Below are 63,068 nucleotides of genomic sequence, written 5' to 3'. Positions count from 1 at the left end.
AATATCTAATATCTAATATTGAGAGTAGCTAAGCTGTTCAAAATGATCCAGATGCTCAAGACATCTGACCTCTTGTCAGAATGTCTTCTATTTTAGAAAATCATCAGCCAATACATTTGTATGTATTGTGTATCATATAAACATCCAATAATGGGTTAAGGACAGAAAAAAAACAAATGTACTTTTTTTTTTTTTTACTGAAGCACATTTCAGAACCTGTACTTTCTTACTTTTACTTGAGTCAAGGAGTTGAGTTGTTTTTTGTTTTTTTTCTGTACTTTTACTTTTGGACCCAATGTGAATACCTTTGCAACCTCTGCGGGGCTCAGAGAGACATCACCCGGGGAGAAGATTTGAAAAGGGGGCGTAAAACAGAGAGGAAACAGGCCAAGATTGACGTGGAAGAGCCGAGTTGTTTGGTTGTCCGCAGACTTCCAGAGAGCTTTAGGCAGCGTCAGGAAGAGCTACGGCTGCTGGAGGCTGATATGTGCGTGAAGGAAGTGGAGGGAGCGCTGGGGCAGGAGTCAGCCTACAGACAGGAAAAGGCCTGTGGAGGTGATGGCGGGGGTTGGAGGTGGAGGGTTCCCCGGCTCCCGTCTAAAGGCTGTTTCTCACACACGCACACACGCACACACAGACACGCATGCTCGCAGGGCTTCCAAATGCTGCTCGTTCCCATCGAGCGGCCAGCAGAGAAGGAACACGAGAGCCGGTGCCAAAGCATGCACACTGAGGAAGCTAGGTTCAAACATTACCTCCATGTTCAGCCGCGCTGCACTGCACACAGCTCTGCACACAGCTCTGCCCAGTTTCAACTGCTGTGGGCAGAGCACTTTTCTTTTTTCTTTTTTTTTTTTTTTTGCTTTGGGGTAGATTTTCATTTCGCGGAAGCTTTAAATCCTCGTGTACTTCCAGGTTTGGTTGTGAGGATTTTCTCCGTCCATCCGGCGCGGTACTTTCCCCGAACTCGGGGTCGCCGGGCGCACCGGAGTCTATTCCAGCTATCGTGCGGCCATATAGAGACATAATCACGCATAATCACACTTGGTCTGCAGACAATTTGGAGTTGCCCATTTGCCAAGTTTGCGTGTTAGTGGACTGTGGGAGGAAGTCGGAGTACCAGAGCAGAACCCACACAGACACAGGGAGGACACATAAACCGCACGGAGAGAGACTCCGTTGCCTGGAATTCAAACTGTTGAGCCTCCTGCTGTGGAGTAAGATGAGCCTTGATTGTGACGGTGTTGCTGCACCTACACGCTACCTGTGAGGGCTATTAGTATTCTGAATTTGATATTCTTTAGTTTTTATGATCACAACGCATCATGAAACAAATTCCTAAGATAAAACTGTGCCGATTGTGTTGTATTTCAACTTTACTGCAGAGATTCATTGGCGAGTAATGGTGGGAATGGCACCACAGCCATTGAGACAGTGCACCTGAATGGCCTGACATGTAGAACCATACAGAGGTGGATAGTAACAAGTTACATTTACTTGAGTAGCTTTTTGGATAAATTGCACTTCTAAGAGTCATTTTTAATCGCGGTACTTTTACTTTTACTCGAGCTCATATATGAAATGGAACTCCTACTCTGCTGTATTGGGCTGCACTGACTTTATTTTTCTTTTTACTCATTTGTTGTTCTACTCATTTTTTTTTTTACCCTATGCAACTGTTTGATTTGGTCAGAGAGGGAGTCCTGCCAAGACTGCGCTTCTCCAATCAAATGAAGCTGTCGCTACACAGTCGCATCACATGGCCAAAGTCAATCTCCTCTGTAGGCAGTTGAAACAGCAGTTAAAATAATAGCAGGAGGCCGAGCTGCAATGAAAATAGCAGAATCATTGATTGGCAAAAATGACCCAAAAGAGAAGGAACTCTCCTCACCGCATTAACATTGCATGTTTGTTTAACAGACGATATTTGAAAGCCTTTAATAACTTGCCATGTATGTAGGTATGTGTTGATTGGAAGTTCTCTAAGTTACCTGAACGTTATTTTAAGTTATTCTAATTTTTTTTTATAGACTAAATTGATTGTTTTTTTAGTGTTAGTCATTTTTATTTTGTTTATTCTATTAATTTTATTGACTGGCAGTCAAATATTTCCACAGATTGTTGTTCTGTATTTTTATCTGTTTGATTTCCTGCATGATTTCGAATAAATCAGACGTTGCGCGCATACTGACTGCCTTTTTATGCTTCACACTTTTATTTTTTTTTTTAGGAAACAGTTTTATTGGCGCTGTCTTTAACCTTTTTTGGATGTCAAAGGTACTTTTTGATTACAGGCCATGTAATGCACATCAGCGTAAAGAACAGGCGGCATGCTCTTTGTGATGGGCTGCAGCCCAGTGCCTCCAAGCATAAACCACTCATAATTTAAACTTTCACTCGGCGGCTCATGAGGACAGACCCACCGCGCGATTCATCCCAAGAGCAAAACACGCAGCGTCAGTGCGAAGCTGTGTCGGGTTAAACGCCTAAATAATTTCCCAGACGGGACACCTGCTGCGTGAGCGGTGAGCACAGACCCCCCCCCCGACGCTGCAGAGGAAAGCTGTTAAATGTGGAAGAAGCAAGTTTCATACGGCGTCACGTGAGACACTTCAGGAACGCAGGTTTCTCACTGAAGCACTCCAGGCACCTGCAGCGCTCCAACTTCTCACATTAGAATTCTCCCGCCGTTCACGGAGGGATTAGGAAAATTTACATTTGGATCTTGTGGAAGACTTGTTGACTTCTGGGTGAATCTTCTCCAGGGTTGGAGTTGGCACAGGCGAGGTGGGGGTGTGAAAAGCTGAACTGTGGGCCCGCGTGCCTGGTTCTCCCACTGCGTGTTCTTCATTGACTAAATGAAGAGTGCGTTCGTGCAGCTCTGACATCCAAAACCAACAGCGCGGCCGCAGAGACTACTGATTACCATGCACTGTGGATCAATTATTTCCCTTCAGCTCAGTTAAAATGGGGTTAGTTTGCTCTTTGTACATCGGGCTTGGGCTGTTATTTCTTACTTACTGCGGCCTCACATTCACCTCCAGCACCGTGAAAGAACACATAAACAGTGAGTCGGGACGTCCATTCCTTCCCAGCCCTTACAGTATTGCACCTGCGAGTGGTGGCGCGAGCTCAAGTCAAACAAACGCAGTCTGACGCTCCTCCAGAAGCAGTGAGGTAACGCCCTGGCCCCGCACAGTCGGGAATCTCTCAGATTGAACCAGATGAAACTGAAGCAACTTCTGTTTTGAAACTGGGTCATCAGCACAGCGGAGAGAAGGATAGCGAGGAGAGGACAAGACGAAAGGGAGACGCTTTTTGCAGGCAGAAGCACATTTTACCCAGCGCCTCGGCTAATTAAATCACAGAGAGGAGAGAGGAGCGCAATTTATTTTATTTTATTATTTTTTTTTAACGATAGAGGCCTGTGCTTTTAAAGGCCACTCTGAGAATAATGCTTCATTCGAGCAAAATTGCAGATGTCTCATTAGGAAACCCCCCTCCCCTCCCCTCAGCCCCCCTCGATTTTCAGCAGATGTGCTGAGAGCCTCACTTACATCACCGCAGTTCCAGACAGAGGTCACATATGGACTCACAACAGCTCTCACCTCGTAGAATTTACCCTTTCGTACTCGCACGTCATTAAATTGCGCAACAGGCAAAACTATAAGTAAATAAATAAATAAATCACAACTATTCCGGCCCATCTCAACTCCAAAGCTGGTCTCATCTTGAAACCATATGCAGCCTTGTTTGTCACAGAGCTGTTGTTCCTCAGGTCCCGCTGGCCATTGTTATGTGCAGGGAGACACGTGCTGCTACTTCCCTTCACTTTAAAGCCTTTCTCATCTTCCCCAGAGAAGGTGCCGCGACCTGCTGACCTCATCTGTTTTTCGAAGAGGGCCAAGCAGTAAACATCCCATCATGTATATATATATATATTAAAAAAAAAAAAACAATTTGGGAAAACCCCTGCTCTTGTCCAGAAATCTTATCTGTTCAACACCAAGATGTATTTGCTGTACTGTAAAGTTTTATTTTCAAACTTTTTATTGTCTTTTATTCATTTATTTTTGAATTGTGTAAAGAACAAATAAAAGGACATTGTTGCGTTATTCAAAAACACTGAATAACAGTGCTTTTTTTTTGGCCAGACTACCAATCTTAAGGCAAATGTAAGAAAAGACAGATGGAATTTGAACATTTGGTACTGATTTGCCTGATTACGATTATTGGTGCAGTTAGTTGGTTAGCATGCTGTTGGTTTTCGTTGAAAGGTTTTCCAACCATCACTTGACCAAAATAATTCCAAAAGTGAGTGAATTCATTCCAACTGCTCTTGGTGAGACAGCTGGGATCGGCTCCAGCACCTCGAACCTGACTGCAGGATACTCAGTGTTGGAAAGAAATGGCTGGATGGAGGACATAGATGCCAAATGAAGCACATGAAGGGGGAATAAACTAATAAGCAAACCAGTGTACTTAAAACAGCTTGATCATGATGTGATGACTAATCTGAGGACGTGCACGATGCTGTACGTTGCTTTTTTTTTTTTTTTTTTCTTTTTGTTAAATAACGGAGAGAAACAATTTTGCTGAGGGGCTCTGCAAGCCGGAGATGTTCACTTCCCTCCGGTTCAGCTCCAACTCAATTAACGCCTCTTCCCTCAGTTAATTAACATATACAGCATTGGCTATGCTTTACAGTCGTGAAACATTTATATACACGTTTAATAACCACAGGCATAGTATTCACATCCACACAGTGGTACACCATGAAGGTGTCATGATCATGAGGATGGAAGAGTGATTTAAAAAAAAAAAAAATATATATATATATATATATATATACATATATATATATATATATATATATATATATATATATATATGTATATATATATGTATGTATATGTATATATGTATATATATGTATATATATATATATATATATATATATATATATGTATATATATATATATATATATATATATATATATATCATTACAGTATATTTGTAGTATTGTATTGTGTTGTACTACAATATTGTAATACAGTATGCATTGTACTACAGTAGTATTGTAATACTGTAGTTGTCAGCCGTACTACAACACTGAAATATTGATGGTAATTATTAAATCAGATATGTATTTCTAATCTAATAAAAAAAATCACTTGTAATTGTAATTGACTCCGACATGCCCCTCACCACAACACTTGTTACCGTGTCCACTGGATATTTTTATTTTTTCAAGGAGCCCTTTAGTTTCACACTTAACGCTGGCATGAAAAATGTTGAGGGCCACTTGATAAGTGGTTGCCCAAGGACACCTCAGGCCACCGCAGTATTAGTATTCCTAAGTCAGAGCGCGTTCAAGATAAGAGCTGAACCCTGTCTCTTCCTTTTCCCTCCCTCTTTCAGGCAGTGAGTGGATGAGGCATCACTTCCAGGTGCCCCCCCCCCCCCGGGTACTCGATTTGTCATCACCTCCGATGCAGCGACCGTTGGGCTGGGGATCCTGCGCCAAAGTGTGTTGGAGTCCGAGACGGTACGGCACATGTCAGCGGCGAGGCCTCAGACATACATACATGTAACATTAGAGCGAGTGAGCTACCGAACCGCACTGGTTTTACGGGTCAATTTCCAGTTCATTCACACGGCTGGAGGCGACGGCACTCTGGCGTTTTAAGATTTGGAGCTGCTCATGTTTCAGCGTCGTCTCAGGCACATTAATGTGTCCTCAGACGTCCTCAACGCCTTTACCTGTGTAATTTATGTATTTGTGTGGAAAAACGTGAGGTTAATGCCTAAATAAAAAGACAGATGTTCTTTCTGCGTTTCACTGACCTGCTGTAGATGTTGGTCTCATCTTTCCATGATTTCTGTGGAAGGAGACGGCTAGTACGTATGTGTGTACATGCACTACCAGTCAAAAGTTTGGACACACTTCCTCGCATTTTTTTTTTTTTTTTAATCTTTACAACTTATACTGCAGATACTTTAAACATCAAAGATATATGTAGCAAAAAAAAAAATGTTAAATACGTAACTCTAAATATGAAAAGAAAAGACAAGATGTGAGAAAAGACATTGAATTCATAGGGTGTGTCCAAACTTTTGGCTGGTAGTGTATATATGTACTGTATGTGTATTTACATATGTGTGAATGTACATGTGAGTGAGCTGAGCTAAAGATTCACAACCATATTAGCTGGTTGTTTATCATGTTCAACTCTACTACTACTCCACTGCTCTCTCCCAGTGTAACCAGTGTCCTCACACTCAGCAGTATTTACAGCATTAATAGACTTTTCTCAAAGGTACAACGTTCACCAAATAAAGGCTTGGCAATGCGCCTGAGTGGACCGGGGCCCTTGGAGTGCACGGTGGGAACTCGGCAATCCCTCTACTCGGCTGATGCTGACTTATTGTTTCAAGGTCTGCACTCATCCTTGTCCCCGCCATCTGCCTCAAGACATAGCTGAACCAGGCAGGGAGGAAAAAGCACAGGAGAGGGCTGGAGTGGGGGTGGGGGTGGGGGGGCACGGAGCACTGCTGAGTGGCCAGGAAGTGGCCCTATTGTTTTCAGGGTCACCTCGCTTTTCCTTTCAGAGCAACCAAAGGTCTGTTTTCTCCCTTCGGGCTGAGGCTCCGCAATAAACAAGAGTCTGAGCGGCCGCGGACAGTATCTTGTCTGATTTCCTCCTGGAGAGGGAAGAGAAGGAGGGGATCCCAGTTTAAATCAACAAAGCCGAGGTGTGGCTCACGGCAGACTTCCAGAATACGCTCGCGCTGAGATAAAACCATGCTGAATCAACACCAAGCACTAAACACGAGTGCCAAAAGAACAACAAAAACAAGCTCAACCAGTTTATGATTTTTTTTTTTCCCCCTCCAAAATTGACTGTCAGGTGCTGCTCAAAAGTCAAGTTTTATCCCCTTCCTGTTTTTTTTTTAGTTTTTTTTTTTTTACTGCTTTGTGACAACACTGATCCCAGCCAGGTCTGCTGCTCCATTGGATGAGAGGAGTGGCATCAGGCAGGAGTGAGTGAGCACACCTTGGTTACAGAGTTACCCATTAACTCGCTGTCGCCCCGTTCAACCTTTGCCCAATACAATTGCCGTTTTGCGAGCGGCGAAGAGGCTATTTTGCTTGGGATGCCGCGAGGTGCGAGAGCCAACTGACGGCTGCCGAAGACCCTGAAGCTGGAGGGAACGCGTCGAGGTATGAGAAATCCACAAATGGGTCTTTGTTGTGCCTTTGTGAAAGGAGCTGCCTCGACTGGTTGTGCGAAAACCTCATAAAAAAAAAGATCAGCGCACAAATTTAAAAACAATCCTCAGACTCAAAGTTGTTGAATTCTTCCAGTCGTTGGCTTAATGTAGGGCAGACTGAAGAGGGGACTCTGGAACAGCCTCAGACTAAACAGTGCGTGTTCCAGTTGCTGCTGGACCTGCGTATTTAAATGCAGGTGAACTTTACCCACAGGATTCCGTACACCTGCGACACGCCGGCCGCTGGTTGTGTTCACTACAAACATTCGCCCCTTAAGGAGCAAACGGTCACATCGACAAAAACAGACTTGCAGTAAAAAAAAGCAATAAAAAAAAAAAAAAGGTGGTGCACTTCGTGCCAAAAAAAGGCTCACTTATGGTTTATGGTCATGATGCCTATTCTGAGATAGTTGCTTAATGTGTCTTCCATTGGCTGCTGCTCTCTGTCTTAGCATTTCTCTTGTCCGTGCCAGCACTCCAGGCTAAAAAGGAACACGCAAGGGCAGCTTCACGTTGGTCGAGCCATTATTGTAAGACTGGTTTCGTTGTTTTCTTTTTGGCAAAAATGTTTTTGACTTTTTGACGCGCTCCCAAACAATGCCGCTGTCAGCTGTTTTTTAACTCACGCCACCACTGGACTTTTTGCCAATGTCCCTCCTCGAACAATGGTGCGACCTGACCGCTTCCAAATTAAGACGAAAATACAACGCTTGGCAGCGGGATGAGAGGGAGGCTGAGGGTCAACTGTGGGCCGGGTCTCCAATGCTGCGTGATGTCTGAGTGTCTGTGCCTGAAACAGCCAGAAAGTGATGTCTGGAGGGCTAAAATTAGTTCAGGTAGCTGCTGGCAGCTGCTGAAAAGTTGTTCATTACTCATTTTGATCAAGCCTTCCTTTCGTTACACATTGTTTGTGTTGGGTTGGGAGTGGAACTGACTTTACAGTGACCCCCCCCCCCCACCACCACCACCACACACACACACACACACACACACACACACACACACACACACACACACACACACACACACACACACACTTCCAAATGTTTTCTGAACCAGATGGAAATGTAAAATAAATCCATGGGTTTGGGGAAAACATTCCATCCAGCATGTCAAATAACTTTTGAGGAGTCACATAGTCAATGTTGAATGTCAATCTTGCTAGTTTTTGCCAAACACATATTTTCAAAGGAAAAACATTGTAATCAGGAGTGCAAAATCAAATTTTGAATGTGAATATGGCTGCTATTGCAGCAAAATTGAAAGTAGTTTCATATCTGAAATATCAATGCACAGAAAGAAGGTGCACATTTCTTCCCTGTACAAAGTATAACATGTTGCGCTTTAGCAGCGTTCTCATGGAAATGCTGAGTTGTTGTTTTTTCTCACTGCTGAGCTAATTGGCCATCTCAATCAGTTCAATCGAATATCAAGCAAATACACTGCAGAGTTTTAAACTGGCTGTTCAAAGGAATGCCACTGCTCTCCACAGGCAGAACCTAAGTTTGATGTTTAATTCAGTTTGAGGACGGAAAATCACTTTACACCCTTTGGCTCTAATTAGCGCCTGTAAACTAACACTCAGCCCTCAGGTTGTGGCCCTGAAATACAAGGAAAGTTAAAAAAAAAAATATCTGCTCTCTCTCTCTCGCTCAAACAGATATTCCAACATGTGAGCATGTAAATAGAGCTTCTCTCACATGCGCACTAAGTGCGCACTAAGGCACTAACAAACTCACAGTGCATGGAGTTTTCCACATAGGACTACGGCTCCCTGGCTTCTCTCTTATAGGCGCCAAGTGCTGTGCTGTCTGTCGTGTGTATATTTTGTTGTGTCTTGCCTGGGTGAGGACAGAACAGGAAGAGATAAAGGCGGCGCTGTCACTGTGTTTACAGCCAACACTGTGGAGGAGAATAGCTGCAGAAGGCAAAAAGGAAGAGGTCTAATGGCCGGTCTGAGCAACTGCGGCGCTTTTGTTGTGAAAAGTTGCATTGCAGCAAAGAAAGAAGACTTGATCTAAAGATTTCTTTTTTTTTTTTATTATATAAATAAGACGTTACACAATAAGACAACACTGGCCCAATTTTAAATGAAATGAAGTCAAACCTTTATGCTAACCTGTTAATCCGGACTCAGAGATCTGTTGCAATAAGTCAAAATCTACATCCAGTTTTGCATTTCTGTAAGAATCCCACTATCTGTTAACACTGGCCACTACACACATTAAATGGACTGCACTTATATAGCGCTTTCCCAGCACCTTTACGGTACCCCAAAGCACTTTGCAAAGGCCTCTCATTCACCCATTCACACACACATTCATACACCAATCATTAATCAAAACTAACAAACAGACATCGTACTTTACATACCTTAAATAACAAATATCATTGGGTTTATCAGGTTAAATCGTATGCTAACAGTTTTTCTGTTTGCTTACGTGATCAAAATGCAAAATCTAAAAAAAAAAAAAGGGAAACAATCCTAAAGGATGCACTTTCAGCAGCGTGCAATTTTACCACGTGCAAGCATTAAAGGATAGCTGTTTGCATGCTAAAAGTAAACATTGGGCACAATGTGCACAATGAACCCAACTGACTGCACCTCTCTGCAGCTATAGTGAACACAAAGTACCATTCTGCAGATCCACATATGCAAACATTTGGCAAATTTGCAAACACTTTGCTGTAAGCAACACAAAGAAGCTCCTTTATGCGGGTTTCTATGGAGACGCGGTTCCCCTTTGCATTCCCAAAACTGGTTTTCCCGATGCGCCCTCACACAAAAAGTGAAAAATCTACATGGTGGTTTCAGTGTGAGGGATTACTTGACGAGATCCAAACTAAACTCCTGTACAGTATTTATAAGGTCGCTGTAACCTCAGAGGCCGAAATCTTGACAACGCCTCTGTTCGAACTCAGGTGAGGTGGGGAAATATTCTTATTCAGCCGTGTGTGTGTGTGTGTATGTGTGTGTGTGTGTGTGTGTGTGTGTGTGTGTGTGTGTGTGTGTGTGTGTGTGTGAGTGTAGTGTGTGTTTCTAACGTCATTGTTTTCTTGGAATTGGGAATTTTCTAATATATTTACTCCTGTTTATATGTGTAACGTTTTCCAATAGCATAATGGGATCATAAATATTTAAAAGACAGGCCTCATTGACAAGAGAGTGCTGTGGTGGAGGTCCGTAACGAATACATGCTGGGATCCTTTTTTCGCGTCCACATCTCATTAGTCATTTTACAAGTGTTTTGTGCCAGCCAGTCCCCCAGAGGAAGTTTCCTACAGTACGCGGGACTTCCTGTTTGCGACGCTATTTTCCTGTTGTCGATGATCTCCTCCGGAGCTCCTGGCAGTCCCCTCTCAATCATAGCTTCAGGGCTGAAATGATCCAGGCCGAGTCTCAGTTTTTGTAGTAGATTTACACTCGTCACAGTACACAGTACTGTATGTTCTCACTGAAATATTCAAGTCATTTGACTGTTCATGTTCTCTCTCTCCCTGTGGCCCAGTAATAAAATATGTACTTATCGGCAGAAAATAAAAAATAAAAAAAAATTCAAAACTCCAGTGTCGCATGGGACAGAAAGCTATTGTAGTTGACTGGTATTCAGAGCAGAATAAAAATAATCATATAATTAATTCTTTCTTTCTCTTAGATAATCATTTCTGCAAGGAGGCCCTGGATGTATTTTAACTGGGATGATAATGCTCCACCTTCCACTTGGTCCTGACCAGAGAAGTCCTTCTGCACTCAACTACGCCACCTAGTGGAGTCCTAAAGGTCTGCCTCCCCTGATGGTCAACAACAAAAAAAAACAAAAAACAAACCTTCCACACAACTTCATCAGGAGAGAAGCCTGCTGTGCAGCATGTCCCAAATGTTCTTTCCTGCTGAAGGCAAGGCAATAATAAAGACCCTTCGGTATTAGTTCAACACTGATGAATGAGGGAATTACAATATTCATTCCAGGAGATCAACTTCCAGGTGGATCGTTTGGAAAAACAAAACAAAAAAGGTACTTTCAATTAGCCAGGGTTCTTCGACCGATGTGTGTGATTATACAACCCTCGAGTTCATGACTTCAAGCTGAAGCCGGTGGTGCCCCGAGGCAAGAACTGAGCCTCTTCTGACGAAACCAAAAAAAAAAAAAAAAAAAATCTCACGGGAAAAGTCACAAAAGTTTGCACAAACAAGAAGGGAGCCAGATGGATGGATTATCAAGCACACCAGCGTCCACGGACTCGGCAAACACAACTCTGATCGGTAAAGTATTACAAGGAGAACACAGCAATGTTATGTCACACTGTTCATTGAGCCATTGTGGAACAACAAGCACAGGAATTCAATCCAGACCACACCAACAAATCAATGTTCTAAGATTGGGATAAAACAAGGAGGCCTCACATTCAGGAGCATAACTCATAATATTATTATAATATTTTGGGGAAATATATTTTTTTCTCTCTTGCAGGCACTGAGGCACCGGAAACAAAGGTCTCTAAAAACTGGGAGTTCCTGGTGGCCGTTCTCGCCGTCGCCATCGGCCTCTCCATCCTCATCACCCTTCTGGCCAAATGCCGCGTGATCCGACAGTACCTGGCCAGCTACAGACACACCCGGCTGAGGGAGACGGACGCCGTCAGTCAGTGTGAGCCATCAGGTGGGTTTAGGTGCCAGGAATAAAACCCTGCACAACATTTTCACACAGTAATATGTGAAAACATGAATTCATCACTTCGAATGAGACATTTTATTGATAACTAGGACAACATTTTTTTTTATTTTTTTTTTAATGTGCAGAGAAAATTGTCTAATGCCAGGGGCCAGTAGCTAAATTGTGATTGATTAAAAAAAAAAAAAAAAAAAAATGTGTTGTGTTTTGGCAAACTTGGATTTGCTTCAGCAACTGCTATTACCAGTGAGTGGAACCATTTTCCTATTTTTGGTGACACCTGTTGACACTAGTGGAGTTTCAAGTGTTAAGGGGTAAAAGGTGAACTCGGATACAAATCATTGTTGTTTACATTGTTTACATTAACTGGTCAGAAGGACAAATGGGTAAAATTCAGCTCAGGGTAGAGTTCAGAAGATTCAACTTTGCTAAGTGCTAAACCTGGTAGCGGCCTGACGCCTGTGCAGGAAGTGATGTCACAGCACCCTGCTCCATGTCGACTGCCCAAGCCATCATGTTGAACCACTGGTTCTCTCAGACTCTGGACTCTCTGTAGCTCATAGCACAAGATTGACAATAAAGTAAACTGGTAGAATGACATCCTAAATTGTAAGTCACAGCATACAAAACAATACCGAAAGAATACCAAGAGGGACATTGTCTAGCTTGCGGTGTTATGTGGAGCTCACTGAAGACATGCAGGGAGTGAGTTTGTCACGGTGTACACCCAGTGTAAAACTACGACATCTAGTGGTGACATGATATTGGACCTACCCACTTTAATGAGGCTATGCAAAATAGTTTCTGCCAATTGTACGACATAAACGATTTCAGCGTAGCATTCAGTTGTTACTTTAGCACTTAACTTAGTCTCATTTCCATTATTAGGAAATTATAAAGAGATTATTCTCAGAACATCTCTGTAGCAACATACAATAATGAATCTTAGATGATCAAATGGGGATTTTCTTCCTTTTTAACCTGTTTTTTAAAGAGGTAAAAATGGCATTGCCTTTATTTTACACATGTAAAATAGGAAGTCAATTGTCTTTTGCCCTTTGACTTTTGTTTACATTTTCATGTAAACCCTTTTTAATATTTGCTTCCCAGGCCTTGAGGTTCAATTTTCCACGCAGGACGGTGCTGGGAGCAACCGACAGTACCCTCCTGTGAACGAGGAGGATGATGACGGCTTCATCGAGGACAACTACATCCCGACCGGTGATCAAGTGAGGGCTGTGAGAGCGGCGGAAAACGTGGAGGACACAGACGACACGGAGGACGAGATGGATGAAATAGTGTTCAGTGTTGCTTGAAAGGACTGCCCCCCCTCTGAAACGCTTCACTGGAGGACCCTCGGCCAGCAGCGACACTCCCACTTTTTCTTCGTTCGTTTTTTTTTTTGTGATTCCAATGAAAGGAGTGATCATCACCAATCTGGCTTCGTTGACACCAGTGACTGTATATAAAGAGGCAAAAAAAAAAAGGAGGCAAACGTGGAAGAACTGAAAACCTGCATTCTACCTTCGGGCCAGCAGGGAGCGCCAAAAATGGTTGCATAAAGACAAAGAAATGACCACCAGTATATGCCATAATTTGTACCTTTATAAACTGGACATACATTTCTTTGTTGGATGCTAGTAAAATAAACAAACAAACAAACAAACAAAAAGTACCAATCAATAGGCCCCAATGTGCATTTCGTCAGATTTTGCGTAATCTTAAATCAAGTTGTGGGGGGCGGCTACAGTTTAGTAGCCAAGTGTCGTTAGCTTCCCAGCAGGTGGGTGGCTTTTGGGGGTGCTGAGGCCCACACTACATTCACACTCCAGTACCACCTCCACCTTCCACTGAAAATCTCCAGTTCTCAAGTTCTCAAGTTCTCAAGCCGGGTATTCGCAAACCAGTGAGTGACGTCACGATGACTCGGCCTACCTTTACATACAGTCACTGGTTGAAACAAAAGGAAATTGAAAGGTGAATTAGGGCAGCAGCCACGGTCATTGCATATTCATGTCTGTCATGCACGTCTCATGCACGTCCTCTTCATGTCCGCGGTGGTCACGTCTCATGGCTATTATTAGGACTGCTGGGCTGAGCTGACTGATTAATTTAATTTGACAAATGATGCAAGACTGCCACCTGCTCTCAGACTAAAAAGTGAAGCTGCTACTGCATAATGATATGTAGGTTGGGTCACTTAGAGTAACAGCATTAGCCTACTTGGAAATAGTTGCTTTCCATTTACTATTTTTAGAAGGTCATCAGGAGATTGAAGCGGCGCAAGAAGCCACTCCCCTTCCACACGGTGGTTAAATGAAGTGTACAGGAAATGAATTCAACTCCCCCCCCCCCCCCTGAATTCTTCTCAAGAGTTTTCTCTTGGTTGTCGTCTGCCTAATTGATCACGAGCTGAGTTGCCTTCGCGTGACTTTTCAATGCTTGACACCCCTGGTAGCAACAAAAGTAATCAGGCCCGACACCGAGTCTGACAAAAAGGGCTCAAGCCTCCGCGAGCACGGAGGTGATGGGTGCGCTCTGACAGCTCAGTGCAAAGCAGTCAGGCAAGGCTCCCACACCCGGAAACACCGCGAGATCAAGCTAGTAATATAGAGCAAATATAAACCGGAAATATTTTCTTCAAAATAAAGCACATTTTTTTGTTGTTGTAATTTTTAAATAAAATGAAGCTTTATGGAAATTTTAAACACCAATACCTGCTGTTGAATAATTTAAAGTAGTTAAATTGTGTCAAGGCTTCATGTGTGTTTCTGTGCATCTGACAAACAATGTCAGCTGTATTAACGCAGTTAAATAAAAGATGTCTGTTTTTTTAAGCAATGCACAAAAGTGTGGAAATGCATTCTTGATACATCCATGTTCCCCTTAGACAGGTCTTTGTTTCATAATCATATCACATGCCACAAGCAACCTTGTTTTAATGTTCTGTTCAAATGTTTCATAGGTTTCAGCACATAGCTCAAATCCAGAAATTGAGTGAGTGTTTTTTTTTTAAATACATAATTATGCAACAGTGTCTGTAATGAAACGTTAATATCTGAAAACACACTGATATGGGACCCTTGAAGAGATTTAAAGCACACGCTAGTATACTGCAAATGAATTTCTCATCGCTAATACCGGATCCACAATCTGACAAATTCAAGAATCCCCTCACCGGAAGTAGCATTCACGTGAGAACAGCTAGCTTGACCCCTTCGGCGGGGGAACCGCAGCCACTTGCACTTTTAACGCGACGGCTTGAGGAGAGTGAAGGAGTGGAGAGGAAGGAGGATGATGGGAGCCAGTATTAATTCACTCGAATGACCCATATTCTTCCGTAGACCCAGATAAGAAAAGAAAAAAAAAAAAATCCTCTCCCTGGCTTCGTCGCTTTGATTTTCTCCTCTTCACCGCCAAGCATGTCGGCGTCTGCGATATTTATCCTGGACCTGAAGGGGAAGGTAAGTTTGTTTCGACTTGTTGTTGACGGAAGGGGGAAGTTGACGTCAAGCTTCGCGACGGATTGCACCTGCCTGTAAGCAAACGACCACGTCCCCGCGTAAAAGCCCGCCGACATGGCACGGAACTGAAGAATGTGCGCTTTTGTTTCAACAACTTAATTGACGCTCATTGTCGGCGGTGGCACGATAACCCAGTTTGCTGGGGAGGGGGGGGGGATGATAAGAGAACGACGCTGAATGTGCGCTTGGACCCGCATGTCAGGAAGAGATCGGCTCAACTTGCCAAACTCGTTTCGCCCGCGTTGAAGCGCAACACTGAGGGCTTGTTTTTGTGCAGCCACGGTGCCTTCATACTTTGTCATGTGTCCCACTTCCAAGCACGCGACTTTACTTTTTCGCCATAGCGTAACTTGCGCGGTCGCATTGGTGTATGTATGTGTGTGTATGAATCAATTAGGGTATAATTCTTTAAGATTTCCTCGTCTGGAGAAGTGCAGTCGCAGTGATGCATTTTAAATGTCTCATGATGCAACAGATTGTTTTCACTAATTATTATTATTATTATTATTATTATTAGGGTGCACTTGCATCCTAAAAACCTGCACATCTTCCCCACAAAATTTTCTTTAAACTTCCAAAAATCCCAAAGTGATGCCTTCACTCAGTTTTAATGTCATTAAATATTCACATTGTTTCATAGAGTTAATTCTTGCTTTTTATTCTAGATTATTAATTGAACAAAATTTGAGGACATAGCCCTTGGATTTTCAAAATGAAAGCTTTTCTTTTTGTTCTAAATGCAAGTTAATTGTCATGTACAACTTTCTATTAATTTACAAACTAAATGAGGTCAAATTATTAGTTTGTGTTTGTATGCATGTCGTAGTGCGGGTGGAGTGGCAGATGTTTCCACTTGTGATTCTTTTGTCAGGTTTTTGATTTTTATTCAGTCAGTTCACATTTAAACATCACTGGGTTCATTTATTCAGAGGGAAGGGGAGGAACTGCCGATTAAAGCCTTGTGTTCTCGACAGTGGCCACCAGGGAAAAGGTTGGGTCCCTTGTAGCCTGGATGTCAGAGCGTAGATGAAAAGATTTATTCTTTCACCCTCCGCCTACCCACCCATCCCTGCCCCGAGGCAAGTCAGTCGCTATTCTTCACCTTAAGTCCCACTGCTAACTAGTCCTGACCTGGCAAATGCTCTCTGCGGCGCGCTCTTACAGGGGAGGGGGGGGGGGGGGGGGGTTGGTAAAGATTTTTGGGTAAGAAGGAAACACAAAATGAAACCAAAACCAATCGAGAAGAACCTGGTCTCTCCAGTAGAATCGACACGGTTGAAAAGAAGGAATGGCTTCTGCAGATGCCACTCTCCACCACTGCCCTGCCCTTTCTTCCACTCCCCTTTGACTCGCGGCTCTCGGGCAGCAGACCACACACACCACACAGCCATGTCGACTGAAATGTCAGACTATTGAAGTCAGCGTGGCGTCGCTGACTCCCGGCGTGCTCTGGGACTTTCAATAAAAGAATACATTCAACCGAATGTTTTCCGGTTGTCATGAGCAGCAGCACGTTTCCTGATCACGTTATTGCTCACAAGTTAATTCAGTCAAATCTTTGGGGAGGCGCACAGTCGTCGGCATAGAAAGTGAAAGCGTGGCTGAAGAAGCTGAGATGAATTTGAATAAGTTCAGTCAGTTTCTTGACTTGGGGCCAAATAGCTCTTGAGATTGACACTGACTTTGCATCAGACCACAAAAGTGTGGAAATGCATTCTTAATGGATCCATGTTCCTCTCAGGCAGGCCTTTGTTTCATCATCAGTTCACACACCACAACCCAGTTCTGTTCAAATGTTTCATTGGTTTTGTCCTCAACTAAAACCAATAATAATAATACATTTGAGTGTTGTTGTTTTTTTTTTTACATTACACAATACATAATTATGCAAGGCTACATCTAGTGATGTTTGTAATGAAAAGTAAATGTCTGAAAACACACCAATATGGGACCTTAACAATACCACAGTATTTCATTTAATTCTTTACTGATTTGCCTTTTAATTTGATAGGGACATTTATTGTAGCCAGAAGGATTTCTTTTCCTCCTACTTACTTTGCATCATAATTAGGATTGGGGTTGATAGAGTTATAAAGAATCAAAGCTAATGAAGTTCTCACTTGCCTTTTTAGGCGGTCCAATTGTTATATTTGAAATTATTTTCCTCTCACTCCTGACATCAACAAGGTCTCTCCCCCCCCCCCCCCCCCCCCCCCCCCCCCACACACACACACACAAGTGCTTCTGACTGGATATTTTCTCTTTTTGGGTCTATTGTCTGAGAACCCTGGAGATTCTTGCGAGTGAAAGTCCCAGTAGATCAGCAGTTTGTGAAACACTCTGGCCAGCCTGTCTGGCACCAACCATCAAAGTCACTGAAATGAAATCCTTCATTCAGACACTCCTGCCTAAATGCAGTGAGTTGTTGCCATGTTATTGGCTGATAAGTTATTTGCGTTGACAAGGAACTGGGCAGATGTAACTGATGTGTGGCCAGTGAGCGTACGCATAATCAAATCAATCTCACTCAAGTAGACGGTGAAGTCCACTACACGACTACTTAAACAGTGGTGAATGGTTCCAGAGGGATTTGATAATTGCGATCCAATCAATTGTGAAATTCATCATCGAAGTTGAAAATAATGAGTCCTTTGTGATTAAGAAAAGCGGCTTTGAAAGGTTTTTCCAATCAATACAAGTGGCCATGGGATATGCGCTACCAATCACAAATATCCATTTCTCTGATGGCGCAGCTGGGCTGCGCTGTGCTGCCTTTGTGCATCTCTTTAGACAAGGGCCGCCATTATGTGTACAGTTAGCGCCACAGTCATCTTTCTTGGTGCTGACAGTCCTCTACTGAGCTGCTGTTGACTGAATGTGCACAATGTTAAATGGTTCCAATTGATAGACCAACTCGGCGGCCTCTGTTGTGAGTCTTGCACTTGCTCCAGCGAGATATTACTCTCCATTAGTCAGCTGTTAATTGCCCACATGTGATGGCAGTGTCTGCCAGGACAGAGGAGGCTCCCATTAATCAGACTGGGCAAATATTCAGCAGGAAATAAATTGGATTTAAAATAAACGCTGTACGTTCTTGAGCAGCTGCTGGAAGTACGTGAGGTCGTTGAAGGTTGTGTAGGAAAACAAAGTTGGAAGGCTGTTGGAGGAACTCCTGTTCGTCAGCGAGACATTTCAGAATAAATCTGACAATAAAATCATGAGCTAGTCGCATAGTTCGCATGAGAACCACTTGCAAATTAAACTGATTTGCAATCTGTCGCTCTTCTCTTCTCTTCTTTGTGATTTGTTTGTTGTTGCTTAGCAGTTTCAGCTAGTATTGTCGAACTCGAGATTTCGATGTTGAAACCGCTTTGACCTTTGGTCTTTCTGTCGTCCCGGCCTCCACACCAATGTCAATTTGGGCACTCTCTCTTTGCTCTTGGTTTTAACTTGCCCTTGCTCTTGAGGCAAGGTACACATCTAGTTATCAACCTTTGAGATTCACTTTGAACATAACTATCAGACTTCTGCTTTCAATTCAATTCCAGCTCAATTCCTCCATTCAATTTTCGCAGCTTTAGAGTTGTATTCATTTTTTTTGCTTTGTATTTTATCAGTTGATTTACTTTTTATCAGAACAGGTTGATCTGTTTATGTATGATTGATTTTTTTTTCAGGTAGCTTCATTGCCTGTATTTCAAGTGTGTCTTTGTTTTCTAGAAAAACATCTTGACAAAAAAACAGCAACAACGAAACGTTAGTAGTACTCTGGATAGTGTTGCTCCAGTTGGGGAACAGCCACACCGTTCAGTTGTGAACATTCCTTCCTCATTAAAGCGATCAAAAAACGGAACTCAAAGCAGTTCTCTAATTCTGACTGGCTTTGGTAAAGAGTTTGACAAAAACTTTTACAAAGCATCCCCACGGTTGCTGGTTAAGAACCTATTTTTTGTTTTGTTTTTTGTTTAAGTAAACTGGTAATAATCGTGCTGTGGCTAAAAATGGATTTTATCATAGGTCGCCCTACTGTGTTAGTGAAAGTTTCCCTCTGGAGCTTCAAAGTGAATCTCCTGGATTGCTCTCGGAGACTTTTCAGCACTGTGCCAACGCATCCCTCCACCTTATTTGGTTCTCTTGTGACCCCTGAACTCTGTGCACTGTGGCTTCAGCTCCCCCCTCACAGAAGCCGACCAGTGGCCTGTTCATATCCTCCTTTTCAGATTACTTTCCTGGCATTTCCTCCTTTTTTATTTCTGATTTCCTCCTCCTTTTGTTGTATTTGCCCCTTTGTGACCCCCTGGCGCTACAGACTCCTCCATCAAACAAGGAGAAAGCTTTGAGTGTAGCGTGCGTGTGTGTGCGTGTGGTCTAGATCCCTCAAGCGTTGAAGCTTTGATGTTGGTCTTCACTCGTGTGTCCACACTGTACTTGTGAAATAAAAACCCTGCTGCGTCATAATATGTTGACTGGATACATTTCTGTTAAAATTAAAGGAGAATAAAAATACATCTGTCGAAACTTGGACAAGTTCACCAGCACACTAGGAGGCAGTGAATGCGGTGGTGTTTAAGCTGTATGGCAATACATCTGCAGCTTTATATGCCTGACGAGATTAGATGAAAAATCTCAGCTTTTGTGACCGAAATAGACGACAAATCCATTTAATTTCAGACAAAGTCTGAACGAACAATGTGATTTTTATATGAACAGGCTTTAATTACATTTTTTTTTTTTTAATTATTCTCTCATCTGTTTTCAATATATTCATTTTACAGTGGAGTTCAAATGCGTGTATGTCTGAGGGTTTTTACGAGACTTCTGACTGTTGATGGCTCACAGTTTTCCAAGGCAAGAATCACTGTCAAACGGTGTTTGATCCCCTCACTAGCCATGCTGACGTGCTCCGTTTAGTCACTGCAACAAAACAGGTTCTTGCTTTTTTTTTTTTGTCAAGAGAACATCAAGGTAAATCTGTCAGAATGCACTTCCCTATTTCAGAAGCGAGGATTAGTTTTCTGCCAAAGAGCGAAAGAAGCTCGTCGTTTCCTACGCGCTCCGTTTTTTGATCTACATGCTGGCAAATATCGCAGCATCAAGCCAAGACTTGAAATAAAATTCATTTGGATTCAAGAGAATTTTTGTGCATTGCTTTGATATATTTGGAACGTACACCAAACCCGCTGAGAGAGGTCTAACGTCGTCATTTGCTCGGTAAACTTTGCAAACTATTGCTTCTTCAGGAAGTGATGCTCAATCTGAATGGTTCAACTCCCTGATCCAGTTCAACCATTTAAACATCTAACACAAAAGGTTACAGAAGGATTTAAGCAAATAAGGTTAAGCAGAAGTCCAAAAGAGAACGAAATGGAAGAAATGATTGATAGATTAGTCAACAACAAAACGAATCATTAGCTCGACTTAAGGTCAAAAGCTAACTGATTAAACCATGTGTTGTGTAGTTGGTCGCTGAACTGCTCTGCGTCAGTCATGTGACTCGATGCTGATGGAACTGGCACTGGCACCGCCGGTCGGTGCTGACTGCAGTGTCTGGAGGCCTGGCCGCTCAGCCGTGAAGATGAGCTGACAGTGAGCCCACGATAGCATCTCCTGCACATTTTGCTCATTTCTTTCTGTCCGCAGGTGCTAATCTGCCGTAACTACATGGGGAACATGGACATGAACCAAATCGACCACTTCATGCCCATGCTGCAGAAGAGGGAGGACGACGCTGAAATGGCGCCCATGCTCAGCCATGGCAACTCGCACTTCCTGTGGATCAAACACAGCAACCTCTACCGTATCCGTTTTGTAACGTCGCCGTTGGTCTCGCGGCGGCGGACTGATTTTTCGAGTGCGTTGAACGATGACTTTTCAGACCTTGGCTCCGGTTGGAGCTGCTCAGATTTACTGTGTGGAGTGACCTCATTCCTCTGCCGCGTCATAGATCTCTTTTGGAGATGCTGAAATATAAAAAAAAGGAAGCTCCAGTGTGACACGTACGCCGCCTCCCCTGATGGAAGATCAGCTGGTTAAACGCTGGGCGCACATTATTAGTTCAGTGTGATTTGCCACTTCTGAGAGCGTTTTCCTGTCCAGTTTCACTTCCGGAAATGTGAAGCCAACCTCTCACTTCGCACATGCAAACTTTCAGTTCATTCGGGTACTTCAGACGCGGTTTTCTATTTCTAGTTCACCACAAAATGCTGTCGCTCACTTTCGATGCAGTGTCACCTGTGGCTACGTTGTTGTTCCTCCTAAACAGTTCCTCCATCAGTGGTGGCAATGACCAAGAAGAACGCCAACGCTGCTCTGGTGTACTCCTTCCTCTATAAGATTGTCCAGGTACTGACTATCTTTGCAAGTGCCCAAATTGCTTCTTTTTTTTTTTTAAGGTTTCATATCTGTTTTTGAATCGTTATTAATCAGCTCCGTCTATTTTAAACTACTTTACAAACGTGATCAGTTTTTCTAATTCAATTTGATTTTCGCTCTTGAGAGTAAAACGGACATTTGCTTCTTCCGTGCAGCCAGCAGATGGCATGGATTGTCCGTTCCTATGCGTGAACGCACAAAAGCGTCCACTCTAAAGCCGGTTCTGCTTCCGTGTGGCCAGGTTTTCAAGGAGTACTTCAAGGAACTGGAGGAGGAGAGCATCCGCGACAACTTTGTGACGGTGTACGAGCTGATGGATGAGGTGATGGACTTCGGCTTCCCCCAGACGACTGACAGCAAAATCCTTCAGGAGTAAGAGACTTCACAAGCAGCTCTGATGAACGTGGTGATAAATGCTCGGGTGCGAGGCACAATTGGTTGATTGATTTGCTCGAAGGTCTTATCATAACATTATTATTTTGTCTTTATTCTCCCTCCAGCTCAGTTGAGCAGTCTTGCATAATGAGAAATCCCAGCTCCAGAGAACAGCAGGCATCCCACTGAAACGAACGCCTTGTTATTTTCCACATGTTTGGAAGTCGACAAAAACAAGGTGGCATGTGCCCTTTGTGACGTCACAAAGGGCCGTTTTTCCTTTCATTGAAAGTGAAGCAAGCAAATAAAGTAAAGGATGGAGCTTTCCGATTTCTGAGCAGCTCAATAACTCGTTGTAGACTCACGTGGTTGTGTAGAAACTGCAGTTAAAGTGAATTTGGCCTCATGTGGGAACTATATGACTAGATATGGTTTGAAAGTGATATTTTCCATATAGTGTCTCTCCCACATCAAGAATGACACTTATTTTAATTACAAAATCTGCAAGGCTGCAGTTGTTTTATGTGTTTTTGAGTTTTAACTTATCATGTTGAGACAAAGGCAAATAAAAAAACATCAGTGACCGGCAGACTTTGGAACTGGGAGCGTAGTTACGGTGCTCAGAGGGCCGTCAGGTTTTATTTTTTCCAGCAAACTGAATCAAAGCAAGCACAAGCCAAGAGCCGCCATTGTTGTTTTCACAGGCTTCAGGATGTTTTCACGTCTGCTGTCCCCTCTGGGCACCCCAGAGACGTATTTGTTGCACAGGAAGAATTAAACCTTTGATTATCAGCAGCAGCAGCGACATGTTCACATTCACACAGGATGAGTTCCACTTAAAATAAACGGGCATGTGTTTAGTTTTGCTTCATACTTTATTGAACAAGACTGCTGTTTAATTTGTGTGCGCAGAGATTTGCCTATTGTGTGTGTGTGTGTGTGTGTGTGTGTGTGTGTGTGTGTGTGTGTGTGTGTGTGTGTGTGTGTGTGTGTGTGTGTGTGTGTGTGTGTGTGTGTGTGTCGTCTGAACAGAGGCGATAATTACCAGGCTCCTATTGGCACTCCAGCACAATGACACATCAGCTGGGCACACTCAAGACTCTCACAAAGAAAAGAGCTGCTCTTCTTTTCTCAAAGGAGACACAACAAGTCGTCACTCACTCCGCGCGCACACACTCACACACAGTACAGTGTCTCTGACTGCCAGCTTTTTCAGCTCTTTGACCTTTTCCTGGCACAGCTACTCTGAAAACACCTTTTCCCTCTTTATAAAACTGTAGTAGGTATATTGTGTGTTTGTTGTTTGCATGGGACTAATCCAGTTAGGGGTGCATGAGGATTTACAATGGATTTATTTTGTGTGCGTGTGTGTGTGTGTCTGTACGCTATGATTGCTATTGTAATGCTAATCTGTAAGGTTTGTGCCTAAATGCCCGCCTCCGGTTTCGTCTTATTAGCATTTCTGAAGAGAATCCGGGCAAAACAGAACAAACAGCGAGGCAACAAAAACAACCCCGCGTCGACCCCGAGCCCACTCGCAATCCACGCTTTCATCTGTCAGCGCTTTTCACATTTTTGCAGCGTGCCGACCTGCATTCATCCAAGTCAAGGTGGGAGGAAGTGGGACAGAGAACCGGGGAAGGAAACGTTGCCTCAATCTGTCAGTCAGTCTAAAAGTTGTTTATTTAGCACTTTTTTGTGTGTTGTTCTTGTTGTTGATGGGAGGTTGTGACGTGTTCAGTTGGCATTGATTCACACGGTTCTGCATTTGACTCCGTTAATTGTGGCCTGATTGAAAATGTTTATTAATGACAATGATCAGAACAATCTCAATGTGACTCCGCGGGACTGTTGAAACGCTAGAGGCCTGCCGAACTCAGAGGGATAATTCCAGCTGGTAGCATTTCAGAATGAGAAACTGTACATGATGTCTATAGACACTGTAAATTCACACTGTGCTGTGCACTGGAGGCCAAAACACACAACGTCTGAATCTTAAGTGTCTAAAAATCTAGACTCTATCTTTCAAATGCCCTTTAAATTCTCAATCTCAGCATCAGTTTAGCAGCAGCAAGACACAATGCGTGAGCGCGCATGAGAAAGCCCCAAGTGGAGGTTAGAGAGTAGCGATTGAAGATGAAGACAAAGGTGGAGGATTTCAATTACGGAGGGTCAACAGTCCAGAGCAACAGAGAGCGCGTGGAGAAGAAGCGTGTGCAAGCAGAATGGAACAGGTGTCAAAAGTGTGTTGGCCGTCATAAAACATTACCAGCTAGAATGAGACGGTGTTGTGAGCAACAATGTTGCGTGGTTTAGAGACAGAGTTTAAATCTTCTCCTTGGCAGTGACCAGGATGGAGAGCATCAGGAGAGGGAACCCCTGAGGGACAGCCAGCATGTCAGATCTTTAGGCCTTGCAGCCAGAGAGGCCAGGCTGAGACAGTTAGGACACGCACAGAGGAGGAACAGTGAGTAATTTGAGTAGAATGATGCTGAGGTTGGAATTGGCAGGCATAATGATGACAACAATAATAATCATAACAATTTTAGAAACATGCCCAGGGTGCATGAATCGCTTCCCAACAGTCAAAATACGAATGGTTCAGAAGTCAACCAATCAAGCAATGAAAGTTTTTTTTTTTTAATATATATATATGTATATATATATATATATATATATATAAATGAGAAATAAGTTCTCAAACTTCAGTGAGAAATTGGAGAAACGGAAAAACTTTTTGTATTGCTTTTATATTTCATCATAAAAGTGATGCAAATGGTGTCCATGTCTCTGGTTTCCAAGTAAACACAACATGAACTTTTTAACTCATTGAAATAAAAGATTTCTGCAGTTAATGTGAGCTGCAAGACTTAAACAAATAGTAAACAAATAGCTGGGCAGCATTTGAATAGGCACAAAAGTGTAAACACTCGCAGGCGTGACGTCTAATTTGCTGCATGAGCTCAGTAATTAGCTGATGAATTGATGAAAACGGCAAATAACTCATCAGTCGGCTGAGCATTCGCTTTGCCTCTGCTCTGCACTTGTGTCACAGTTTCAGAGTTCGTATTGAATCCCGCTGCCTCACCTGCAGATGATGCATATTTATGTTGGACTCCAACTTCACCAAACACACTCTTGGCCAATTTTGTTGGTGCTGCAGAATTTCAATACACGCTGTGCACTGTGTGTTAAAAGGGGGAACGAAATAGGTTGAGGTGGAATTGTTGATGCATTGCAGGGGTTGCAGTTTTTGTATTTATTTATATATTTATTTATTTATTTTCATTTTATTTATTTATTTATTTCACAAAGCAGCAGGAGAACAGTCGTCTCTGAGGGACATTAGGTCAGTAAGTCAGCGACTGTGGGGGGGGGGGGGGGTTCTGGGGGAGGGGAAAGGTGGAAGGACTGGAGAGGGGAGGGGTACGACCGAACGATGAGGCTCCCGCCAGTGAAGCTGAAGCTTTCTGTCGGCCTGCATTTATTGATAAGAGCCCCACCAAAGGTTGACTCGCTAGCAGAGCTGAGAGTCTGCGGCATGACACAGTTTTGAAGGGGCAGTAAGCAATTCTCTTCACTGTCACACAGGAGAAAATGAAAAGTTCCTATGTGAAGCTCAGGTGGTGTTTTTCCATGTTGTTTACTTCTGTTCATTTCCAGCAAATGTCTGTCCTTTTTATTTACACAGCTGATCTGGCTGTGCCTCCACATTAGCGGATGAGTAGTGCGAGTCTTTGCTCGCTTCGGAATGGTTGCCCTGCCACCTTTTAAAAATAGCCACAAGCAACCGGAGACGCCAGAAAGAGGAAGGAAATGCTGCGCTGAAGTTACCGCTCTGGATTTATTCAGTATAAGTTTAGGTGGTGGTTGATAGTTCAGCTCATTCAGTCAACATCCACACACTTGCTGCCTCATATACATCACCACTCCATATTTTTCTTGCCTGTTGCGTGTTTCTTGTGTAATTTGATGATGATGATGATGATGATGATGCACTCAAGGCTTTATTTAGGCAAATAGGTTTTGTATTTTGGTTTATCTCAGTGTTAAGAATTTTCAAGTCGCATCAGTTTTTATTTTGCTTTGGCATCATTTTTGTAGAAACTATTTGATCATGTGAATCGGAAGCTTGATGAGTAAATAATAGCTGGACACAAAGCAATTAGAATTCACAGATATTTTCTTTTACTGTAAGCAAATAAGAAGTCGGCAAAAATCAATGTGTGTACAGGATAAGTACATAAAGCAACATATTTGTCTTATTGCACATTGAAGACCCCTCAGATCCTTTTTTTTTTTTTTTTTAACCTGCCCTCTTCTTCTTTTTTTTTTTAGGTACATCACTCAGGAGGGTCATAAGTTGGAGGTCGGAGCTCCTCGACCTCCTGCCACCGTCACCAACGCTGTGTCGTGGCGCTCAGAGGGCATCAAGTACAGGAAAAACGAAGTTTTCATGGACGTCATTGAGTCAGTTAATCTACTGGTGAGGACATTTCACCCTTGTTGATATCATTGCTCTCCCATCAAACGGTGGTGTGGAGAAAAAATTCAAACAATTTTTATTTTCTTACAGTTACGAATGATTACGACATCTTTTGTGTGTTTCTCAAGGTGTAGCTGCGTCAGAGAGACACAGAGTTTTTGTTGAGGGAAGTCGTATGGAAAAAAGATGAATATAATGAGAGGTGTATGGAGAAGAATCCTCTAAATAAGGGCTTCTCGGAAAACTTTCAATCAGCGACATTGTGACGTTTGTGGTACATCGCCGGCATGCATTGTTTTATCCCTCATTTGGCTCGAATGGATATTTAGTCGCATCTGAAACGGATGATCAGGCTGTTTGCTGGGGACCAAGCAGGTGCGTCAGCAGTGCAGCGGTAATTAGTCAAATCTCTGGCACGTTTGGGCTCCTTGGAACAATTTCCTCCTTCCTTGTATTGAATTGCAACAGAGGCGGTCTGCAGTTCCAGACGGTCCTCTGTTCTTTTGTCTGCATATTCTGACGCTTTGTGTGTTGTCGCAGTGTGCAGCCTGAGGGATCTCGCACACCGCTTGTGTATAGAAACTTTATTATTTAAGCTAGAAAAAATGTATTCTTTGTCACAACAGAACTCAACAAATGATGCGACTTTATGATTTTCCCACTTGTTAAACTGTCAAAACATTGAAAAAAAAACCAAACAGGAATAGATCGTATTGTTATTGATTTATGATGCATTTACACAGATGGTGAAAACCTCATGTTTAGTTCAAGGAATTAACAGAAACATTTTATTGGAGTGCACGAAAATCACATTCCAATATTAAATTACTCCTCTTTAATTCCAACAGTGTGTGTTCAGAGACGGCACTTTTCTCTCCGAGCTCATAGGAAATTCTCCCGGTGTGTCTTATTGCTCTGTGTCCCTTCGTCCTCAGGTGAGCGCCAGTGGCAGCGTCCTGCGCAGCGAAATAGTGGGAACCATCAAGCTCAAAGTGGTGCTGTCAGGGATGCCCGAACTCAGATTGGGTCTCAATGACAAAGTGCTGTTTGAAATCACAGGCAGTAAGTACCAGTGAGCCGGGGCGTGCGCGTCTTCAGCCGTCAGGGGCGGCCGGGGCTCATTGACCAGTCGCTCCCCGTGGGCAGGAGAGCCGGTGGTGGGGAGACACCGGAGCTGAATGGAATGTTTGGTCACCTTTTAAAAAAATCTTCCTATTCCCCATCCCGATTGGTGACTATCATAGTTTTTTTTTTTTGTTTTTTTTTTTGCAATTCCAGAAGTCCAATCGTCCAATAGTTTCTCCAATTTCCTGACGTGCTTCATGACTTCACTCCTGCAGTGCAGAGATTTGCTGCTTTGTGAGAAATTTCAGTGGTTTTGCCGTGCCGCGTTTTCTCATGCGAGCCAAAAGGCACGTGTGGTTCACAAGTTCACTTCCTTTGTGCCGCCTCTGGCAGATTGTTGAGCGCCGTCGCTGAAGATGCTCTATTTTTGATGTCTCGCGTTTCCAACGCTCACTTTGCCGTGAACGTGTAAACTGTGAAGGTGTCGCATTTAAATGAGAAATTGTGAGCGTAGAAATAGATTTAACTTCTTTAAAAAAAAATATATATATATATATATATATTTATATATATATGTGAATGAATGCTACACTAGTTGAACTCTGTTTCACACACACACACGCACGCACACACACGCAACCCCCCTGTTCTCAGTGGAAAGCCCTCACTTCGAGAGATTCCACACTCAGCTTAGCTTTCATCCCTCCTCATCTTCCTCCCACTCTCTCCCAGTTTTCCCATTTATGTCTCCTGCTCCGTCTCCTCCCGTCTGCTGCCGCACCCTCCCTCCCCGTCTTCCCCGTCTTCCCCCTCCCCCCATCCTCCACCAGTGCCGCTCCTCACTGTCTCGCCTCTTTGCCTGCGAGTTAATCCCCACCCCGGGCTACAGCCCAGCAGATGAAAGGTGAGGGTACCGGGGATGTGCTGTATATGCAACACACAATCCCTGCTCCGTCCTGCAGTCTGGGGGAGAAAAATAAATAAATAGATAAACCATCCTCAGAAAAATTAGAGATTAAAATCAAAGTCATACACTGACACATCTAGCAACGCGTCACCTCTTCACCGCGTGCACAATTATTTTGATGCATCATCAGTTGTTTGTTTTTTTTTGGTCTTTGGAAATCTTTAAATTCATAATGACGTGTTTTACAACAGACACCTGCAATCCGGGCTTTCTTCTCTTAACCTTTCAATTGAGGATGACTCGTTAAACACTGCCCTCTGCTGGCAAAGGTTTGTAATTAGATTACAAGCCACCAAGCAATACAGGAGCTCATCTTTGCATAAACGAAGAATTTTCCCTGAAATAGCGCTGACAAATTAAATAAAAATAGTGTTTTACAATTATTAATTCCTTTATTTGTGGGTATCTTCAAGGAAAATCACTGACTTTTTAATCCCTCGGTGAGGACATAAAGGAGCAATTTTCATCTTTGTTTTTTGTGATAATTGTGCGGCTAATTCCCTTAGTAAAAATTTCAGAGTTAGATTTTCTTTAGTCTGACATTGGAAAAATTACTTATTCTCCTCCGAGAAGTGCTGCTACTTTTTCGTGTCTTCAAATTTAAGGAGGTGGAACAAAAAAAAATAAAGTAATATTGGCGGAGAGCACTTCAGTGATGAATTGACTATCAGAGGAGCTGCCTTCTAATGTCCTTTAAGAGCAAACTTAAAATGAGTCGTATCCCGTCTTCTCCGCCCCAAAGTGCCCGTAACGCTGTAAACTCGTCCCGCCTCCCGTCTGACAAGCCGCAGCTCCGTGAGCCGCTTTTGGACAGAAACATTTCCATTGATGTCAAAACAAAACCTTTTCTTTCTTTCTTTTTATTATTTTTTTTTATTATTATTATTATTCGCCGTACCCGTGCAGACCGAGTTGGGATCAAGCTCCTCTCGTCTCGTCTGCTGCTGTGTATTGAAAACAACAACTGCGGGCGCGAGGGCAGCTTTAAGGGTGAACCGCTGGGGACCGCGCTGCATTTTCAGCCCTCACCTGCACACACACACACACACACACACACACACACACACACACACTCGTACTCAGTGCAAAGTTATCAAGACAACAAGAAAGGTCATGTGGGACACGCTCTGCCGTTGCGTGCACCCCAGGGGCCACTAGAAGCTATACTTTGTTTTGTGTGGTCGTGTGCGTGCGTGCGTGTGTGCGTGCTTGTGTGTGTGTGTGTGTGTTGCTGACACACAGATGCTACAAAGGGCTTCCCTTCTTTGCGAGTCCGAGCGTGTTGTCCTGTTCCTCCCAAAACCTCATCACAGCCCCCCACCGCTGCCCTGTGATGAAATCTTACAAACACTACATACAAAAGCCAAATCAATAAGGGGGGGGGAGTTGAGGGGGCATGCATAAACCAGCGCACGTACGTGAGAGAGAGAGAGAGGAAGAGAGAGAGAGAGAGAGAGAGGAAGAGAGAGAGAGAGAGAGAGGAAGAGAGAGTGAGATTGAAGCTGCATATCCAAATACACGGAGGAGCAGCAGACGCACAGTCGCTCCGACAGGCTGAGGTGAGGAAGACGTTAGCGCTGTGGTGGAGGGAGTTTGGGGGAGAGGGGGGGGTTGGGGTGTTTGCTGAAGGCCCTACAGGCCCGCAGTCATTACACGGGTTTCTCCGGCACTAAGCACCCTCCATTAAGCACAGACAGGGAGAACGCTGGCTGTCCTCCTGCAGACTACTGATGCACCGGGATGAGGTCAGGAAGCCCTGCTGCTTCTTTTGCTGCCTCTTGTGGAGCCTAGAGGAATTGTTTGGAATACACAAATGCTGTTGAGGAATATTGTGTCTCTGGAGGACAACTGAAGTTGGTTCTCCTGCCTCGATAAGGCACGGAGCGACAAATAAACTCTAATGCTCGTGCAGTCGTGGGGAGAAAAAAAAAAGTTGTCGGGCACCCAGAACATTTTATGCAGTCTCAAATGTTACAATGACATAGAAAAAATGGGCATAGACAAACTAATACAGTTTTATTTTTTATATTTTTGCTCTTGGCCTGGTTGTGTGACAAGAGGCATTTTGTCCTGGGCGGAACAGTGCACGTGCGGAAGGCTGCATGTGAGTTGTGAACATATGTGTTGCAACATATCACGGATTCATATGGTGTTCAAAAATAGTTTTCTAAACTTTAAATATACATTGGTAAATAAAATGCCCCTTTGCCAGGACACCAAGTTGTAATTGCAAGTAATAATTTTCGTGTTTCATTACATTTTCATTGCTTTTACAGACATAACTGGAAGTACTTGCGCGTTTTCCATTAATATTTATGTATTGACAACAATTTTAAGAGATGTTTGGTCCCTCATTTGGGAGGAGTTGGATTTTTGTCTTTTTGTCGACACCAATTTGTGACAATTTTAAAGCGCCTCACTGAGAAGCTGATCGCTCTGGCTAAATGTTGCTAAATCATAACATCCAGACTGCAGTTTCAAATGGGGGTTTATAATAAAGTAGCAGTTGGAATTAAATTACTAAGATGAATCACACGCTTTGACAACAGATAAAAATTTTCTTTTTCTTTCTTTTTTCTCGCTTAAATTACTTTTTTCAAATGTAAAATCTGCTGCCAAGGTTATTTTCCCCCCCTTCGGGCTGATGCAGGTGTAGGTGTGAACGCTGGAGAAGTGGCTGAATAGGAATCAGTGGGGGGAGATGATGATGGCAGCAGCTTTTTTATTATTTTTTTTTTTTAGACGCTCCCAGCGTGTGTGTGTGTGTGTGTGGCTGTGTGCACGGGCGCTGTTGTGTGTTGCGGCTACTGTAAATAACCGTGCGGTGGTGGTAGTGGTGGTGGTGGGGGGGGAGGAGATGGCAGATGCATTTGCTCGCTGCACGGCATGAGAGGGAGAGAATGTTTGTCAGTCATCATTCCCCTGACCTTGATTTCCCTGAGGCTGCGTGGAAGGCTCTAAATCTCCTGTGTGTATGTCTTTGTGTGTGTGTGTGTGTGTGTGTATGTGTGTGTGTGCGTGCGTTGTTTGTGTGGGCCAGGAGAGAAGAGCAAGACGGTTGAGCTGGAGGACGTGAAGTTCCATCAGTGTGTCCGCCTGTCGCGCTTTGAAAACGACCGCACCATCTCTTTCATCCCCCCCGATGGCGAGAGCGAACTCATGTCCTACCGACTCAACACCACAGTGAGTAGGACACTCTGACCAATGCTTTGCCGAGACACACACACACACACACACACACACACACACACACACACACAGTCACGTCCAGCCATTCCAGTATCAGACTTGAGTTAAGTTTTGGTTTAGTGTGACTTTATTTTGAAGGTTCATGGTTGCTTAGAAAAAGAATCAGGACAACATCCCATTCATTCAATTGGTTTTGCTCTCCCTTGACAAAAAGCACTCAGGCAGACAAACAACAATACCAGTCCCAGACATCTTGGTGCTGAGAAGTCAGTTTGCTAAATTGTGCACCAAAATAACAATAGTTTATTTCTATTTTGCCGTTGAAGACTTTCTGATAAGGCGATTGCATATAATACATAAATGACACATTATTCAGCAGATATTCAGCAGACTGTGAAATTTGTCCTCTGAATTTTGCCCACTTCCATGAGGGAATGATGAGGTGCTCTGCAATCATTAGATACCTGCCAGTACAAACCCCAAGGCTGAGTTCCAAACACAGAGGCAATAGGTAAAAATCTTTGACTGATTTGTGACCAGGCTGGTGATCGAGCCCATGACCTCACAGTCTACCTCTGGCCTATTTAAGGGTTGTTATGTAATGTGAAAGTATTTTTTGCTATGTTAACAGAAGAAGTCACATAAAACATTGTCAAAGGCAGAATGAGACATGAAGCCGAAAGTGACTACATAAAAAAAAAAAAAAAAAAAAATCAAATTGCTTATACAACACAACAAAATTTTTTAAAAAAAAAGTAAACACTTTACTATAATTTAGTTTCAGCACAAGTAGTCCTCAAGGACACTCGTGTTCAGCCGCAGCTCGACCCGCAGCCATCCAAAGAGATTTTTGTTTTTCCGCCCGCCGAACAAACAAACCTGGTCTGCCCTCCGCTGCGCCGTCCCGCTGATGTTGGCGACTGCGACGCTGTCCAGCTCTGCGCTCGGCCCTCTGATCCCGTCCGCTCCCTCCCTCTGTGTGACAGGTGAAGCCTCTCATCTGGATTGACAGCGTGATTGAGAAGTTCTCCCACAGCCGCGTGGAGATCAAGGTGAAGGTAGGTGACAAACCAACACCGGCGCACTGGCGCGCGCGCGCGCACGCCGAGCGCTCTCGGCGAAGAGAACTTCTTTAGTATTTATGACACGCGCGCTTCTCAGGTGGGTCACTGCTGCGCTTGCCATCTGCCGGGGACACGGCGAGCCACGCAGGACGATAGCAAGCCGCGCGGCGTGAAAAATCGCCGCGACCCCGTTGGCGGGAATTTTCCGCCGCTCGCGTTCAGGTCTCATTCCGCTCGCTGTCGCCCTCCGCAGGCCCGCAGTCAGTTCAAGAGCCGCTCCACTGCCAACAACGTGTCCATCCTGGTGCCGGTGCCCAGCGACGCCGACTCGCCCAAGTTCAAGACCACCACAGGCAGCACCAAGTGGATCCCCGAGAAGAACGTGGTGCAGTGGAACATCAAGTCCTTCCCCGTCAGTGTCACACACACGTGTTGAAATCTATGCACGTTTTTAATCATATTCCTAAGTGATGCGATTAATCGCGATTAAAAATTTTATATATATTTTATTATAATAAATTTAATATAATAAATTAATAATTTTTTTTTACTAGTTTATCTCTGAGTCTTTGCAAGTTCAAGTGGTGTGTGTGTGTGTGTGTGTGTGTGTGTGTGTGTGTGTGTGTGTGTGTGTGTGTGTGTGTGTGTGTGTACACGCATATATATATATGTATGTATATATATATATATATATATATGTATATGTATATGTATATATATATGTATATGTATATATATATATGTATATGTATATGTATATATATATGTATATGTATATGTATATGTATATATATATACATATATATATATATATATATATATATATATATATATATATATATATATATATATATATATGTGTATATATATATATATATATAAATACATATATATGCGTGTACACACACACACACACACACACACACACCACTTGAACCAATGAACTTGCAAAGACTCAGAGATAAACTAGTAAAAAAAAATTGCTGCTGCCTGCTGGGTTTTAATTCTGGCAGAGATTTATATTTGCACGTCATAGATACTTTAGTTTATTAGTAAGTTTTCAGCATTTTTCGGTCTCCGAAGTTAGATTAGGAACCCCACTGAGACACAAAACTATCATTTGGCAGCTTTAATGTTTTGTTTTGTTTTAACGTGGCCAAGGTACAAGGTTTATCACGCCCAGCAGGCATGTTTGATTACAGGTTCATTTTTAAAATCTGTTTAATAGCAAAACAAATGGAATAGAAAGCACGTCAGTAACATTTACATGTGTATTTATTGTTTAATTCTCATATGTAGATAAAATATACGACATGTAAAACCAACGTATTCTCAGCCTATTCTCTCTGTTTGCATTGTCTGGCTAAGGTGCCTTTTCAAACGCTTTTAGTCGACACTCTGAGTGCTGCAGCCCCTAATATTGTGCGTGACGCGTCTTAAATGTGCAGAAGATGCCGTGACGGCTTTCTCTTTGTCCCTCACCTCCACAGGGTGGCAAGGAGTACATGATGAGAGCACACTTTGGGCTGCCCAGTGTGGAGAGTGAGGAGCTGGACGCAAAGAGACCAGTCACAGTTAACTTCGAGATCCCCTACTTCACCGTCTCCGGGATCCAGGTTGGACTGTCAACGCCTCTTTGACATTCAGTTTATTAGACAAATGTTGCCGTGGACCACTAGTGCCATCACCAAGTCTAGAGACGTGAAGCCTCTCTGTCATTAAGCTACAAACCGTGGTGAACTTGCAGTCTTTAACACTAATGGTAACCTAGACTGCTAAATCGGTGGCCTAAATTGTAATTTAAAGGAAAACACAACAATTAAGAGCACGTACAAAGAGGGACGTCCTCTGCTTTTGGAAATGATTTACTCACTTGGTCACTTGACACGGTCCACCAAGCAGCGACAGCAGTGTTTATATCCGGTTTGTGCAAGCTACAGCAAAGTGGTGCAACCTACATAGTGCTCAAACGATGACGTGATTGTGATGATGATACACCTCTCTCTGAATGTCTTCAGGAAATGCATAGTTTTTAAATTTCTGAGCTGATGAACTGGGTTCCAATAATATTAATTGATATGTCAGAACTTATTTTCATACCGTCCGCTGTTTTTCGAAGGGAGGTTTGAATAGACACGTGAATCTGTGACTAAATAAAGATGAACCAAATGAAGAATTCAACCTTTGTTTCTCAGGTGCGCTACCTGAAGATTATAGAGAAGAGTGGCTACCATGCTCTGCCGTGGGTGCGATACATCACACAAAGTGGAGGTGAGCCGTAAACCAGCCTTGCCATGTCACAAAAGTGTTCAAGCGGAACAAAGAACCAATTTGTTCCTGTTCCTATTGTGTCTCTTAATTCCTAAATATCCTCCTCTCATTCACTTTGTCTAATAGTATTTTTGAGCAGATTTTGCACGACGGCGTTTGTGGAAACAACACCGTTGTGTTCGTCAAGTTGAAGACTTGTTTACTCCCGTTCAGCTGTTGCTGTGTTTCTGTCCAAAGTCCAAGGCATTAACAATCGGCGCACAGTTGAATGCGATGTCTTCCTTGTGAGAGCAGTATCAGTGTCGGTCTCTGCACGACACTATCCAGTCTGTGCCCTACCAGTGAACCCCGCCGCTGTAAAACATCCATCATATCCATTACCTGGCCCTATCACCATGACTCATGGGCTGCGGGGCTCGGGCCGACACCGAGCAGGATGCCAATGATGGAAACGAGCAAGCTGCCAGCTTTTGCTGTAAATTCCTTTGTGTCTTCGGCAACCAAACGCGAACGGGCCACGTCTTAACTTCAAACGAGGCATTTTCTTGTGAGAATCCAGCTTGTGGGAATTGTGGATGATGCCCCTGCCCCGGGAGTGAACCCCTTAGCAGCAAATTAGCTGCATGCGGCGCTAAGGGCGGGAGGTTCCTTTTCCTATACAACTGGTATTGGTGTCGTGGTCTCGACACGTATTTTATGATTTCAGTACTCAACCTTGGTATCGGTACTGGCACTAGATACTGGTATCAGTACCGGTGCATCCCTAGTCGTAGTAATAATTTTATTTTGGGACAGATTGTTGCATATTAGTATAAGCAGGGTGTCCCCAAAAATTTGGCATCATTTTAAAAGCAGTTATCTTGAAAACTAGTAAGTCTAGTAGCTCAATGACATTAAACAGTTTAGGTGTTGAGCTTCAAGTTTATTATGGGACCGATTACATACAAGTGTTCAATATGTGCACCGCCTGTGACCCGGCACAGGTCAACTGGATGTGCCGGGTCACAACTTGGTGACTGTGTGCGAGCATGTTCCAAGACGCACAATGACTTCTCTTTGGGAGTGAACGGCATGGCTCAAGCTGAAAACTGAACAAATATAAAACTTTAAGTATAAAATCACGATCTGTTTTCGAGACATTCTGTGAACATTTCAACAAGAATTGCCAAAATTAGTGGCCTGACAAATGATATCAAACTTTTTGGGACACCTTGTATCTGCAAAATCTGTTGATTGAGACTGCAGTAATATCACCCCCTGCTAGCCGAGGGAAGCAAATTGAAACAAAGCGGAGACGGAAGCCCTGCGCAGCTCCTGGACCTCGGCCAGGTGTTCTCAAGTGTAGTATAAGCCCTTAGAAGGAATTGGACTCTGTGAGATTCGTCATATCTACTACCTGGGGGTGTCAGGTCGGGTGAGTGATGCCACCGAGCGCCAGGAGAAGCTCCCTGGGTGCCACTCGCCAAATGCCAAGGTTACACCATTACACCGCTAGGCAAGCGGCGAAACGACCCAGAGTGGAATAAAAGAGAAAAGAGGAGACGGTGCAGAGGGGAAGAGTGAGAGCGATGAGGTGAGGAAGAGGACGGCCGCACCTTCTCTGTCGTCGGCAGCCTCGGCAGCGCGGCGTGCGGCGGCGGCGGCGTCGGATTTCAGTCAGCGCACTGAGCGGACACGCACTCGCAGCGGTTTGACAATGAGCTCGATACTGCGCTGAATTAGTAATGAGCGATGAACAAGCATTAGCATCCGCGCTGGACAGCGCTCATAACCGACTGCAGCACAAATATCGGAGCGTGATCACACAGCAGCTGGATGGTGGTGGAGGTCTCCCACTGATGAGAGCATGCAGGCATGGAACATGGAATAATGGTGCAGCACAGTGTAATAAGAGGCCAAGTGTTTTTAGCTCATGGCTATTGCTTAAATTCCCCTGCAATGCAATTCCCCATTGGTGGAACATCTCAATTTCTAGAACCAATGCTGCAGAGATTTGATTTGAATTAAAAAAAACAACAAAACAAAAGCATTAAAAAAAACAAACCAAGAAGACTGTTAGGTTCAAAGTGAGACACCTCCTCTGTTTATAAGCAAAGTTTGCAATGTCCCAAAGACACTTGGGTTCGGTCCGTCCTGGCTTGGGTCGTCTCTCAAGGGAGTTTCCTACTGGTGTTCTGGCTTTCTTCCGCAGTCCAAAGTCATGAAGGTTTGGTTAATTGGTAACTCTGAATTACAAGTTGGCCGTAAATATGTTTGTTTTTATACTTGTGACATACTGACAACTTGTCCAAGTGCTTCCTGCCCAGAAACTGGTTTAAAGGGGAAACCTTTGCAAGATCTTTCGTAAAGAAAGTAGGAATATAAGGAAGAGTTCTTCTTCTTCTTCTTCTTCTTCTTCTTGACAGAGGGGGAATTATTTTTTGCTTGAATTATTGAATTATTTATTGACGTGCTTGTGTTGTGTTTTATTTATATACTTATGTATTTATTTAGTTTGATTGATTAATGGAAATGAGAGCGGCAAATAATTAATATTATTTTTCAAAAATCAATCTTCTTCTTCTTCGTCTTCGTCTTTGTCTTCTTATGCATGATGGTTTCTTTGCTTTCCCAACATTTTCTCTCAGCAGTACTCCAAGGCAGTGTAAACCTGCGGCGAAGAAGGAACATGTTAAATATCTGTAAATTGATTCAGTGGAAGGCCACTACAGCAACTATTAATGTCGATCCTGAGGCTTTAATGGGGCCGACGGTGGCATTGATGTGCAGAAGTGATGGGGGGAAGAAAGCTGTTAATACTCTGTTACGTTTCTTGGCAGACTACCAACTCCGGACAAACTAAAGGGCACGGCCGCCACCAGTGGAATGGATATTTCCTCCGTCTGTCTTCCCCCGTTCAGCCTCCGCGGTTCTAGATCACTTTCTGCGAAGGACAAAATATGCAAAAATATGGAGTGAGTATGCAGGGGACAAGTGAGAGAGGACTGGAGAAGATTTTCATCCCCACTCTGTCTCAGACTTTCTCCACAAAGACGGAAACAAAAAAAAAAAAAAAAGAAGAAGGGACGCGTTCGACCTGTGATATTTTCTGCTGGATCCCGCTAAAGAATTTTTGAGAGGTGAATAATGAACTGATGACTTTATGACACTGTCTGGCGGTGACAAGCTTGCTCCTCCTTGCTTTACTCTGATAATCCTCGAGGGTTTTAAAACTTGAATTTGGGGGATGAAGGGAAGACTTTTTAATGAAATGTTCTCCATTTGAAGATCGGGATTTTATATATGGGCGCCCTGCCTGTCTGCTAACCTGGCGCAGCCACAGCCACTCACTATTTGAAAAAAATATATATATATATATAATAATTTTGTGTTGGTGCTTCTTTTGTAAGATTGCTGATTGACAGACGTGCGCTGATGCACCCTCAGGTCAGTCTTCCGCCAAAACTCGGCAACTGCCGCTGACTTCCTGTAAGCTGTCAGAACTGCATTCAGCCCTACACCCATACACTTGGAAAATTCATTCTCAAAGTGAATTGTGAGTCTGCCTGTGCCCGGCCGGCTGTCCACTGGGACGCTTGGGTTGTTTAATCCATTATTTGTAGATTGTCAGTTTATCTTCTGCCAATAGGAGCTGTTATGGGTTGTTAAATGTTTTATTCTCTAAGGGCAAAAAAATACAAATGGCCATTCTTCACGCTGTTTTAAAAAAAAATATATATATATAATTAAAATGCATCACATGCACCATCGGATTCTCACCTGCACGTACATGTAAATGAGGCTTTGTGCACAGCGCCACCCACAGCGTCACAACTCCACATGGTAGGTTTTAGTTCATCTGCGATCCGCAATAGTTCAACAAACCTTTTGTTATGAGTCCATCGCCTTAAAAAAAAACAAACAAAAAGAACAGTATCCTCACCCACAGCACTGTGAATTCCCTCCACCACGGCACACAGAAACTAACACCAGCGACCGGATCAATGATTAATAGGGCCCAATAATGTCTGAAGTGTTTGCAGTGCAACATAAAACCGCCGACGCTCTCCCGTGGGGGCTTTAACCTTGTCCTTGCTGCTGTGTTGCAAAGGCTGAAGGAACGGCCGCGTTGGTGGTGTCCTTTATTTGTTTTTTTTATACTTTCTCTTTTTAAAAGATGAAACCAGGCTGAGGAGGGAGCACGGCGGACGCAGCTTTCCTTCAATAATCTGCCCAATTTGTCTGTTTTTTTTCTTCTTCAATACACTATTTTGTTTTTATGTTGACCACTGTGGCCCCCACATGGTATTTTTTTTATTTTATTTTCGTAGTTGTGTCCTCCCACTGTTGTGCACTCTGCCACCACATCGCTTCATTTAGCTGTCAGCAGCGGGGGAAGAAAGCCTGTGTCAATATATTGTGTCTGTCGTCAAGACTAAATATTTTGTTACAGTCTTTCCGCTCTCTTCTGAGGGGACGTGAATACATGTTGATTGTCTTTTATTTATCAACTGGGATCTGTCAACAGGAAGTAAAGGGATATATTTGAGAATAAAAGGTTTTTGTATCTCGCTTTGGAATGTGTTATTTTGCATGTTTTTTGTTTTTTTTTTACATTTTGCAATTGATGCACAAATAAACAAAATTCATTTTACCTCATATAATCACCACATTAAAAAACTGATCTATATTTGCTACATGACTTCCATATTTAAAGGTCCCATATTATTCTGCAAAATTTATTTTTTTATGGTACGTCATCACAGTGGTTAAACACTTTAACAAAACCTGACAATGGCAATCAGGTTAATTCAGATCAAGGCTGTTGCTATCAACTTGCTGCCAACCCAGGTTTGCCCAATCAATTGCCATGAATAACCCACCTGAAAGGGGGTGGTGACTGCAACATCGACCATTGGCGGCTGCCTAGTACACCAAAGCAACAGCCAGCAGGAGCTCCACTTCACAAGTGGGGAGCGAACCATGATTCTACTGAAGAAGATAGAAAGAAGGAAGGAAGGAAGGAAGGAAGGAAGACAAAAGTGAAATCTGACACAGCTGCCAGAAGACGGCAGGCCGGGCGAGCAGTAGCTGACTGTGTGAGTGTGTAAGTTAAGCACAGTTCAGTGAAAGTGATGTGCCAAAGTCTGTGTATGACAATCCTCTCAGAATCAAGCCCCTCAGAGACACAGAGAACCTGGGAGCAGGTATAAAGCTGAAGATCAGCAGGCTGAACGGTAGGTTGGCCTGTCTCATATCAGATTCATAAACACCATCAAAGCACATAAACGAACAGCACAAATATGGTGGAGCCTGAATGAAACCCAACATGAGGAAACTAGCAGGGGAAAATTGTTAATACTTGCAAAAACATCCTTGAATGTCACTCTAAAGTAAATAAGCAATAAAAACGACAAATTATTTTGTGACTAAACTGGACTAAACTGGATCAAAATGTAGGTGAGTCGGTAGTGCACCCCCTCCACCCAGCCAGCTGATTGGTCAGTTGAATTCTGTGCCTCCCTTTAACCCCAACTTGCAGAGCAGGTTTACCGATCTGAGAATGTTTCCATAGCGATGGAGCCTGATAAGAATTAAACCCAGGGATGAGCGTGAAGTTAATTTGCTAAGCAAAATATCCGATATGATGAAAGGCCTCTGATTCTGTGCTCCTCTACACGTCACTAATACAAGGTCAAAAATGTTCACTTGCTTTTTATTTTATTTTATTACTCTTCATTGACACTCTTCGTTAAAAAGCAGGGTCAAACTTCACTCTCTAGCTGGCTTTAACTGATTTATCCTCACAACAGGCCGTGCTCCAACTATTGCTGAGGGATCAGGATCTATACTGTGTGAAGGCACAGGGCCCAGGGAGAACCAGTCCAGCTCACACAACCACATCCAGGAAATCCACAGTGATGACAAAACAAGGCTGGAGGATACTGGCAATCACTGCATAGACAATTTTGATAGCGACTAATGTTGCCCAAATTCTATAGTGCTGGTTAAACATTAAGTCATTTTAGTTTGTCTGATGTTGTCGCTGCTTCGCACGTCGGAATAAATCCGAGTTCTGCCCTCCACCGCCTCATCTCTCCTGAGACGGACCCTCGCTCAGCTGACCTCCACTTGCTGACATGCATGAAAACACAATTGGCCAGGGCCACTTTGTAACGCAGGTCGAGAGAGATCCTTGTAAGTGCGGATTACTGGATTTCTGCATGTGTTGTGAAAACGCAGGAAGAGGCTGGCTTTGCTTTCTGTGTGTGTGTGTGTGTGTGTGTGTGTGTGTGTGTGTGTGTGTGTGTGTGTGTGTGTGTGTGTGTGTGCGCGCGCGCGCGTGTGCGTGTGCGCAGTGCAAGCCGACGCCAGCCCCTGCAGCCCGTCGCCTTGTGCATTGTGCCTTCAGTTTGCTGTCCGTCATCAGGCCAACATTGTTTAACTGTGTGACCCCTTTTGTCTCAAGGCGGTGGCCTGTGCGTATGTGCAGAAAGATAAAAAGGCGTGACTGGCTTTCGCTCACACAAACACACAAACGCAGCACAATGCCGGACCTTTCCTTTGGCAAATGACACTCGAAAACCGCCGGACCTTGAAACGATGTGAAAAGGTTGAGGCCCAATTGAGATTCAAAAGCAGCAGAATTTGTATTCGCTGTTTGTTTGCCCACGTGAAATTAAAGATAGGAGGGCTGCAGCGAATTCTGAGTGGCCATGTGCAAGTCATTTAATTCATATTTCAATAGATTTCGCTTCTCATAAGAGTTATTCTCCTTTTTAGAGAATTCTTACAACCAGCCTCAACGTTGCAGAGTTAAGAATCCTTCATGACATACAGTATATATTTTAAACACAGCTTTAATTCCTTTGGTATAGTCGTGTTCCTGTATACAAAACTTCTGGAACTTAACGGCAACAACAACTTTCTTGACAAACTGATTGTGTAGCTTGTAGGACACGGTTCACAAGTTCTAATTTGGACCCAATTTACCCACCGCACCTTCAAAGAAATAATGGATGCATTAATAACCTGTTGTTTAATGGTACACAAATTGCGACTCAGTATAGCGTCCCTGCATGTGTGCTGCTCTTTCTCTGTGGGACTCAGTCGGAATGAAATGCTGTCCCACCAGTGGCAAAGGCACATAGCGGCTGCTTTAAATTCAGCTTTATCATCCCAAACAGGACCCGTAGGAGGAATCCTTTACATATAACTTACCTGTGTTGTCAGTTGATTTGCAGTTGATGTGTGGTTGGATTGAGCTGGTACTGATGTATTATGTTCATTCATTTCATTTGTTTGCTAATATTAATGCAAAACAAATAAGACTGAAGTTAAGATGCACAAAAACACACATTTTTAATACATTCTAAAGTGCTGCAATATATATTAATATATATGTATATATGTGTATATACATACATACGTTTTCAACAATCATGTTGCCATGTTTCATGTGCACACAGAGACAGTTGTTACAGTGACATTTTGACAGGGACTGCTGCTGCTGCAAAAAAGCAGTGCAATATCAAAATATTCATACAATCTGATGGAGGGGGAACAAATTAAGAGCTTTTGGAAACCGTTTGTGAACTCTGGTTCTGATCCACCAACGATCTTAAATCTGAGCAACAGAGTCACTCGAAATGTAATACTTTTTTTTCTCCCCGCATTGGAACAGGGAACACAATTTGCATTAACAATACAAAGAAAATGCGTATGAATCACAGAATGAGTTTTTTTTTTTCTCATTGGTGTCCAGTCGTCAGTCATTTGTTCTCCTTCATTTATTTCTCAGGCAGTAGTAGCATTCATCATTGAAGATAAGCAGGTATCAGGCGGCTGTGTAAAGAATCAAACACCGCTTTTTGCTGTACATTGAACCCACTGGGCTTTTCAAGTCCACATGTACGTTTTTTTTTTTTTTTGCCAACTTTTGAGCGTAGTGTGCTTTTCTTTACACCTGTAATACCACAGGAGGATTTTTTTTTTTTTTTTGCTTCAACTTGACCAAATGTTTAAGTTGGTCTTGCCTTGCATTGAACAAATGCACCATTCCAAAGACGGCCACTTTTCTGTGTCACTCAGTGAGATTCACCATTTTCGGCCATTCTCCTGCATTATAAAGATAGCTATCCAGTGATCATCCTTAGCCGTTCTTCTCATCGGTCTGAATTACTGTTATTCTGTCAGTGAGGTGGGATCACTCATTTAGACCGCCTCCTCAGTTCCAGTGTATGAAGTCTACTCTAATTAAGTCGACGGTATATCATCAAGTGCGTGACGAGTATGTAGAAAAAAACCTCGGTCTGGTCTCATATCAGGTTGGCCATGCTGGAGGTGGTCTCTCTGCGGGCGTGGCGCTCCATGCGGCCCGAAACGGTGAAGACGCTCAGAACCCGGTCCACCAACCGCCGCCCGTGCCTCGTCCTTTCCAGCAGGAGCACCGCCGCCGAGTAAACCGCCACGCCGACCACGGCCACCCCGCCCCCGGCCAGCAGAACCACCCCGGAGATGTACATGTCGTTGAGGGCCTTGCCGGGCTTGGGCATGTCGTTGACCAGGGCCAGGTGCAGCAGGACAGCCCCGCAGATGACCAGCGAGAGGCCCGTGATGGAAACCACCAGCAGGTCCGACAGGCCGCCGCTCTTCAGCATGTCGATGCGCCGCCGGCTCCGGATGCAGTTCATGTCCTGCACGGCCGAGCTGAGCAGCTGCTTGAGCAGGACCCCCAGGGCCAGCAGGCAGAGGGCCGACCCCGCCCCGAGACGCCACTCGCTGGAGATGCTGGTGGTGGTGGACAGGAGGCCGACGCCGCCCAGCCCGCAGCCCAGGATCAGGAGCACAGACACGCAGTAGCACAGCAGGGACTTCCCCGGGTCTCGGAACCACCACAGCTCCACCTGCTCCTCCAGGATGTTGTTTTGAATTCGAAGCGGGTCCGCTGGGCCATTCAGGCCCAGCTCCGGGCCACCAGGGCCCCTCGCCGGGGAGAAATCGTTCTGGTCAGACATCCCAAAGGCAGCCCTCGTCCTTCTGGATGAGCTCCCCACCGCCGCCGAGGAGCCAGAATGCAGACAATATCCCTTTCAGCCCTCACTTCTTTCAGCAGGGGGGTTCCCGCTAGTCCTGCCAGGACCGGCAGAGAGCTCAACAGTCCTCGCTGGAAGCTGGGCTTCGTTGCATATATGCACATAAAATGAATTTAATCTATCATATATTTAGCAGTGCTTGAATGAAATCAGTGTTGTTTTGCACTTGGAACCTGAGGGGACAAAGAAAGAGGTGTTAGTATCGCCGCGTTGGTGCAGGACACGTGATTATTTACCATCTAATCTTGATGATGCAGTATTTATTTGGTGACAGATAACCTCTGTATCAGCAGGACTAGATTCACTTGTTCATTAGAGATGCACACACTCGTGTTTAGCTCAGCACCCAGCATACATTAAACGCATACATATTAACATGTCCCATGTAAATGACATGATGCAGTTGCAGCCTCTTTGAAATGTTAATGGCCTGGAATTAAAATCAAGAATTTGTGTTGAGGTAGTATCCTGGTCACCCTACAAAAAAGGCTAACTGTTGTGATAAAAGCTCACAGGCCACCGTAGTTCCCTGGCAAGCTCGGGAGAGGGAGGATACAGAGATACATTAGATCGCAGCAATCTAAAATTCTACAACTTGGTGTTGCTGTTTCTTCTTAAAAATCGCAGAATAATACACACTTAACCTTTAAGTTGAAGTGACTGGAGTGGTCATTTAAAAGAGTCTCTGGGGTTTTGGGGTCATTCAACATCATACCCCATCCCCCAGGTGACCCAGCTTGAGTGATGAAGTCCCCTGCTTGCGTCCCACCAACCCATGGGACTCATCCGTCGCCACCTTGTGGCTTTCCCTGCCACTTCAAGTGAAATAAAAAAAAAAAAAATACTCGTACATATTTCCGTAAGGCCGGTAAACTACACAGGCTCTTCCTTTGCTTACAAGAGCAATAAACATTGGACTTCAGTGCCTCCAACCTTTACGGCTGTTAAAGTACTTCAAGTGGAAAACAATACGTCGGTTGGACTCCATTCAATGACCTCATCGGTTGAGTTAAAGAGTAACTTCATATAAGCTATGAGAGAATGTTGCTTCATCCTTGGCATCATTCTTGTGCACCAGAGGGTTCTTCCCAACTCGCAGTGGGGGGAAAAAAAAAGAAAAAGATTTGCGCTGGTTTTAACTGGATTGTGCAAGTTTGCATACATATTCTCTGAGCACGGAGAGCACAAATGAAATCAAAAACACTCACGGTGTCTCTACAGAGTCGGAAGTTGCTATTCCAAGTGTGGGGACCAAAAAAAAAAGAAGAAAAACTCTGCTGACACCGGCAACCTTTTCCTTGTCTCATTATCGCTATGCTAATGAGTTGCCACTTCCGAGGTGGCTGGATGGAACAAACATCGGCTGCTGATAAAATAAACAGTGCCACTCCAAATATCCTCTCACATGCGCACACAGTATTAAAAGCTTGCGTTAAAATGCAAATTTCTCTCCCCATTTTCCATCTAAACAAACTCAAAAATCTGCCTGTCGGCTTGGACAATGTTTCAGTTTTGACGAGGCGCAACATTGAATTAAAAAAAGTTCACTTTTTGAATAGTCCATAATGTAGTTTAACACAAAATGCCCCTCGGTTTCCTAAAGTTTTCAGCTTTGCTGTAAAAAAAAAAAGAAAGAAAGAAAAAGCCATTATAGCTGCCATCTTGTAGACTTATTATATTTGCTCTGCTCTTCCATCCAGTCGTTTTTTCACCAGAGAACATTTATTCAGAGCCTTTGCTCTGGTTTTTTTTTCAAACCTCATGACACCTTGTAAACAAATAACAACAAAAAAACGCACAACACAATGTTCGCACTCGCACTGGCGTATATAAACAATCATCGTCAAGGTTATGGCTGTGGACAGCTTGTCTTTTGAAAACCTGTCAGCAGCTTTATTTCTATCAAAGTCAGCAGTGTGCAGGCGAGCCCGCACGCCCCAACACAAGCTGACAGGAGTTAACAGCTTTTTTTTTTTTTTTTTATTCCCTTCCATGCCTGCAGATTTTAATAAATGCCTACATTTCTTTGCACCAGAGACGTTTCTTGCTATAGGCCAGGCATGGCCAAACTACGGCCCGCGGCGTGTCTCTGTCCGGCCCGCGTGAAGGCAGTCATAAATCATAAATCCCCCCCCCCCCCCCCCGACACTTTTGCGACACATAACTTTGCCGACACGTAAGCGTAGCGCGATAGCGTGCTTCCGCCCCCCCGGTCAACTAAGAATGCCGGGACGTTAGCGCAATTTCCATTTGGCCCCCCGACACAATGCAGTTCTGTCATGTGGCCCATTGCAAATAAAGTTTGGCCACCCCTGCTATAGGCGAATTAGGCGAACGCCTAAGGCCCCCAAGCCACAAGGGGGCCCCATAGCCCCCTGGTGCCCCCAAAGCTGCCACATTCAGCCTCTTCTGAGGAGAAGTAAAATGCGCGTTTTCATCTGTAGCTATCTCATGTGTTTATTACACCCCTTATATGCTTAAAAGTAAACGTTGGCTATAAATGAAATAAACTGCAACAATAAGCTGTGGCTGGTGTTGGTCGTTGGACCGCACTGTCACACAGTTAGTGACGTTGCGGGCCGGCGACGCCGACAGGTATGATGGGGATGATTGACAGCTACCATTCATTCCCGTTAGCAAGAGGATTAAAAAAAAACCAAAACAAACACCATAATGGATTAAAAAAAAAAAAAAAAAAAAGAGTTATCCCTGCGGTGCGGAAACACGGAAGAAAAAGAAAACTGATGAGGAAAAACGGGCACAGGATGAAGGTGAGTTATTTGTTGGTGATGTGTGCTGGAGAGGTGGAGGTTAAACGCCGGTTTTTTTCTTTCTTCTTCAAGTTTGTTTATTTGTCCTGCTAGCCAGCTAGCTAGCGTTTGATAAATGTTAGCTGGCTGGCTAATATTTTTGTTCGCCATGAACTCAGCTTTTTTTGTTTGTTTTATGAAAGTTGGCCATGTCCTGCCATGGGAATGAGTGATTGACTTGAGACAGGTTTATTCAGATTCTAACAGGGACCGGAAGGCATGTTGTTGTAGTCAGTGCTCTGTCGTTGTTCAGTGGAAGTTGTCTCTCACATATTTGACACTTAATGTCATTTTAGCCTTACTTAGGATTAATTTACTAAGCTTAGTGTGTATTTTATAGGCTCCTGATTAGAATCGTGCTACTGTTTTATAACTCAAAGAAATATTTTATGGAAATAGTTTTGTTAGGCAGTGGATCATTTATCTTAGCTTTATTACTTTAACTAGTACAGTGTGTAAACTAAAGCAAAAAACAAACAAACAAACAAAAAAAAACAACAACAACCAAAAACTCTTAAAAGTGACACTTTTGTAATTGGGTAAAAGCTTTAAAGGGGCACTGCAATCATAATGTTTAATATAAAAACTAATTAATTTTAATTTTCCTGTATTACTGCAACACCACTGTAATAATAAAATAGGAATATGCACTGCTGATCTGTTTTTGCTTGATGATCTAATGAGCTTTGTCTTTGCAGGAGCAATTCTAAAATATCTTGGAGCTCCAGACATTGAGCCAGAGGGATCTCCTCAACATCCTGACCAGGAAGCTCCAGGATCATCACGTTCCTCAGAACCTCCTTCTGTCCAGGTGAATAATGTGTGTTATTATTAGGTGTTATGCTGATAAGTGTGAGTAAGCAATATTTTAAATGTTGGTTTGTTTGTTTGTTTTTGTTGCACTTACAGGTTTGTGGGGTTTTCTTAGTTAAAGTAAACATTTTCTTCTTTTTTTAAAAAATATAAATACTCAAACTGTTCTATTTATTGACATATAGAGGATTCTTTTCCTTGTATTATAGTGTTTTTTTTGTTTTTTTTAATCAGATTAACTTGAATGAGTGGCTCAACCTAAGATGTTTAATTTTACCTGTATCCTGTTTTGCTCATGAAGTGTAACAGATTGTGAGATCTTAGTAGTCCATCTAAAGGGATAGGAATCTCTTCATCACATTTTGACTAACTAGAGGCCCCCAAACAGCATCTTGCCTCGGGCCCCCACGAAGCTGGACATGGCCCTGCTTTGCACGGTGGAAAGAAAAACATGATTTTAGATTCAAAAGCAAGCACCCCCCCCTGCCCTCCCCCAACACACACACACAACCCTATTAAACTTCCGACACCTCCACAACATCCATTAGCTGCAACTATAAGATACTAAGTGCGAGATCACATTCCCCGTCACTGGGCCGGAGCAGAACGCTAGCATTGCGGTGCGGGACGATGTGAGGAGTGTGCGCAGGGTGTGAGAGGAAGAGTGCAGAGGTAATTACAGCAGAGGTAGGGGAGGAGTGTTTATTGGCATCCTGCTGCTCTGCAAGCTCTTCACACGCCGTGTCTGATGGCAGGGTGTTTCCTGTAAATAAAGTTGGGATGCTTGCAAAGAGGGGTGAAGAAACGCACTTAGCGGTGAGGCGCTTATTCATTTGTGATGTGACGCGTTTGTATTTTTTAGCAGAAAAAGAACGCAGAAGGCAGCCTTTTGTTTGTGCGACTGTCGTGCGAGTAGATGTGTCTGTGCACGCTCGCGAGCGTGTTTGTTAGCGGCTAATTAATCCCACCTGGATTGAGCTGTGTGTCACTGACGGGTAGAAATAGCGCAGTAATTGAGGCTTGTCTCGGTAGAAGAAGTGAAGTCGGTGGCCGGGTGGAGTCATCCTGACGTCACCTATCCCCTGCTCGGATGAAGCCTGCAGATCGGGTTTTTCAATGGCCAGCGTGAGCTCTAGGCTCCGGTCCATATTTGCATATGTGGGTGGTACCGGAGGTGAGCTACAGCTGGCGAGTAAACTTTTACCGCACCCTGGACTTATTGGCAGTTTTTGCTCATCGTTGGGCGGAATCAGACAAGATGGACATTGGAATATGTCTGCTGAATTCCAACAACATTGCTGAATGATACAGAGTCAGCCAAAAATAATGTATACACACATCAGAAAAAGAAGACACTTGCACAAATACTTAATATGTATAAGTACTTCTATACATATCAATAAATAATTAAATATAATAAATGACTACTTCTGAAGTACAGGTAAATTGGTATTGATAAGATAGATGAATCAAGGAAACTGCACTTTGGTTAGAAATAACTGAAACCCCAACTGTTAAAAAAGGCTTGGGGGTTTTCCTGTTTTTTTTTTTTTGTTTTGTTTTTTTATTAAAAAAATGTTTATACTCATAATTACGTTTCCTTCCTGTTCTTAGCTTTACGATTAGAAGTGTGGATTCTGGGGATTCATACTTATGGGCTCAAATAAGACCGTTCCTGCTTTAGTCTCTTTCAAGTCTCTATCTTTAAACTTGGTGCCTTAATCCCAAGAATCCATGCTTCTGCGTGTAATCCCAAGAAGAAGGAAGGAAAGGTCATTTTGAGCATAAACATAAGAAAGCAGAAGGGAAAACCCCCGGCCTTTTTAACATTTCCCCCTGACACCTCACACCAACAGTTGAGGTGATTTTGCAAACTCATTAGGGGAACGGGGAACTAATTACAGACAATTCTAAACTTTTGGATGCTTGAATTTGCAATTGAGAATTCACAAAGGGGCCAAATCTGAATTCATATTTGGATATTAAGATTATGACCGGGAATGAAAACGAAGATCAGCCACGCCTTTCACCTCTGAATACTCCTGAATGAGGTGACTGCTTTCTCATGACAGGGACAGCATCTGGTGGGCAGCAGAATCAAATAGTTTCCTGTCTATCATTGGCGAACACAATCCCAAGTATATGACATAAATCAAACTTGCCGTTGTCATTTCTCTGAGGGCAGAGCGTCACATTGCACGTGAACCCTTTCCACACTCTTGTTTACAAAGCCAGAGTGGCCACGCCTGCATGTGCACATGCACACGCACGTGAATCTCTACCGCCACCCACCCACCCGAACGGCTGTGCGACCAGCGTTATAAAGTGCTCGAAGCAGCCGTCCCAACTTCAGGAAACACATGTAGATGGCGTGAAAACTTCCTGCTCCGAATAAATGCTAATGCTAAATGCTAGAACGACGGTAGACACGACCCGGAATCTGATAACCGAGGCAGCAGAGAGGACTGACACGGTGGAGACATGATGGAAAAACCTCCAGTGGAAGCAGATGGCAGGCATCTGTCTTTACACACTTTACAGCAGCATGGTGCGCAACATATTTCATACTCCGGTGCAGATATACTGTACATGCGGGCGTGCAAAAGTCTGGGAAAAACCCCACATAAACAGTTTGTGCGCTGTTGCAGGATTCATAAGCGCCTATCGATGGAGAGTTTTACATTTCAATCATCAGCACTCCCGCTTTACAAGCCGCCTCGTGTCATCACTGCATAAGCTGTGGATTTTCACACAACTCCCAGTCTTCTCAGCATATTCAAATGTATGTGTGTGTGTGTGTGTGTGTGTGTGTGTGTGTGTGTGTGTGTGTGTGTGTGTGTGTGTGTGTGTGTGTGTGTGTTCTGTGTCTCCTAAAATGCATTTACTCGATAATATTAGTAAAATGGAATCTGACATCTACTAACCCCCCACCCCAAAGCTCAGACAGACACATCAGCATACTGTATATTATGGTCTGTAGTGGCTCAGCAAAGGTCCCCCACTGATCATTATAGCAGTCTATTTGAACTAGGTATTTCAAACATATGAACGTGCTTTCTGTTTTTCTTGAAAGAGCGGAACTATAAACGTGCCTGGGACACTCGCGGCTCCGATGGAGAAAAAAAGAAAGAAAAGAGAAACATCGACGGGAGATGGACCAGACGGTCCGTGTTATGGAAATTTCACACCGAGTAATGATTTTCAAGATCCCAAAGGCAATCGTAAACCTTTTTGACTAAGATGGGTCTGTCTGCCTCTGCATCGGCCGCGTCTGCGTCGTCGCCACCCTGCAAGGTCACCGGAGCTTCTGTTGCTTTTGGAGTAAAAACCCACTACACTGCACTCCAATTACCTGGGAAGCTCTGGGACGCTGGTATTCCCCGCACTGTTATGCCATCCCGCTGAATTCATTTCGCCGGCCATTAGCGTCTCGTTTTATTGGTGACTCGTGGTCCTTTTTAAAATCCCCTCCCGCCCTCTCACAATTTAACGCTAATCACAACACTGGTCAGTGGGCAGCCGTGGCCGCTCGCAAGGACCCAAGGAGCCGACGTCTCGCTCCATTTTTAATTACCAAGTCAAATTTTAATTTAATTTAATTTATTTTATTTGTTTGAACAGGTTAAAAGAAAAACAAAAAACTTATGTGGCAACTGATGGTTTGCTTGGAGGAGGATTTGATTGATTGGGTCCTTGAGTTGGAGTGCATTCAGTTTGATGAAGAGTGAGTTTGTTGCTACTCTGTAGGTGGTTTTATTTACTGTTCTTACTCTTTTTTTTTTTTTTTTTTAAAGTATGACTATTGTTTTGTTGTGTGTTTTATGTGCCCCCCCACACTTCCGCATAGTAGCTCATGTGTGGGAGTGTGAAGGAACAGTGCAAGGTTTCCTGTGATGACCGGTTGAGAAGATTTTGGACTTTTGGAAATATTGAAATTTTCATGCATTCAGTCAGTTAGACAACATGATCAATAGTTCTGCTGGGTTAATCTTGTGCCTCAGTAACCTGTGTTTGGCTGCCGGGTCAAAGTCTCCACAGTGCTGTTTTCTTGCTGTCAATGAACATTAGGGAAAGTGGCAGCATCTCTGACAGCTGAGTTTCCCAACTCAGATGAATGAAAGGAAAGCATACAATGGGAACTTTACAGGGATTTAAGTTTGAAAAAGAAAAATAGAGCTTACCCAACTCTCCAGACTGAGGAAGTTTTCCTTTGGAGTTTCTTAGATTGAGTATCCTTGTGGTTTCCTGTTTCTGTCAAATGTGATCTCCTATATGTAGAGCCTTTGAGAGAAACGTGGAGCGCTCTTTTGTGAAGTCAAATGAAGCAAAAAAACAAAAAAGAAAAATGTACATATGCCAGGCACAATTTTATGAGGGCAAAAACCAGGTCGTCTCCGCCTTTGGCTGCTGAATTTTCCGACCGTGCGCGCGCCCTTGCATCCGAGGGCCCCGGGCTTTCGGCCGGAGGAAGTCGGGTTGCTGTGGTGACAAAGCAGTCCTCTCCCCGCCGTCTCTCTCCCGGACACGGGCTCGCGCGCTGCCTCTCCTGCTCCTCCTCCCCTCTCCTCTAGTCAGGCGTTGATTCTTTTGGCGTCCCCGCGGGCGAGGAGAGGGGTCAGGGTTGGCTCCATCTGTCTGTGTGATGGGCGTCGGTGCCAAACGCCACGGGGGCTGGAGGGAGAGGAAAGAGGGCTTGTGTTGGAGTCGGGTAACTGATGTTTCTGAGCTGTCATCTGGGACTGTGAAGGGGGGCACGGGGAGAGGGAGAGGTGCTGACGCTGGGTGCGGGGTGGGGGTGGTGGTGGTGGTGGGGGGGGGGGGCAGCGCCGGACGTGCGGCCGGTGAAAATCGGAAGAACGCTCTCCTCTCCTCTTTTTCCAAGTCACAATGGACGACGGAGGAAACGGGCCGAGGAAGCCTTCGCGACGCGTCCGGAAACGGCGAGTGAACAATGGGGCCGAGTCGGTGCCGGGGCGCTCGCTTTGTCCGTCAGGGATCACGAGGGGACAGACAGACAGACAGACAGACCTTCACATAAGCTGCACGCACTGCACACTTAACCACTGTTGGAGCTTATCAAGTCCTCCTCCGTTCCGCAAATTAATTACGACTCGCAATCAACGTTGAGCAGATCATTTATTTGGTCCACCTCCCAGAGAACTCTTTAATCACATCATCTTAATTGCAAGGCTCATCAAAACGAGAACCACTGGGGACAGAGGGGCAAACAAATCCCGTCAAAACAAAATTAAAAACGGCCATTTTTCTGTTTTTTTTTTTTTTTTTTAGGGAGAATTGTTTGTTTTGGTCCAACTAGCGCGATAGCACTCTTAAAAAAAAAAAAAAAAGTTTTGAGAAGATTTATAATGTATAACATTTTATAACATTTTATTTTACAAAAATGTACAAAACATTTTGTTCACGCACGGCCTCACACGCTAGCATGTGCATGACTACAAGCTGGGAGTGAATTTGCGAGGCGAATTATTAGCTTCTTCTTCTTCTTCTTTTTTTTTTTTCTTAAAACAACTCTAGAAGTCAATGCAACCTTCCCACCGGCAGCGAATTTCCCCAATATCATCTTCCTCTGCAGTTTCTGCTCTAATTCCAACCTTCCTGATCGAGTTCATCTTTTACAGCTTTTTTATGGCAAAGCGTCTCCCCGACCTGCGCGGCAAACCTGGCCCTTCCGACAAGCCGCAGTCACACGCACACACACGTGCACACGCACGCACACACTCCCATCTGTTTTTGCCTGCTTATCTCCACACGCTCCCCACTTTGTGCTACCCTACACCTCCTCCTCATCTGTCCCACAGCTAATGCTCCTCTATCTCGCAAAGTTCTTATCTCTCGCCGGCTGCCGCTGGAAGAGACGCTCGCACATGTGGCGGGTGGCGGGATGCTGGAGCAGGGGGGCGGGGTTTCCTCGCCTCCGCCATAGATCCCCCCCCCCCCGGGCACCTGGAAACGCCGCCTGACTGGGAGACCTCTGCTCCCACAGTGCAGGCTGCGCGCAGAAACACGGTGATCTACACCTGCTTTCGTGCCGTGGGGATTACACTGTTGTTGTTTTTTTTTTTTTTTCCTTCCTTTATCCCGACTCCTGCGTCTTTCACTGCGCTACACTTTCTAGCTATACGCTCTATCATCTCTGGATCTTGGAACACTGCGGCCTACCTGCAGTTTTTCAACCTCAGAACCCAAATAAAAAGCAAGGAAGGGGATCAAGCACCGGAAACCTGTTGTGTTGTCTGTTATCTCCTGGCAAATGGCTTTCCTCTCCTTTTGAACGCAGCTCCCTCCTCGCACTACTATTGATGTGGCCCGGCCCACTTTATATCAGCTAAATGGGGGCTGCAGGTCACTATTGAGTCCATTATGGGCAGAGGAGAAACGGTTCGCTGGAAGGTTCGACCCAAATCTTTAATATTTCTCCTTTTCTTTGCGCCGTCTCAATGCAAAATTTGATCAACGGTGTTTCGAAGGTTCGCTCCTGGAGTGTTGCAAAGACTTTCGGTTAAGACGGGAAGGAGAGGGAACCAAACTTCTCTGCTGTGCACAGCTGCAATATTCAAACCTTAATCAAAGCGCCAATTAGCACGCCGGGCCCTTGTGCTTGGGTCTCGCTGACGGCAGCAAAGGGGCCCTTTTTTATTTGTTGTTTCCAGCCCCTGCCCCCCCCCTCCTTTGTGGTCTCCAGGTGGTCCGCTGCACATTAGAGCAGGATGTCGTCCGTCTGGTGATAATGACTGTAATGAATGAGAACGCTGGCGCAGAGCCTGGCTGTCTGTCTTATTTTTATTTTGTTGACTACCTAGAGTTGAGGATCCTCCGACCGCAGCTGCACGTTATGATTTGGGTTGATGATGATGACGATGGCTATTTTTAGCCTCGTTGATAGTCATCCCATTTGTTTCAGCGCTTTCTGCTCCCCAGAGAGAAGTGACCCTAAAGGCGGCCTCCAAATCACTGTGATATGGTATTTTGCAGGCCACCATTTCACACGCAGTGCGACATTGTCCCACTGAACAAAGTCTACATTTTGGATTTTGAATTTGCTGTAAACATTGGTATCAGTCAGTCAGTTAGCGCGTTTCTCTGCGTCGAAGGCACATCTTTATGAGGCCTTGCACTTTATATGTGATAAGTTCTCATATTTGTGTTATTAGCTAGCAATTTTTTTTTTTTTTTTGCAATTCTCCATGTCAATGCTGGAACTGGAACAATGCTACTCAGGTTTGGCAAATCGGCGGGTGCTTGTTTCCAAACACAGATAAGTATTTATGATTTTCTAGGAGCGTGAAAAGTTTAAAGGATTGGTTGCGAGGTTTGAAAGCAAGTTTGAAAGCAGCTTTTGACGTCTTGCTGTAGAGAGATGGAGAAAATAATTTGTTTAGGTGACAGTGTCAAAGAGAGCGACAGAGGTTCAGCGATTTATCGTCGGGTAGGACGTGGCCTCCGAAATGTATTTGACACTAGAACACTAATCCCAGGTCATGTTGCTTTCAGTGTTTCTTCCTTTTCCTCACTGCACGACAAGTCAATTTCCATTTGTATATTAATACGTTTTCTCATTCTCATTCTGATGTTGTGCAGCAGAAGCTTTGATGTTACTTTGTTTTGTGCGCACGCGTTGTGTTTGAAGTCTGAGCAACTTCACGTCATTTTCAGTTATGTCGTTGGAAGAAATTATGAAGATTTCACCTGGCAGAAAGAAAAAAATAAATAAATCTTGTTCGACTCGGAAGTTGACGCGAGAAGTTGAGCTGCCATTTATGGCCGCGCTGAAGCGGAACCTGTCGGCAGCGGGTCGTAGCCCTGCATATTGTAACGCTGCGGCATGGCAGCACCTCCTCCAGTCAAGTCTGACCATTTCATTGTTTGACATAACGCGAATGATTCCAGTTGTGTTTGGGTTGTGACACCTATATTGCCCATGATGTCAATGCAGACATCCAAACCTATGTCGGACCTTCCTGACGTGCTACCTCTGGCCGTCTTTAATCGTCCGTCGTCAGTTTTTAGGTATGAGGCAGGTATTGTGCCTTTGCCTTACTGTGCACCTGCCCGTCATAAAGTGTGGAGGAGAAGAAGCTAAATTGTGAATAAAGAGGGCACGTTGTTTAAATGATGATTAAGCAAAGGCCAGAAAGGGCAAACAAGTGAACTACACCAAGTATACTGGTGGAAGTATGGCACCGGTGAAACACAGCTGAATACTTTGAACATCACGTCCACTTCCTGGAGGCCAAAATGAATTTACATTTGCAGTAGCCTAGACGGGCAGAAATGGCAAACTTGGCATCGTCCAAAGCTCACAAGTGGCGCCAGCCTGTTCGAGGAGGCACCTCCATTAGACCTGTAGTACCATTAGGTTTCACTCTGATCTGAATCTCAATTTTCCATCAACCAGACTCCGTGTGTCCAGTGTGAGCATCGTGAGTCTCTATTGTCTCCAGGTTTTTTGTGGACACACTTCTTATATCACTGGTGATGTTTGGTTTCCCTTCGGCTTTACACGATCACGATTTTTGGGCCGATCACCGATCAGTGAGTTTAAATAAACCGATCACCGATCCGATCACGTGAGGAGCAATATTTAAATTCCTTGTTTATGTCGACGGGGGAGGCGGAGGGGGGGCGCCCCCGAAATAAACGGGACAAAGTGAAGTGCGTCCCGTATCAGTTCATTACGGGACGGGTTTTTTAGTTGCCAAATACGGGACAATCGCGTATTTTACGGGAGTAGACCACAGGCGGAAATCAAACGAGGTTCTGTCATTTTCCCTAAAAAAACGGGACAAATTGTGTTCCGGGAGAGATTTTATTTTTCCCGGGACAGGTGGTGAAGAAAGAGAACAATTCTGGGAAAAACGGAACGGGTGGCAACCCTATTAGCATCCGTTTCGGAGTTTGCTTTTCTTTTTCTTTCTCCGCGCTGCGTTTCCTGAACTCGACATGCTCCTCCGTGTGTATCTTTTCCAAGTGCCTGATTAAATTTGTTGTGTTGAAATTTTTTGGCCGGTGTTCCCCCGCGAGGTACTGTGGCGTTGCATATATTGCAGATAGCTGGATGGATGTTGCTGTCGTGAAGATTCAAAGAAACTTTATTGTCCGTCATATAGCGACAGCACTCAAAGCAGGAAGACGCACGAAGACGAAAATGTAATTTTTTTTGAATCGTGAATCATTAGCTCTCGGATACAAACAAATAAACACGTCGATGCTGTGAAACTACTTTGGAGTAAATGAGACGGATGAAAAAAGTTTCAACACGACCGTGACGTCATTGATCGGATCGGTGATTTATGACATGACGGCCGATCACAAACATTTCAAAAAATGCCAAATATCGGCCGATCCAATATAGCCGATATGATCGGTGTAAAGCCTAGTTTCCCTGCAGTTGCATGAATCACAACATGCCAACATCCACTGCTAATGAAAGGCGGTATGTCTCGTGTGCTGCACCTCACCAGTGGTTTTTGGCCTTGAGGTAGTTGATGTCTCTACCCGTACTGGCTGTAAATTTACCAATTCGACACTGAAGAAGGAAGTGGACGTGAAACTGGATGGTGTAACTCACACCTGTCCAGGATTAATTTAGTAAAAAATTGCTTTGTATTAAATACATTCAAATAGTTGTTTTTTTCAAAGTCTGATTTGAGATTTTTCCAAAGCATCGCCGCATGCTGCAAGAATATAATAAATCCTGCTTAACATCGGCTTGGGTCTGATACCCTCGCTAATGTTGGCACATGGCCCGTTGCAGCCTTATTGACATGCCACGCATACTTACAACTCTTTCCTGGAGGCAGCTAAAGGTTAAAGCGTGAGAAAGACTTTCCTCACACGTCCCGCTTGGCACTTTCGCCCTCGGATAGCTTTTGTCTTGATCTCCAGCGGAACGCGCTTGCGCAGCTGATTATGCCAAACATTCTATAGAACCCTGGAAAAGAGATTTTTCTCTTAACCGCCTTCCTGTTAAAACAGATGCTTTGTTTTTATCTCTCGCGTCTTTGGCAGGAGATGAAAAGGAGCCGCCGCGATGTCGGAAAGGTGGAAGGACCATTTGGCTCGGGGTTGGGTATGTGGGGGGGGGGGTTGCCACGAAGGCGGGCAAAGCGCCAGTGCTCTCTGTGACGTCACAAAGGGCAGGTCATTCCAAAATGGTGCATTTTAGCAATTACTTCCTCAACAGTGGAACAAGCAAAAAAAAAAAAAAAAAAAAAAATCTACGATGATCAATGATGGATTTTCCTCATTCCCGGAGAGTCCGTTGACACATAGAATTACAGGTCATACAGCAAAGTTCATTTTACACGCATTTACAAAAACCTCCCCCTGAATCGAACACCGAATCGCCTGAAGCGGTCGCCTAATGCCAACGTGAATGCACGTCGTGCTCTGAGACAGAGGCTGAACAGCTGGGATTGATGACACGCTACACTCCTGCACGCCTGACTCTGCTGACGGTGTAACAAAATGCCTCTCAGGGATATTTAAGATTCTGGACAGCTCTCCGCACCGCTCATTGTCTGGCATCTGTGTCACATGCACACACACACACACACACACACACACACACACACACACACACACACACACACACACACACACACACACACACACACACACACACACACACAAGGGCCTCCCCTATTGCAACTGTCATATAACTTCCCCACTTTGCTCATCCCGCTGCTGACACAATTACCTTTGTTGACTCCAGGGTTTTTCCTCCTATCTAGCGTCACATGCTGTTTTGAGGCTCACTTGTTGTTGTTCTTGTTATTTTTTAAGGACTCTTTAACGAGCTGAGACGGCAGGCGCTGAGAGCAAGCAGTCAGATGACCGGCCAGGGTTTAATTTGTCGTCTCTGGAGTTTAGATCTATATTAGCGGGTGAGGGAGGTGTCATGCCTGGACAGCGTATTGATCGGTTCCGATCGACAGCGACTTGAATAGAGGATCGACGTCTCTCTGCAGGTTTTTTTTTTTTTTTTTTTTTTTAAGTTTCTCACAAAGCAGCAAAACTGAGCCCAGGAGCACGTGAGTCGTCGAGTTGTAACAGGGGTCTGCCACACACGCTATGCACGCTTCGAAACGGAACTTGCCGGTGCAAAGGTTGGGGTGTGATAAAATGTCAACACAGGTTACTTCCTCGTTTGAACGGAGGCTGAGGTCATGGTTCTAGACGCCCAGTGCCAGCAGAGACACAACAGTGTTGGTGAATAGCCATCCTTGCAACCCAAAGTCCAACTCACTGGGCCGTAGTTTATGTCACTTAGGATAGATGAGATAAGAGATTATTGCTCTCATAAGGATAGCATTGTTAGGTGAGCAAAATGAGCCTTTTGTGCTGCTGCTGCTGCTGCATTGGAAAATCTTGCATAGCTTTTCAAAGTTTTGCCTTCCAGCAAGTGTTTTGGAACAACAGAGGTCGCTTTTCATCACTAATCGCCGGCCGACTCTTGGCCTGTCATGAGTGTTAGAAATGGGCGGGGGAAAGATGGGCTGAAAACCAAAGTAGGGATGACAACAAATGGCTACATAAAAAAAAAATTAAAAAAAATGAACTGCCTTTATATATATTCAAAAAAATAACAACAAAACAATATAACAAAAATAGGTTGATAGAACGATGGTCCTAATGGTCTGTGATATTTGTTATTCAAGTTTAAACAAGAGGCTTCAGCGCAGTTGTAAATTAAACCTATTTAAAAAAAAACCAAACGGTGATCAACTGCATGGGTTAAGAGCAATTCATTTCAGGTTCTTACAACCTGACTTTTTCATCGCACGGAATGGAAACGATCACGCATCAACAAAAAAAAATCCTGATAATTATTTTCATGAATATGAGAATATTAGAAAAGTTAGTTTAAAAGCAAACCAAAGTCGTACAGCTCGTTCCACCTATATCCCCCCCCCACCCCCAACCGACTTGATCTGATCTTACCTGAGCGCTCATCAGCGCCTCTCGCTCGGTCTCCTCCTCGTCCTCCGAACAGTGGCGGGCGGTCTGTTTTCCCCTCTTATCCCCCGAACCCTGCCGCCGTCTGCGGTTCCAAAGTCTCCCGACCGGCAGTCATTGCGTGCCTCTGCGCCGTCACCCTCTCTCCGTGTCCGGGGACAAGTATCCAGACCGAGCGGCGGAATGAGCTGCTCCGCTTCGTCCGTCCCTCCCTCCGCTCTCCGTGGTGCTTCCGCGGCTCTCTGCCGCTGCGCCGGACGGACTTTCAGCGTTTAACGCATGCGGGTGTGTCCGCGCAGCGCCGCCAGGGGGCGACGTTGAGAGAAGACAGCGAGTCGGTGGCCTCACCTCCGCGCTGGTAGACGGCAGGCTGGACTGGTAGTGATGGAAATGGTGAAATATACACTCATCATTGTGGCGTTAGCACATACTAATGAAGTGATTTAATCAAACCAAAGAGCGGGGGGGGGGGGGGAGTAAAAGCCATCACATTTATCAGCTGATAGAAGTCAGGGGCGCTTCTAGACTTTGCAAGGCAAGGGCAGCAGGGATCTGTGCCCTCATTTGTAATGACAAGAACACAATTTATATTTATTTTTTTTTAATGCAAAATCATGTAAACTATATGAAGCATAGGGACACCATGCACAGTGCATTAAACCTTAAACTGTTTGAACATGGTTTGTCGCCATCAGTCATCCATGCCAATAGTATGCATGGCATCTTTTTTTCCCAATTTAGTTGCAAAACCTATCGTTGTACAAATAAAACACAATTGAATGACCCTAACCCTACAAGTTTTTATAGATAAAAAGCCATTATTATATATGTGCATATATGTACATATATACTTCAGAGTTAAATGTTTTTGTAAAAAGGTACATTTCAAAATAGCGCATACAGAAGCAGAGCAGACACAGCATAATTCAGCTCTTTTAAAATTGCATAATTCTTCATAGTTTAGTCTCAGTTCTGCTTTTGGATGAAAATTTTAATTTTTGTTTATTTAGCTTTTTATTACACTCAAACTGATTCAACCAGGGAGAGTCTCTGAGGATGCTCTGGCCATTTTTGAGAAAGTAATAAAGGTAAAGGTCATCTGAGTACTTGTCAATTACACCTACAACGAGTAACATATTTAGTCGCTGATTGGAAGAAGCAATTCTTTTCCTCGCACATTTCTAAGCAATGAATCATTACACGTCACACATTTACTAATTTTTATTCATTTTTGCATATAATTAATACAATAAATACCACTGGCAGAATTGTTTTTTTTTTTTTTAGCAAAAAGGGAAACAGAGGATGGATAAAGAGACACACAATTGTTTGTTTAGAGTTAAATGTTTTTGTTTGTTTAAAGCCATGATAATGATCACCTGAAGAAAATAATGTCTCTCAGGGTGGAGGCATAATAAATAGAAGTGGCATTTTCTGAACTCAGGGTTGCGGGGGTCAGCTGGAGCATGTACTTGCAAACCACTTATTATTCATTTGTCTTTTAAATCTAGTTTGGTATTTTCTTTTCCCCTTAAAGTCAACTAATTTCCTTATCTCTCTGCAAAAGACAAAACAAAAAAAAACAAACAAAGACAAAAATTATTTAAGCAGAACACATTTGCGAGGCCTTGGAGAACCTCAGAGGTCACTAGAAAAATGAAATGGCTCCACACAGCGTGCTCAGCATTAGCCCAGTCCTCGGATGCCCAGAGAAATTGATTTGAGGAGACTGAATTTACACCTTTAATAAGAAGCTTCACTTGAAGCTGCTAAGCTCTGAGTGCTCGTCAACTCCCACCGGGGCTTCGAGAAAAAGGTCCACGTTGTGATCTTTAGCAAACAAGGTGCTTTTCACAGACTTTTTTCACTGTGATGTTCCATAAATTGGGCAAACGCTTTGTCCCAGTGGAGGCAGAATCCTGATACAAGATCAGCAACATTTTGCTGACAAGATCATTATTGGTGTATCTCACCGACCGCCAAGTGCTGTTTGAGAAACAAGATGCTGATGGTTAAAAGATCGTAGACAAAGTGTGTCCAATCAGTTGGGTTGCTGCTGCTGCTGCTGGCGTGTGCAAAAGTGCTCCCCATAGTGCATCCAAGCTCTCTGCTTTGTTTCTGTTGTGGGTTCTTGCATGGCTTGTTGCTGTTTTGACACGCAGACTCACAAACACACACACACACACACACACACACACGCACGCGCACGCACACACGCACACACTTCCTTCCACCCACAAATTGTTTGGCAATTTCCATTGGTGCTTTGCGGTCCAAGCAACCATGGAATTGCCACCACTGGCACCTTTGCTGCGGCCTTTCAAAAATCTTTCCCTTGTTTGTTGTTCCGCTGTCTGGAAAACATTTCCATCGGGAAGAGTTTTTGATTTTGGATGGTGAGGCTCTGAACCAATGAAAGCACTTCATCAGCAACACATGCCAAGCGGCCGCCGCTGTGAATCAACTCCAGCTGTTTCCAAATGGCTATTTCCCGGCAAAGTAATTGGAGTCGCACATATGAAAGTTACCCTCCGCTACCTGCTTCACTGCTGTATGACTCTGACATATATTCAGATCCACCTCCTCCTGCCCCCCCCCCCCCCCCCCCCCACAGCTCCTGCGGGTTCCTTGTTTTCATCCTCACCAGGGCGCACGAATCCAAAATTAGATCAAGCGCTTCATTCACAGTTTGTCACTCGCTCATTGTGGTGCTACCACAGCGTGCGCAGACAGAAGACTTCTATTAATAGAAGAAAGACGAGAAAGCGACTGGTTTAACAGTGCATCGGATACAAAGCGGTCTGGGAGTGTGCCTGCGTGACTGTGTGAAGTGTTAATTTCATAGCTTTTCTATCTGCATCGTGTTCGCGCCTGAACGCTCCGTCGGCAGCAGACGCTTAACGTGCAGCGGCTGCCGGGGTCAATGATTTCCAGGCAACGATTTCCAGATCCGCCTCTGTGGGGCACATCGTGTAATTGACTGTGACACGACTATGACACAATGGGTGTTATTGACCAACTTTATTTAGATGTTCCATCGGTTGGCCTCCCCTGTGGACAGGAAGTGAACCAGTTTCAAAAATTGTGCCGTTTGCAGCAAGCAAGACCAAACACATTGTTTCATCGTTTA

General features: G+C 44.0%; 3 protein-coding genes across 4 annotated transcripts; 2 read left to right on the top strand and 1 right to left on the bottom strand.

The window, feature by feature from the left end:
• Positions 1-7,024: 7,024 nt before the first annotated feature.
• cunh1orf210 (chromosome unknown C1orf210 homolog) lies at positions 7,025-14,941 on the top strand. The gene is made up of 4 exons (XM_076045734.1): positions 7,025-7,226; positions 10,933-11,540; positions 11,749-11,937; positions 13,060-14,941. The coding sequence occupies exons 2-4, from the start codon at positions 11,483-11,485 to the stop codon at positions 13,263-13,265; spliced, it is 453 nt and encodes a 150-aa protein (XP_075901849.1). The 5' UTR covers positions 7,025-7,226; positions 10,933-11,482; the 3' UTR covers positions 13,266-14,941.
• Positions 14,942-15,180: 239 nt separating this feature from the next.
• Positions 15,181-39,813, top strand: ap1m3 (adaptor related protein complex 1 subunit mu 3). Its single transcript, XM_076045733.1, has 12 exons — positions 15,181-15,413; positions 21,114-21,270; positions 21,748-21,815; positions 22,087-22,217; positions 26,559-26,706; positions 27,642-27,768; positions 31,779-31,921; positions 32,914-32,985; positions 33,245-33,403; positions 34,482-34,607; positions 35,187-35,262; positions 38,082-39,813. Exons 1-12 carry the CDS (start codon positions 15,372-15,374, stop codon positions 38,102-38,104), a joined length of 1,272 nt encoding a protein of 423 aa, XP_075901848.1. The 5' UTR covers positions 15,181-15,371; the 3' UTR covers positions 38,105-39,813.
• A 3,098-nt stretch (positions 39,814-42,911) lies between these two features.
• tmem125a (transmembrane protein 125a) lies at positions 42,912-60,208 on the bottom strand. Of its 2 annotated transcripts, XM_076045305.1 has the most exons (4): positions 59,924-60,208; positions 57,762-57,911; positions 52,141-52,630; positions 42,912-44,509 (listed from the first exon to the last, which is right to left on the bottom strand). In XM_076045305.1, the coding sequence occupies exon 4, from the start codon at positions 44,256-44,258 to the stop codon at positions 43,560-43,562; it is 699 nt and encodes a 232-aa protein (XP_075901420.1). In that variant the 5' UTR covers positions 44,259-44,509; positions 52,141-52,630; positions 57,762-57,911; positions 59,924-60,208; the 3' UTR covers positions 42,912-43,559. The 2 variants fall into 2 exon arrangements, with proteins under 2 accessions (XP_075901420.1, XP_075901419.1); XM_076045304.1 differs by lacking the exon at positions 57,762-57,911.
• Between the last annotated feature and the right edge of the window lie 2,860 nt (positions 60,209-63,068).

This window comes from Nelusetta ayraudi, unplaced genomic scaffold, assembly GCF_046127955.1.
Source record: "Nelusetta ayraudi isolate G7.1 ecotype Tasmania unplaced genomic scaffold, CSIRO-AGI_Nayr_v1 ptg000084l, whole genome shotgun sequence".
Taxonomy (NCBI): Eukaryota; Metazoa; Chordata; class Actinopteri; order Tetraodontiformes; family Monacanthidae; genus Nelusetta; species Nelusetta ayraudi.
Note: the sequence above shows the minus strand (reverse complement) of the source record. Positions and strands in the feature narration are given on the sequence as shown.

What these genes read in the sequence shown, in the direction of transcription:
- cunh1orf210 (XM_076045734.1), top strand. Translation starts at nt 11,483, where the DNA reads ATGGATGGATTATCAAGCACACCAGCGTCCACGGACTCGGCAAACACA. An exon ending in GGCAAACACAACTCTGATCG is followed by an intron (nt 11,541 to 11,748) that starts GTAAAGTATTAC and finishes TCTCTCTTGCAG; the next exon opens with GCACTGAGGCACCGGAAACA. An exon ending in CAGTCAGTGTGAGCCATCAG is followed by an intron (nt 11,938 to 13,059) that starts GTGGGTTTAGGT and finishes TTTGCTTCCCAG; the next exon opens with GCCTTGAGGTTCAATTTTCC.
- tmem125a (XM_076045305.1), bottom strand. Translation starts at nt 44,258, where the DNA reads ATGTCTGACCAGAACGATTTCTCCCCGGCGAGGGGCCCTGGTGGCCCG.
- ap1m3 (XM_076045733.1), top strand. Translation starts at nt 15,372, where the DNA reads ATGTCGGCGTCTGCGATATTTATCCTGGACCTGAAGGGGAAG. An exon ending in CAAACACAGCAACCTCTACC is followed by an intron (nt 21,271 to 21,747) that starts GTATCCGTTTTG and finishes TTCCTCCATCAG; the next exon opens with TGGTGGCAATGACCAAGAAG. An exon ending in GCGTGGAGATCAAGGTGAAG is followed by an intron (nt 32,986 to 33,244) that starts GTAGGTGACAAA and finishes CGCCCTCCGCAG; the next exon opens with GCCCGCAGTCAGTTCAAGAG.